Source organism: Humulus lupulus, chromosome 6 (genome assembly GCF_963169125.1).
Source record: "Humulus lupulus chromosome 6, drHumLupu1.1, whole genome shotgun sequence".
NCBI lineage: Eukaryota > Viridiplantae > Streptophyta > Magnoliopsida > Rosales > Cannabaceae > Humulus > Humulus lupulus.
In genome coordinates, this window is record NC_084798.1 from 156,721,587 (window position 1) to 156,793,675 (window position 72,089).

The window sequence follows — 72,089 nt, forward strand, 5'->3', positions numbered from 1 at the left end:
GCACAGAGTGCCACAGCTGAGGAGGAACCCGAGCAGCAACCACCAGCATCACCTCCATGAAGGAGACCGACTGGGGTCACGATCAAGGAACCTGCTGGCACTCCTCCAGCAGAGAGGTCCTCTGTCCCCTTGGGGAAGGGAAAGAAGAAAGCCACCGAGCCTGTCGAACACTCGGACGAGTCTTCGGATGATAATTGTACAATTATTTTGCTTTTAGATAGCTTGCCAATTCCCTGTCACCTATTCGACGGGGACAACAATTTTAAATATGCTTCATGTCAGAGAGTGAGTATAAGACTAGTAGAGTCTATAGTATAGCGACCAGTAATAATATCTCGAGTATTTGACTTTGCAATCTTTCTTTATTTATTTTTTTGATGTAATATACTTGGTCATTCATGCTATCTCACTGTTCAATATTTTGCTTCTTTCTCAGATATGGAATCCGTCAATGTGTTTGACATCTACAACATTCTTGAGGCTGCCGCAGCTCCCCCGAGCAAGAAGAAAACTAGCAAGAGGCACCACGGGGAAAGTAGCAAAGCGCCTCAGGCGAAGAAGGCTCGAAATGCAGGCCCTTCCAAGGATGGGCCCTCCACCACCGCAACTCCATCCTCTCCCCGCAAGCAGCAGACTCCTCCGGCTCCAGCCGGATCATCTCCACCTCCCGCAGCCTCGATCGACCAAACTCAACAAGCCAATCCTACTTCAACTCGGGGCGACATAATTGGTCACACCTTTAAATTGGTCAAGGAGAGGGTTGCTAAGATTGTGAAGCACGACCGGTACTGAGAGGCAATGGCTGCTACAGAGGCAATGGATATTGACCTGATCCTGAATTGCGCCATGAATGAGTTCACCAGTGTAAGTCATCTTTTTCTGCGGAAACAGGTCTTCTTCATTTTATAGTTAGTCTAACTTCTACTCCGACTGCAGGCCATGTTGACCCTCACTGCCGGCCATATCCGCTCGGGTGCTGTCGCCAAGCAGGCCAGAACTTTGGAGCAACGACACCAGGATGAACTTAAAGCTGTCGAGGCAAAATACGCCGAAGAGCTGGCAGTGGTGGTTGAGGAAAAGGCTCAACTGGCTAAGGAGTTGGAGGAGAAGCAGAGGTCTCTGGAGAAAGCTCGCAAGCAGAGGGACCAATTTAAGGAGTCTAACCGCTTCAATTTCCGCGCAGCCCAACAGCTCGAGGTGGACTTGGTTGCGAGCAAGCAGGAGACTACTACCCTGGAGAGCCGGATTGAGGACTTGGAGAAAGCCAATGCTAGCAACTTGGAAAGGTATAAAAATGTCACTCTTCAATGCTTCTATGATTTCTGGAAGCAAAACCAGGGTGCCAACTTCCACTACCTTCCCGAGAATGCGAGAGACGCCGAGCTTGCTCGCTGCGCTACTCAGCTCACTAGGGAAGAAAGGTCAAGGGTTCTTGCTTCCCCTAAAATCTCACTAGCCGCTGGGATGGACGGGGCAGACCATGAGGCTGTGGGCGTTGTCGATCAGAACCTTCCCCAAGATCCTTTGGCTCCTCAAAATCCTTGAGCTCCTTAGTTTTTTCTATTTATATTTCATCTTTTTAACTACACGACCTACGGGTCGTGATGTAAAGACAATATAATTTTTGTTTGCTGCATGGGCAGCTTTTACTTTTACCTGAACAATTACATCCGAGCAGTGACTATTCGTGGTGTAAAAGGATTCATTTTGATATTATAATATATTTGCATATTATTATAACATCTGTTTGCATGACCGAACTTAGCATAGCACTTTGGTTTGATTTAACAAAATAACAAAATTTTGAAAAATACTCTAAGTGCCCTAGCATGCTTTCACTTATTTTGCTAATGTGTTTACATACTTTTTCACGATATGCTTTTCTTGCATGTACCTTATATGCCCCCCAAGTGATCGAGGAGCTTTAGGTCCTTGGTCACTTGCCTTGACCAGAACTTGCTCGGACATTATTGCTCGTAGCAATATTATTAGAATTATAATACAGCAAAACAACACACGTAATGAGCAAATACTTGTAATAAATACAATAGTTGGCAATAAATGACTGGCTAAGCACAATCCCTTTTATTTCTCGTAATAAATGGACTAAACATGTCTGTACGAGTGATCAATAAGATCTTACACTTTTTCAAAACTTGTAAAAAATAAAATTTATACAAGCCAATTCTTTAAGAAGAATGGTTCATTGGTAATACTTGCACAGGTGTTCTCCATTCCAATAGCGAGGAACGAGATCTCCATTTAAGCGTGCAAGTTTATAAGTGCCTGGGTGAAAGACCTCATCAATCTGGTAAGGCCCTTCCCAATTTGGCCTGAGTACTCGAGTAGCTTGGTCGCGAGTGTTAAGGAAAACTCTTCGAAGTACAAGATCTCCAACATTGAATTTTCTTTCTTGTACTTTAGAATTGAAATACTAGGCGACCTTCTGCTGGTACGCAGCTACTCGAAGCTGGGCTTGTTCACGCCTCTCATCTATTGAGTCCAGGGATTCCATCAATAGCTGGCTATTAGAGTCCTAGTCGTATGTTAATCTGCGGTGTGAGGGTGGATCTAACTCGACAGGCAACATAGCTTCATACCCGTATGCCAAGGAAAATGGGGTATGACCTGTTGCTGTTCGGTGGGAAGTTCTGTACGACCAAAGAACTTCAGGCAACTACTTTGTCCATGCTCCCTTAGCTTCCTCAAGTCTTTTCTTCAGGGTATCCTTCAACATTTTGTTAATTGCTTCGACATGCCCATTCGCTTGGGGATGAGCGACTGAAGAAAAGCTTTTGATAATATCATGCCATTTGTAGAAGTCTGTGAATAAATCACTGTCAAACTGGGTGCCGTTACCCGAGACTATCTTCCTTGGTAATCCATAGCGACAAATGATGCTCTTGATTATGAAGTCAAGCACTTTCTTGGTCATTATGGTCGCGAGTGGATCAGCCTCGGCCCATTTGGTGAAGTAGTCGACGACAACCACTGCATACTTTACACCGACTTTTCCTGTAGGCAAAGATCCGATTAGATCTATTCCCCAAACTGCGAAGGGCCATGGACTCTGCATCTGCTTTAACTCGTTGGGAGCTACTCGTGGGATTTTAAAAAATCTCTGACACTTGTCACATCTCCGCACGAACTCCATTGAGTCTTCATTCATGATTGGCAAGAAATAGCCCTACCTTAGGATCTTTTATGATAGACTTTGCCCCCCAGCGCGATCCCTGCAAAAGCCTTCGTGCACCTCTTTCAATAACTCATTGGCTTTCTCCTTTGTAACACATCTGAGGAGTGGCATGGAGTATCCCCTTCAATACAGGATCCCATCGACCAGGATATACCTAGCAGCTTGACGCTGAAGGGTCCTGGCTTTGTTTCTGTCTGTCAGTAGTACGCCGCATGACAGATACTCTACATATGGTGCCATCCATGTATCCGACATCTGGATGACCAGAGTGGTTTCTGCTGCTTGGATGCTTGGTGCTGATAGTTGCTCGACTGGCACTATGTTCAGAGTATCAACATCCTTTGCACTTGCCAACTTTGCCAAAGCATATGCGTTGGAATTCTGATCGCGAGGTACTTGCTGGAGAGTGTATATGTCCAACTGGGCTAACAGGTCCTTTCCTTTGTTCAGATAGGCGACCATCTTCAAACCTTGCGTCTGGTACTCTCCCAAGACTTGGTTCACCACCAGCTGAGAATCACTATAGATGTAAAGCGCTTTTATGTTCATATCCTTGGCTAACCGCAATCCAACGAGTAGTGCTTCATATTCGGCCTCATTGTTAGAAGAAGTGAAGTCAAATCTAATTACACAGTGAAATCGATGCCCTTCCGGCGTTATCAATATCACTCCGGCTCCTGCGTGGGATTTGTTGGATGAACCGTCTGTAAACAATTTCCGTGAGGGTGCTTGGATTTGACACTCAGGCTTGCTGGGCTCTTAAGTCTGCTCGCCACCCGTGAGCTCTGTGAATTTGGCGATGAAGTCAGCCAAGGCTTGTCCTTTTATCGCTGCTCGCGGCAAGTAAGATATGTCGAACTGCCCGAGTTCGATTGCCCACTTTAGTAATCTTCCTGCAGCCTCTGGCTTTTTGCAGGACTTGATGAAGAGGCTGATCGGTCAATACCGTAATTGGATGAGCTTTGAAGTAAGGCCGCAGCTTCCTTAAGGCCAAAACTAAACAATAGGCTAACCTTTCGATGGGGGGATACCTCAACTCTGCTTCGATCAGCCTTTTGCTTACATAATTGGCAGCCTTCTGGACACCCTCTTCTTCTCTTACTAGAACAACATTAGCAGCGTAATCTGTGATTTCCAGGTAGATGAACAAAGTCTCCTTATCGACCAGCTTTGACAAGATGGGTGGTTGCGCCATATGCGTTTTTAGTGCTTGAAAGACCTGTTCGCACTCATCTATCCATTCAAATTTCTTATTGCCTCTGAGTAGATTAAAAAATGGGATGCACTTATCTGTTGATTTTGAAATGAATCTACTGAGAGCAGCAATCCTCCCGGTCAGGCTTTGGACATCCTTAATCTTCACTGGCGACTTCATCTCGATCAGGGCTTTTTTTTTCTCGGGATTAGCTTCAATTCCTCTTGAGTTTACTATAAATCCCAAGAATTTCCCTGATCCTACTCTGAATGAGCATTTAAGGGGATTTAGCTTCATCCTATATTTATTCAGGACGCTGAAGCATTCCTACAAATCCCTTACATGCCCTTCTGCTTTCTTCGCTTAACCAACATGTCGTCAATGTAAACCTCCATGTCTGTGCCGATTAGTTCCTTGAACATGTGGTTGACGAGCCTCTAGTAAGTTGCACCAGCACTTTTCAAACCGAAGGGCATCACCTTGTAACAGTAGAGCCCTATATTAGTTCGAAAGCTAGTGTGATCCTCATCAGGGGGATGCATACTGATTTGTTTATACTCGGAGTATGCATACATGAATGAGAGGATCTCATGCCCTGTAGTGGCATCGACTAGCTGGTCGATCCTCGGGAGTGGGAAACAATCTTTGGGGCAGGCTTTATTAAGGTCTGTAAAATCCACTCATGTACGCCACTTGCCATTCAGCTTGGGCATGAGTACGGGATTAGAGACCCACGATGGATAAAACGTAACCCTGATGAACCCATTCTCCTTCAGCTTCTCGACTTCCTCTTTCAAGGCCTTTGATCTATCTTTGCCGAGTAGCCTTCTTTTTTGTTGCACTGGTGGAAAGCTTTTGTCGATGTTCAAGACATGGCTGATGACTATAGGATCTATCCCGACCATGTCTTTGTGCGACCAGGCAAAGACATCCTGGTTCCTCCTTAAGAACTCCACCAGTGCTTGTTTTGTCATTGTATCTAAGTTTTTACCAACTTTCACAACTCTAGTCCGATTTTCCTCATCGAGTTGGACCTCTTCAAGGTCCTCGATGAGGCCCACTTCTTCTTCAAAATCCCCAAAGCGAGGGTCTAAGTCTCTATCCTCACTTTGGGCAATGCCATATTTGGTGAGATTATCACCTGAGCGGGCCTGAACTTCAGCTGCCATATGCAGCTCCTTCCCAGTGGCATCTCTCGATACACCCTTTTTTGCCTTGGTGATCGAGGAATTGTAGCACTCCCTCGCTTGCCTCTTGTTTCCCAACACGCATCCTACCCCTGCGTCCGTTGGGAATTTCATGGCAAGGTGCCATATAGAAGTGACGGCTCGCAGGTCGACCAGAATTAGTCTCCCTATCACAGCGTTGTACGCTGAAGGACAATAAACTACTATAAAAGTAGTGAGTAATGTCCTGTTAGCAGGTGCAGTGCCTGCTATGACTGGCAGTCTAATCGACCCTACTGGGGCGAGCCCTTCTCCGGAAAAACCATAAATGGTTTGGTTGCACGGCTCCAGGTCCTTCACGGACAACTTCATCCTTTCCAGCGAGGACTTATATAGGATGTTGACTGAACTTCCTGTATCAGCCAACACCCTTTTCACCATCATGTTCGCGATATGTACGTCCATGACCAACGGATCAGAGTGTGGGAATCGCACGTGCTGGGCATCATCGTCAGAGAAGGTAATCAGTTCCTCCTCTGTTTGAGCCTTTTTTGGTGCTCGATCCTCGACATTCATCATCTCGATGTCCTGGTCGTGGTGCAGGGTTCGAGCATATCGTTCCCTCGCTTTCCCACTATCTCCTGCAAGATGTGGGCCTTTGCAGATGGTGAGTAGGGTACCTGCCACGGGAGCTGGTGGTAAAGGTGGCGAGCATTGGCGTGCAGGCGCCGACTCATTGCCTCCTTGAGCCTCTCGCTGAGAACCTCCCTTAACATGTACATATCTTCTTAAATGTCCCTGTCTTATCAAGAACTCAATTTCGTCATTCAGCTGGTTACACTCATTGGTGTCATGCCCGTAATCGTTATGAAAATGATAGAACTTTGTTGAATCTCTCTTGGAGATATCTTTCCTTATTGGTGCGGGTCGTTTGTAGGGCACGCTCGAGCTGGTCGCCTGGTAAAACTCGGCTCGACTTTCAACAAGGGCAGTGTAATTGGTGAATTTCGGTTCATAACGATTACCTTTGGGGCGCTTACTCTCGGAGGTCGAGGGTTCGCTGTTCGCCCACTTTCCACCATTCTTACTATTGCCATTCCTGTTGCCTTTGCTGTTGCCATTGGGCTTAGACCCGTTGGCGGCTTTGGCGAGTTCTTCCTTGGGCCCCTTGTCTTTTGCTGGCGATTTCCCTTCATTGGCAATCGCGTCCTCGAGCTTGATGTACCGATCAACTCGATCTAAAAAATCCTGGGTACTTTTAACCGCATGCTTTCTGAGGCTACTCCAGAGGGGAGAATGGCGCCTAACCCCAGTCGTTAGGTCCATCATCTTGCCTTCATCACCCACAATCTTGGCTCCAACTGTAGCTCGCATGAAGCCCTGAACGTATTCCTTCAGGGGCTCCCCCTCTTTCTGGCGTATCTCGACCAGTTGATTCGCCTCAGTGGGGTGCACATGACCCGCGTAGAACTGTCTGTAAAACTCCTTCACGAACATCTGCCAGGATACTATACATGCAGGAGGGAACTTAAAGAAGCACTCCTGGGTGGCATCAGAAAGTGTTGTTGGGAAGATCCTACAGTGAGCATCTTCAGAGACTTTTTGAATGTCCATTTGTATCTCAAACTTGTTGACATGAGGTACTGGGTCTCCATACCCGTCGAAATTTGGCAGTGTCGGCATCTTGAACTTACTGGGGTTTCTGCCACAGCAATCCTCTTTATGAAAGGGGTGCCTCTCCTCCGATCGTACTCAATGTGTGATGTCCACCCTCCGACCAGCTGCTGCATAGCTTGGTTTAAGGCATCGATTTGAGCCTGAACAGCTTCCGGGATTGCTGGGGCCTCTGGTGCCGGGGGAATGTACTCATCGTGCCTTTCTTGGCAGTCGTTGAGTACATCCCTCAAGTCATCGTCTCTTCGCCACTGCTCGCTGGCTCTGAGCTGACTAAAGAAGTTATTTTGCTTGGGCTGCCCCTCAGCGTTACGACCTGCTGGTCGGTCTTCTCTTGGTGGGGGCCTCCTGCCTCCACCTCTCTCTTCGTCCCTCCGACCATCATTTCCTCTACCTGAGTCGGCTTCATTGTAGTCGTGGCCATCTCTGAACTGTGGCTGGCTATGGTGAGACTGACTATTCCCTCTATTGCCTCCTTGGGCTGGCATTTCTCGAGCGTTAGGGGGAGGCCTATGTTGGTCGGTGGGTCCCCGTGCATTGTCATGCCGTGGGGGGCCCCTGACCGTAGAGCCTGTCTCTGAGTTCCTCCTATTGGCAGAAGGAGGCTGCCCCCTGCTCGGTGGATGCGACTCTTCACCCCCTGGGCGTCTAGGTCTACGAGGCTGTTGCCCGACCCTATTCTGCCTCGGGCGCGGGGAATTGCCTCGACCAGCCTGAGACGGAGGCTGCGTCTCAGGATCCCTAGGTGGGACATCATCCTGAGGCATAGGTAGTTGCTCTGGCCTCTAAGGGCTTATTGGCTGGAGTGGAGGACTATGATTGGGGCCCCTTTGAGGTGGCCCGTTTGGTGGCTGATCTGGCTGGGAGGTTGGCGCAGCCTGATTCCTAGCCAGTTGGATGGCTGCTTCAAGGGCTGCCATGGCATCCCTCTACCGACGGTCCATCTCCGCCTGCCGCTCGCTCAGCTCCTGGTGCTGGCGCTCTATCTCCCTTTGCTGTGACACCATTATCTCGGTAGCATTCTATAGATTGGGCAACTCATACTGCAACACTCCTAGTGTTGCCTTCAGGGTCTCAGAATCCAACTCTTCCTCATCAAACTCCAAATGAGGTTCGTCTTCAGCCACATTTGGGGGAGGAGGCTGGGATGGTACAGCGGCAGCCTGTCCAGTCTTCTTGGTAGTTTTCGCCATCAGATCTTTTGTCAAGCTCTCAATGAAAGCACCAGAATGTTGACCCTCGTTTTGGTCAACGACACGGAGTCAGATAAACGATAGGAAAATAGTACAAAGCTTGATCTAACAATCTAATGGGAAATAAAGAACACAAGGAATTATAGTGGTTCGGCCCCAGTGATTGGTAATGACCTACGTCCACTTGATACTATTATTAATATTGTGCTGCAAAGGTGTGATCAAAGAACTAGGGTTCCTGAGTTTCACAGACCTTAGAAGGAGAAAACAATACAAGCGATTGATAATAGTAATGTAATTTGGAAAAAGATCAAAAGATGCCCCCTTGAGCTATTTTTTGTATATTTATAGGCTCAAGGAGGGTTACATGAGTCAAGTAATAATATATTTCCTTAATAAACGGATCTTCAGGTCATAATGAAGAGATATTCTCGGATATTATTACAACTGTACAGATTTATTCATAAATAAACGGAGTATACAACCAGGTTGGTCGTATATAAACTTAAACTTCGCATATGGAAATATCTCTGGTCGATAGGCGAGCAGCATCTCTGCCATGTGTCGAAAATTCTTGCCACGTCATCCACAGCTGTTTTTTGGATAAACAAACTTATTCCTAAAATTATCACTCTTTCAGTTTTATAAAGATAATTAACTTAATTAATTAATCAATCTTTCTTTTATTAAAATAAAACCGATCAATTATAACCTTTTTAATTATAAATCATATTTAAAATAATTAAATAATTGATTAAACAAAAAATTTTGAAATTCAAAATTCAAATCCCAGAGATACAAATATCCCTGTGTGTGGCACCACACTAACTGTACAGTGAGTATGTCGCACCATACTATTAGGGCTCTCTCTAATTTTCTCATTAGTTTGTTTAATCAATATTTAAGACAATATATTTATCCCAAAATTAAAATTTTTTAATTCAAAATTAACTTTATCTTAAAATATCAGTTTTAAATAAATAAATATCTTATTATAAATAAGATAATTATCAATCTATCTTTATATTAATCCAAACATGATTAATATTTATTTTAACATATAACTTTTCAAAATAAAAACTATATAGTTAAATAATTAATCAATTGCCAATAATTATCACATAATTATTTTATTGCCCTGAAAAATTAATTCCTTTGTAATTTAGTCATTCTCTGTACAAATCTTTCCTTTCACATCCTTACCCTTGACAAATCTTTCCTTTGTGATCTGGGGACCATGGACCTATAATACGAAGCTCAAACAAACTAGATAATTAATTAAATTCTTTCATCTAATAATCTTATTTATTAAATCCATGATTACTCCACTATAAATATGGAATCGCACCTAAGTATTTATAGAATTATATTTATAGAGTTTTCTCTTTTAGTCCATTGATAGAATCAATAAATGTAGTTATGTTGTCCATTTATTAGTTAATTAATTAGAGCCGATAAAAATGACTGTTTTATCCTTCAATTACCTCTTGATGCTTAAGTTGCTGGGGCTTTATGCACTAATTAAAACTCAATTTCTTTGTATTCTCATTTTATTATCAATAAAATAATAGAAATCATTTTTGACTTGGTCAATCACTTTGCTCACAGGTTTTATTTTCATGTTTATTTGTTTAATATAAACTTCTATTAAATCCCGAGCATATAACTAATCATATTTATAGAGACGTAATCACAGTGGAATATAAATATGATTAAATGTTAAAAAATAAGTTAGTCTTAAGATTAGTCAGTGCACATGGTTTACACTGACATGCCAATCTACTATATAATCTACTTACACATTGTAGTGTTATGTTCTTTCCAGATCATTAGCAAAGTAGACAAGATCAAATGTATTTTTTACATCAAACTAGACCGGTATTGACAGTAGATAAGATAAGTAAACATAATGTTATTATCTATTCTAGTCATATCATATAGTTTATCATAGTTCAATTCAATCTCAATTCTGAGTGGTTAGTATTCTAACTGATTGTATTATTTTAATTCTTTGAATTGTTCGTTACGAGCTTACCCTACAGAATATCCCATACTTACATATTGGGAACTCGGTTGTATAATTGAGTGGGAGTGTTAATAAAAGATATGAACATTTATAGCTTCTGATGAAGATGTAAAACGATGATTTCCTTTTAGTTTGGTTTGAGATGCTAAATGATATAGATATCATTTTAGTAATTAATATTATTTTACTGAAATATCATTTATAAGGAACTAAGTGTTTTAAGGATAAAATACAATGAGGGGTAAAACAGTATTTTAATCCCATCTCATTGTAGACTGTTTATAGATATAATTGAATGATAATTATAGTTATAACAATGGATAACTAGTAATGTATCTATATCGCTTATAGATCGTTCTATGAATTCAAGAGTGCAATTTCGAGTCTTTAATAGAGTCACAAGGAATGAATAAGTTAGTAAATTTATTTGTTAAATTTATGATAACTTATTGGAGCTTGATTTCATTGGCCCATAGTCCCCATAGTACCTTGGATAAAATCATCTAGATAGTCTTAATTAAATAATTTAATTATCAAAGTTGACGAGGTCAATTTTTAATAATTTTAAAGAGTTATACAATTTAGAGAAGAAGAGAGATTTTAGGACAGATTTATTAATTAAGACAAATTGATGTTTAAATTAATAAATAAATTTAATTCAAGGTTCAAATTATAAATAATTAATTTGATAACAGATTTAAATAATTATTTAATTAATTAATCAATAGAAAATAATACGGGTCTTGAATTTAAGTCCAACGAGCTTATAATTAAATGGGAAATTTCACGGGCCTACAGCTCATGAGAATTTCGACCAAATGGCTGAATTTACCTATTATTTTATTTATTTTTTAATTAAATAAGTGACCTAATTGAGCCCATAAAAAGAATGCTAAGTGAGAGTTGAAAACAAATGATTAGAAAATCTAGTTGTGATAGTTTTTGGTTTTAGACTCTCTCTACACAAAAAGTCTTTTTCTAACCTTCTATATTCTATTCTCTTCTTCTCTCTGTATCTATCTCATGTGTTGAGAATTTTCCACTCTAGTGTAGGTGATTCTAACGATACTGTTGAAGACTGTGAAGAAATTTGAAGATCAGTTTAGTTTAGTTTCTTGGTGATGCCCTGCGACAGAAAGGATACAAGGGTTATAGAAACTGAAAGAATGACTTATTTATTCCGCTGCATATAATGTAAGTGTTCGTATCATTATCTCTGTTTAAATTCAATTATAGAAACGTGTTCTAGGTTTTCATATATTAATTTGTTTAATATGATTTACATGAAAATATCGAATTTATTTTATCATTAAAGATAATAAAATAAGAAATTAATTTTTGTAACAAACCCTAAAATATCAGATTTATTTTATCATTTAAAATTGTTTTTTAAAATAAGATATTTTTGTTGTTTGTTATTTAAATATTGGATATTTTCTACAAAGTTTCAAATTTAAAAATAGGATAACTAATTTATTTTAAATCTTTTAATATATTAAAATATTAGAACTAAGTTATCATATATTAAAGATATTTTTTTAATACTTGTTATTTTTAATATCTTTTATTTGAAAATAGTAATATCTCATTAATCTATGGATTTTAATATTTAAATTATTTGAAATTTGAAAATTTGTTGACTAGATATTTTTATGGATATTTGAATTTGTTTAACTATTTAAGATATTTTAGGTTTGTTATAACTATTAATATTTATTTATAATAAATGGTTAAGATATTTGTTGATAGTTGTAACAACACAAGATATTTTTTGAAAAACAGTAATGATAAGTGTTTTAAAATTTAAAATTGATTAAATTTTAAAAAAATATCACGTTTTGCAAACCAATTAATAAAATATATATTTTTTAATAAATGAGATTTAAATTAACTTTAGCTTAATTGTTGATAAATCATATTTAAATTAAATTAATATTTTTAAAAATGACCTAAACTAAGTTAATTGTTGATAAATGAAATTTAAATTAACTTTTGTTAATTGTTGATAAATTTCATTTAAATTGACTTATTTATTTTTTTCAAAAATTTAATTAATTCAAATTTTGTACAAATTCTAGAAAATTAATTGTGGTATTTTTGCAAATGAAATAAATTGATGTATTTTTGCATAAATTCATAAACTTGTTCATATAGTAACATGATTAGGACCATCCAATTATAACATGTCTCTTTACACAATATGTGGTTTTTTTGCAATTGAGCTTAGATGCATATAATGGCACATATGTTTGCATAATGTATGATATTTTGCTAAATAAAACATTCATAAAAAGATAGGTTTTATTTGGGCCCATTAGAAATTGTCAATTTTAAATTCCTCTCTTGTGCGTGATTCCACTTGTGAATGCCCATTTGCTTTGCATGACTATAGTGGGTCTAATCATTTAATAACAATTAATAAAACAAATGTTTAAATTCCTATCTTTTGGGCCATGTATGGAAGTTTGGGGGCCCTAGTAGTAGGAATGATGTAATGGACCCAACCTCTCCTCCATACAAGCCCAATTGTTAAGACTCATTTGCCTCAGTTGGACTTAATTGTATAGGTTCATTAGAATAGGTAAACCTAAATATTGATTAGCAACAAATTAATTCTAATTTAATTGAATTTGTATCAATGTAGCACTTTACAATTAATAGAAAATTATAGGACTTTGGTTTTAAAAAAGTTAATTTTACAATTTTTTGGAGAACCATAGTCATTAATTTTCGAAAATTAATAATAAAAATACTATTTTTAATTAAATAATGAACTTATTTTAAGAATTATATTCGATCTCCACTGTTGGTTTAACAAGGTTGATAACTTAATGGGGCCTCGCACTACTACAAAAATGGGTGTTCCCGAAATTTTTTAACTGTCGCTATTGAGCAACGATGACAGTCAACTAACTGTCATATTTGCCTATGCCGATGTAGGGGTAGCTATGCCAACAGTTAAAAATTGTCGCTGTTGCGGACAACACCGATCATTATTTGGTGTCACTATTGTTCGCAACCTCGATAGTCAAAAACTGCATTGTTGCTTGCAATGCCGACAATTATTAGGTGTCAATGTTGCTAAAAACATCAACAGTTATTAGGTGTCAATGTTGCTGGCAACGTTGACAGTTATTAGGTGTCACCGTTAGTGGCAACGCCGATAGTTATTAGGCGTCGTTGTTGCTGGCAACGCCGACAGTTAATAGTTTTCGTGATTGGCTCTCTATGGTGACAGTTTTTAACTGTCGCAAAGTTTCCACAGCACAGGACACTGCATATATGTTGTCAATGCCCCTTGGTTTCAAAATCAATGCAGAAATTGCAATAAAATAATGCACATCAAAAGTTATATTAAATCATCATCGGTGACATTAACTTTGTATTTCATTAGTTCTAGCACTTTATAATAAAAGAAATACATAGTTCCATAAAAGTTTTTCATAAAATGGATATCTATCAAGTTCCAAAAAACTAGTTTGTCATAAAATGGATATTTAGCAAAGTATGCACATCAAAAAGCTAATTTAACTCAACCTATAATTTGTTAGATTGATTCTATATTTGATTAGTTCTAACAATTTCTCATAAAAGAAATAAAAAGTTCCAAAAATGTCTAAATCCCCTCACATAGCTACTGAGCATGCATGCCATCATTTAGTGAGATGTGGTAGAATATATTTTGCCCACTCCTCTTGAACTTCATTAAGTTCAGCGTTAGTATACGGTAAATTTGAATTGAACTGAAAATAATTGAAATTATAAGTTAGATGTCAAATATATATATGTAAGTATAATATAACATTATTAAAGTTAAAAGGTAAACACATTTAATTATTACATTATTCGATTGATATGTTGTAACACCCTGAACAACCAATACCGTTACACTGTGTGTTTAAAATAGTGCTTAACTTGCTAAGCAAATCGTTTGAAATTAAATGTGTAACTAAAGACTAAGTCAAGGTCAAGAAATAAAAGATTTGGTCAACAAAATGATTATTTTTCATTAAAATATTAAGTTTGTACACGGGATCCCAAAAATTATTTTACAGACTTGTAAAAGATAAACATATACAATTTAGCCGTCCTAAGTGGCAAAAACAAGGTTTAACCCTAGTTCATCCCAAGCTATCTCGACTGTGGCGATCGAGCAGGCTGCATATGAACACACCACCCCTGAAACTCTCCAAAATCATGGATGGTCGAGCTATCAACTCCCTTACATGCACCACGTAGCACTCGTGAGCCAAGGCCTAGCAAGAAAACTTAAAACAGCATGCACAACTAGGAAACAATATAAAAGCAGTAATATAATTCACCAGATTCAAATAACAATAGAATATACGGAACAAACTCAATAAACATACTCAAGTTAATCAAACGTATAAATAAATTTCATCAATCAATACAAATAGTTAAGCACGAACCATGCTTCTGTTTATTGTATAATGTCCAGGCCTGACGCCCTTAGGTCGAGTCCATTGGCTTTATAGCCGACCTCGACACCCTTAGGCTGGGCTGCGTTTCGCATGCTTGCTATCGGCCCCCGACACCCTTAGGTCGACCTGTAAACATATATAATCACAGATGCACAATGCATGGCAAGTAATCAATGGCAGCGCATACAAGCATGCCCAATCAAATATTCTGAGCTACAGATATGTTCATGTTCATAATATATTTATACGAGGGGTTTAAGCCCTAACCACAACTCGGGTGCAATTTTCTTACCTCAGGTCCCAAGCAGCTAGCAAATGGCAGCCCCGAGCACGATCCCTAAACCATGAGCCCTTGCGATATAACCTAGCCACAATGATAATGGATAACCATAAATTAGATCCTAAACCATTTAAAAGCTTTGGATTCAAATACTAGCCTCCGACACCTCGATTTCTACTAAACCGGGTGGTAGAGATCATCCCGAGCACTTAAGTTTAGATCCCCGAGCCACCCCAAGCTTTAAGAAAACCTAGGCTAAAACTCTCTAGGAGAGCCGCAACCTAGCCTTGAGGGTCGCAGCGCACCTCAAGTCGAGGCGCAGCCTCTGCATCAGGGGGGAGGTGGGACGCAACTTGCCCCCTAGGGTCACGACGTGCGTTCATGTCAGCAGCACTCCTAGAGCCTTCTGGGGCACACAGGCCGCGATGCCCATGAATTGGGTCGCGGAGCGCCCCCGTGAGCCCAGAAATCCCTGGATTTCTCCAACGTTTCTCCCAACCAAACTCAACAGAAATCATTCCAAATGCGTGCCAAAGCTAGAATCAAGCTTAAAACTCTCATCACCACATCATAGAATTCACAGTAAGAAAACTAGGTTATAGAATTTACCTTCGAGATATTCTGATCCTTGAGCTAATCCTTACATACTCCTAGCTTGATCCCTCAACTGCTACTTGTCCTTTCCTAGTCTCAATTCTCAGCTTTGCTTCCCAAGCTTTCAGTTCTCTGCCTTTTCCTCAGCAATTTCCCCAAGACATTTCACTAGCCTCAATGCCCACCAAGGGAGGATGTGCCAACCGACTAAGGAGAGAGGGAGATAGACTCTACTTATTACCTTGTGTCTATAGGCTTCTACTTAGCCTATCCACTTACTAAAAGACCATATTGCCCCCTAAGTACACCCTTAACCTTAAATGGCCTCAAGGGCAAAATTGTCATTTGCCACATTTTATGCTAATTCCTCGAATAGTCCTATAAATTCCCAATTAATCCCGACATGCCCATTCAATCACCAAATACTTGCCCATTACTCAATAAACCCCAAATATACAATAAACTTCCCAAAATACCGCTAGGCTCGCCCCGAGTTGGGTATTAAACCCCCCCTGTGACTATTCTACTAATCCGCTCACTAGGATCGCCTCGAGCCGTATTCTGCAAATATATCCACATAATAATGTGGTCTCAATCATTTACTCACATATAATAACATATATGCCCGCAATAGGACAATATTACGAATATGCCCTAACTATCAAGAATGACCCACATGCATATTTAATACTCATAAACATGCATATAATCATACTCACATTATCATATATGTCATGCATGCCACATAATCACACATTTAATCAGTTAATCACACATATCCAGTTATGCCCTCCCGACATGCTAATCAAGGCACTAAACCCTAAACCATATTAGCATTTTTGGGATGTTACATATGCTCTGGTATTTTGTTGTGAAATGAGATCCCTAGCATACTTCATGTAGTAGAAACCACACTTTGTGGTTTTTGGTTGTTGTAGGCACTGCTAACATAGAAAAATATAAAGGTATATTACATATAATTGTTAGTATACTTATAATTTAAATCTTATGTCTTATAAAGTTGAGTATTACTAACCTTTGGACTATAATACTTTAGGCTTACAACTCTTTTTCCTTTTTTCGTGTCATGCAGCGTGAAAGCACTATACATAATAAAGATATTTTAATAAGCAAACAAGTACTATTAAAAAGATAATATACATTAAGGAATGAAACTTATATAAGCTTACAGCCTAACTATATTTTTAATCTCAATGCGTAACCAAAGGTTAATGGGATCCAAAAATGCCACTGAATGTGAGTGAGGTTTAAATAGCAATAACATCTAATGTTCACTAGAAAATAAACAATCAAATATTTAGAAGATGACTATATGAACGTAACATTTCAAAACTCAATATAAACTTACTTGCTATTCCGGGGACAAGCCCATCTGAATGAATCGATCTTCAAGTGCTTGAGCACGCTTATTCTCATGGCCTACACTAACTTCACCTAGATGCTGAAATGCGTACAAATGATCCAACCCATTGGTATGTAGTATATCATCCAACAACTGAGAAATTAATCATATGCAATTATAAATGGAATACATATAATTTAAACTTTAAATTATAAAAGGCGTGAATATATACCTCAAATACAATATCATCAGAGTTTGTCCAATCTTTTCCATGTTGCAAAATTGTGTCACATCATCCATGAAAAGCGTAGAAATTGTGTTGTATCCAAATACATGTGATGGGATTTTAATGTTCTTGTGGTGGTCATTATCCCATTGTGATAAAAACTTCAATAATGAGGTCAAAGTGCTTGACATAGATGCCAAATCATTATGAGAGATTGACACTACCTCCTGTGTCAATGGCTCTACAAGCGGAAGCTTTGGGGGTTGTGGATATTGAGTGGAAGGCATCATTGCCTCAATATCTTCTTGCTTTCTCTTCTGCTTATGACCCAAGGAAAAGTTAAAATAAAATAAATTTCAAAATAAAATAAGTTAGGCGATAATAACTTATAGACATTACCTGTCCCCGCTCACTTTCATCGATAATAAGATGTTTATCCCAAGCTACTGGTACCCCAACTGCTTGACCTATAAAAGTGATCCCTGCATTCAAATTCGGAAATGGTAGCCTAGCCATCTCTTCGTGGGCTACCTCAACGACTACACGAGCAACTTCTATAGGCATCTTATTTCCATGGATATTTGTACTATTAGTTTTAAGGATGTATCTCGATGCAACTATGTTGCCTCTCATTTTGATAGCAAGCTTGCATTTAACAAGCAGTTTTTCTTCCTTATATCTCCCCCAACACATAATTATATATATATCACAGAACCTACTTCACTAAGACATGCAAGTTCTCAACCTTCCGTTATCACCACAGCACATAATTATAATCTCGATACCTACTTCACTATGGATGAATATTTAAGATATTTAAACTCATCTAACGTACACTTGTATAATATTAAAAAGAATAAAAGATTATACCTCCTCCAATCAATAGCAAGCTTTTGTAATGCTCCTTGCTAATTCCACTACCTAAAAATAAAATTAACGCTTGAAATATTATAACATGGAATATATTGTACTCAAAAGTAACACAAGTAATCTTATTATTCTTACATTGTACATGTTTTTTTTTTCATGTATTGATCTTGGTCAAATCTATAACTATATATATTATATTGTGCTAGAGAAAAGAAATATATTATAATACTATCTCACATCACATTCAATCAATATAGAAACATTTATTTATTTACAAGGATATAAGTTTCTGTTTTCACCTAATTGAGTTTAGACAAAACCTTATGATTCATAACGTAGTACATGTACTTAATAATTCTAACAAGCATATCTAATCCAAACTCACTTAAGGCTTAAGTAGCGAGAGAAGAACACTATTACAAGAAAGGTTTTTTAGGGCGCGCCCCCCGCAAGCCATCTATTTGAGAGCCTTAAAAAGTGAAGTTTTTTAGGGCTCGCACTAGGTGTCCCAAAAGATCCCGTTGAGTGCATTTAAATAAAGTTTTTAGGGCTCTCTTCACATGCCCTAAAAGAATTTTTTTAGGGCGCGCAATGCGTGCCCTTAAAAGTTATATTTTTAATTTTTAAAAAATTAATTTATATATTTTAAATTTAAAATCATGATTTAAATGAAAATTTATATACAAATCTGAAAACTTATAGATTAAAATAGCAAAATTTATACTTTCAATGAGATAGTTACAAATCTAAAAAAAATTGAAACAAATATAAATAATCAATCTTATCACATTTATAATATAAAACTAGGAATCTAATAATAATAGCCCGAGTTAAAGATTGAACCCCATAATATCATTACTTCACTTCATGACAGATTCTTCAAGCAACTTATTCTAATTCCCTTTGCAAATGTTTTACTTTCTAGAGGTTCTTTCTATGAGGTCTGCAGTAGAGGTTAAAAATTTAATCTGAAAGAGAAACCTAAAAATTTAACAATAAGAAGTTATTAGGAAGATTATAAAGTATAAGAAAATTACATACATAAATAAGATGGTTGTCAAAATAAGCATAGATTCCTTTACACATAGCTAATAAATTAGACCCGAAATTGCTCTTTCTAGGCATAGCAACTAGCCTTTACAATTGGAAAGAAAAAGGACAGCTGCAACTTTTAAACCGAGTGGCAACCCCTGTCATACATCTGCTTTATGCAGATGACTGCACCCTATTTTTAGAAAATTCCACTGGTGTTATTAAAAGAAAAGAGCTGCTTTAGGGCTCTCTCCACACGGAGCGTCATTCGTGAATCCTATATGATGATATGGAAGGGGATTGTCAAGTGGAAAAAGACCCTTCGATTCGCGTTGACCGGATCACATAGCGTTAGCGGAGCAGTAAACTTCGCTGACGCGAGTGAAGGGAAGCTAGGTACTATGGTTCAATGGGTGAGGATGCTAGATTACCTGGTTCTCAAATCGGGTATTGAACCCTCTCTCCCTGCAACTCAATCTGCTTCTATATCCTCCTTTTGGGGTCTCGATCACGAACTCAAACTAATGCCTAGCTGCCTGAATCCATTGTATTAATTCCACTTCCTACTCGCAGCATGCTCTTTATGATCTCGGCTCATGATTCAATTGCCATGTATTTAGCTATTGAACCTCAAAGTTTATGTTTTTATGTGATCGCAGCATCAAAAAAAAAGTCTAAATTTTCCACTGAAGTCGGCCCGCTTTTTCCCCACTAACCCATTACGTTACGACCACTGAACAAACTTGGTTGCCAAACATAGTTTATGCGCCGCTAATGTAGCGGCTTGTCGAGCATTTGACAAACTCACACCATCCATACTTTTGATCAGCTAGGGCACCTGATCCAGCGTATTCAACCTTCGCATTTCCTGCGGAGATCCCAAGTCTCCAAGTGGGCCCTCTTGGCCACCCGCTTAAGCCTCTGCCGACCTTCCCTCGGCGATTGGGTTCACGTAAGCTCGACCCGGATTCGAAGTAGCATCAGATGAGACTGGGATGTGACCCTCTTTTTCCCTTTTTTGACCGGGAGGGCTCCCTTTCTTTCAACTGCCATTTTGAGTTTTGTTTTTGGTGAACGAAAGTGAGTGCCAGGATTCCCCTGGTAGGTAAACATCCTACACATTCAGACTGCTATGTTTCGAAGAATAAGACCACAATAAACTAATCAATATTGCATTTCTTAGTAACATCAACATAAAACAGAATGAACATATATATATATATACTCAAGAAGTACACAGTAATAAAAAAAGACAAGTGTTCAAAGTAATAAAACAAAGAACAAACAATTTAGAACGAACAAAATCTCGAAGGTCAAGTGTATGACAACAATCTTATCCAACAAGAACGTGAGATAAAATATCTACTCTATATGGTAGACGTATCAAAGAAATGGTTTGCAACATGAATATTTATTACAGAAGTTCACTCATTCGAAAAACACTTTCATTTTGGTCATTCTAAAATTATACATACAACCATATTTATATTTATTTCTGAACTATGTATTCAAGAGTATTGCTGACAAGCTTTATCTCATAGCTTAAGGAACTTATTCCTATATTACAGTGCCCACGAAACAAAATAAAGACAAAAATGATAGAAGAAACATATATCACTGCACAAAGAATTACAAATGAAGCAATATAGAGAAGCATAACAAGTAAAATTAGAAGACGATTAGAAGAACTGAATCATTAAACCCAACATTGAACTTCAAAACAAAACTGATTTCATTTTCTATATCTAAAACTCTTTGACCATAAAAAAAGTATGAATGCGAGAAGACAACATATATGATATATATTTATATTTAATACTAAGATCGTAGAAGATTTACCCACTAAAGGATCTTAAGTCTGCAAAACTCGTGACAAAGAAGATGCCAAGAGGAAATAAAAGCAATCCGCTGTTATAACACATGCCTAATGAGTTTAGTTTTGATGTTACATGAGATTAATGCAATTCAATCAAATGACATGTCTCTAAAGATTTAGTTGTCTCCATGAAGTAGATCAAAAAACTATACTATATATATATATGGGTACATATCATACATAAGTAAATTGGGTTTCATTAGTTTCCTTTTTCTATTTAACAAATTGTCCCTAATATTGTTGATCCTGCTTTTTGCTTTACTTGCATCATTCTTTATGTACACATATACTGTAACATCCCATATTTTGAACATAGTTAGTATCTGGTTGGAGCCATTTCCAAAGGAGGAAAGAGGGTGTGATGGGCAGCTAGGCTATGCCCTAGTGTACTCAAGTGTCTATGACACCTACCAAGAGGTTACCTCACCCATTGGCTAAACCTCCAGTCATTGTTTTTTTAATTTCCTTCTTTTTCCTCAAGAAAAAAAAAGGAACTCCTTCCATTTCTCTCCCCAAAACCGAGAGCCCTCTCTCTCTACCCTCCATGACTGGCATTTTCTCTCCTCAAGCTTAGGCACTTACTCTCTATTTAAGGAAGAGAAGCTCAAGGAAGAGTAGTGTACAAGTAAGTTCGAAACCTTATCACTTTTTTTCTCTTCTACTTCAAATCCAAAACCCTAAGGGGTGGATATGCATGCATGTGATTATAATGGCCATGCATGGTATGGATCTTGTATCCTAGGGTTCAAGAGAGGTGGTTCTAGGAGGATCTCAAGATTTGAAGCTTGTTGATGATTAGCGAGAACAAAGACATGGATTTTAGAGTTTTGGTAATTTTCCACTCATCTACATCATTTACCCTAACACTCTTTTAAAAAATCTGCATGTAGAACCTTGGGGCTTGTTTTGAGTGTATAGAACACAAGGAGGAAGTTTGAAAGGCTAAGGGAACCTCATCTCCAAGTTAGAACCATCAAAGGTAGATTTTTGGTTGATTTTTGAGTTGTTTTTGGTTATTGATGTTAGATCTGGTTGTATATGTTGTTTCATTGGTTTTTGAAGTTTATTTTATGCTTGAGGGCTAGATTGGTTGATTTGTTGATTTTCATTCATGCATGTGGCTAGGGTTTTGCTAGTTGTGTTTATTTTTTCTAGAATGTGTAGAAATGCATGCTGCCAAGTTTTTGTGGTCTGAATTCCAACGGGTCAGATCGTACTCTACTGCCTCTATATGTAGAAATAATTTGTATCGTTGCATAGTTCTAGATGATTATTTAAGTTTAGGCTTTGGAAAATAAAAAAAAGGTATTTTCAAACCTAAGTTATGAACTTTTTGGCATCTTGATGCAATCTGGAAAATCTTTGGGCAGCATGCACTACCCAAATTGTTTTGAATATTGAACACGTTTTACTGAGCCAAAAGCCATTAAATTTAGTAAAATTTTAGTTTAAATATGTATAAGGATCAAAGAAATTTTTTACAGGAAAATGCAAAATGGTTAAAGAGTAATTGTTTTTCAAAGTTTGCCCTAATAATCTGAAAATGAAATTTCTGGGCAGCAAACACTGCCTAGTCTGTCTTAAATTTTTGAATGGGTTTCCCTATCCTAAAAATTATGAAATTTTTAGAGATACTAAGTTAGATATGATTAAATATCCTAGTAAAATTTTACAAAATCTGGAATACGGTGTAAGAGAAATAATTTTTCAAAGAACCTAGAAAAACTTCTGGGCAGCAGGCACTGCCCGGATTTCTTTAAATGGTTTAATGGGTTTTCCCATCCCGAAAATTATCAAACTTGGTGAGAATTTTTTTTAAGATATTTATTAAGGCCCTGGTAAAATTTTAGATTAAAATATGTCACAGTTTAAGATTAGTAATTTTTCTAAATTACCTAAAAACGGAGAAAAATAGTAATTTCAAACCTTAACAAAAAATGAGTTTTGGGAAGTTAGTTCTCCTAACCTAAATTGAATTTTTGATGTGAGATTTCACCTAGTTTTCATCATTAGGATGCATAATACGTGAACGGGATTTTAAAGGGTTTTGGTTAGAGAACCTAACATTGAATATGAGCTTAAAAGCGAGATTTTTATCACGTTAAAATGAATAGTGAAAAAGTTAGGTTCGGAATTGGAAATGAAGTTATTTTAAAAAATAGCTAAAGTTTCAGATATCTAACAAATCCCAAATTAGCTTAAGGTTATTAAAAATCCATTTTTACCATTTTTTAAATGCGGGGTCCAATTTCCCTTTCTTTTAAAAAATAGCGTAATAAAGATCCTAGGTTATGGATTAAAGATTGTAAAAATGGGAGTTTGGTTTTATAAAACCATAAATCAAAAATTATTATTGTTAACGAATAATAAATTGTAAAAGTTTGAAACACGGTGTTGACCACGTTTTTGGCCAACGACGTGAGAACGTCAAAAACGATACAGCCTTCAAGAGAAATAAAACGACATAGACAGTTTTTAACAGAAAGTAAATAAAATACGCAATTTTTATAGTGGTTCATCCCCAATATGTTGGTAATAGCCTAATCCACTTAGAGATTTTATTATATATTCACACTCAAGATCAGATGAACCTGTGTCAACTGAGTTTCTTCAGTGTGAATTCTCAGAATACAAAAGTTCTCTCACGAAAAAGCTCTTTCTCTCTCTAGAAAAATCCAGACCCCAAATTTCCAAAAAGTCCCTTTCTGATCCCATAAGCCATGTATTTATAGGCTTAGGATCATACATTGATATCCCCTAGGATTAGGATATTTTATTATTCGTATTATATTTAAATTACAAAAGATATTCAAAATGCAACAGAAGCCCCAATTTGTGTGAAGAATGAGAGATTCCCGCGTATGCCCAGACCGATTCTTGTTAAAGCCGTTTCTGGGAATTTGATGTAGTCTGTTCTACTTGGTTGATGAATATCATCTTCTGGTCGGCCATACCCCTACTGACCAGTTACGCACTTGCTGGTAGGACATGCAAGTGCTGGTCGGACACATGCATGCTGGACATATGCATACGGACCAAGCCTTTGTCACTCCTCGGACGCAGTGTGTCCGACCAGACACACATCAGATTCCCCCACGGCGTGATGGGTTTGAACTCACACAGCTTGGAATTATGCCAAACACGGTCTGCTCAGACCAAATCCGCGCTTCTCCTCGGACATGGGGTGTCCGACCGGACACACCCGTGATCTTCTTCGAATGCACCTGCTGGGAGAAACACGGCTGGGCACACATCTCCTCGGTCATAAAGTGTCCGACCGGACACGCCCCACCATCTCCTCTTCGAACGCTGGGCTCAGACGCACTAGGCTGGGGTACACATGGCTGGCCACGCACCCTCTCGATCCTTCCCCTCGGATGCCTCTCCTCGAGCGTAGAGTGTCCGACCGGTCACTTAGACTGCTTCTTGGATGTATGGTGTCCGACCGGACATGCATTAGGCTCCTCGGGTGCACTTGGTTTGGACATGCCAGTGTTGGGCAGCAAAGTCACTGGGTAGCAAAGTCATTCCTGGTCGGGTGCAACTTACCCGATTGGTCATGACACCTCTCAAGCAGTACTCCTAAGCCAGATCACCCAACCATTCCTTGCCAGTTGTCACTTCTAATGCCACATCATCATTTTCAAATTTTGGGGATAACACACGGTATTTTGGGGGTAAAGAATGGAAAGTGGTAAACTTCGTACTTGAGTAAAGAGTGGGTAGTTTTATAAGACTAAGAGTTGTTTAAAACTCCTTTTATAAGTATCCAAAATACATATAACATGATTGAGAGAGTCTTCTAGAGATAGAATATTAAAATGCACAACATGGAGAGCATGTTTCAGTAAGGACAATTTTTCTCAGGAAACCGAAAATTGATTTAAAGTAGAATCTGGTCTTATACACTATAAAGTGTATAAGAGAAATGCCAGTATAGAGTCTCTAAGAGAACTTTATTGAATGTAGCTATCATAGAATATTAGCTATATGAGTATGCTATAATTTAATCCGAGTACAATGTATTAATTACAGTAATCACAATGTAAGTTAGCCTTTCTCTTTCTTGGCTGCAACAGAAACATACTAGTTTGTGCTTGTAGTAGTAGATTACACTAGTTTTGTTTGGGTCTTTAAGACTAGGGTATGCTTAATGCCTACCTTTGCAATGCTTATGCATTCTGTGGCTTAATGTTAAGTGAGTTCGGGTTGGAGCCACAACCTTATTATAATTATAGTCTGGGTTGGAGTTAGGACATGGTGAAATTATAGTCCGTGTTGGAGCCCAGGACATGGTGAGATTATAGTTCAGGTTGGAGCCAGGACATGGTGAGATTATAGTCCGGGTTGGAGCCAGGACATGGTGAGATTATAGTCTAGGTTGGAGCAGGACACGGTGAAATTATAGTCCAGGTTGGAGCCAGGACATGGTGAGATTATAGTCCAGGTTGGAGCTAGGACATGGTGAAATTATAGTCTCGGTTGGAGTCAGGACATGGTAAAATTATAGTCCGGGTGGGAGCTAGGACATGGTAAGATAAAGTCCAGGTTGGAGCCAGGATATGGTAATATAGTCCAGGTTGGAGCCAGGACGCTAAGAGTGAATCCGAGTTGCATCCAGGATCGTTTGTGTTTGTTTGAATTGATTTAAATTGTATAATTATATATCTTGAATGTTCTGGGATTTTTCTGAGTTCAGGTTGATATGATATGTATGAAATGGGTTGTTGGGCGTAACCAATGTGCTTGATTACTATATGGATATTATTAAGAGTTGTATGATAGGGTTGGAATTTTATCAATACCCTAGGGATCGATAGTGATAAATACCTTAGGGCAACCCATTACTGGGTTTAGTATAATTGTGTGCAAGGCTATTCTTACTAAGCATTTTCACTTACCTAGTTGTTTCATGTTGTAGGTAAGTGCAAAAGCAAAGTGGAGAAGTGAGCGTTGGAGTCTGCTTGTGGATATGTACATGTGGCCTGACCTGAGGAGGTTTTGATGGAACACAATTTTGAAAAGAAACGTTGGGAGCTTGTTATTTCTTTTATGACATTTGTTTTGCATTAACTCTGTAAAATAGTAGTTGTAATTCCATTTGCTAAAACTAAAAGTGTGCGCACACGATCTTTTAAAAGTTTGATTTATATGAATTTTTGGTACAATAAGTTAAAAATAAAAAGTTTGAAATTTCCGCATGTTTTGGTCTTGTATGTTTTGAGGGTCGTTACACACACACATTTGTCCTTTCTTTCTCTAGATAATCTATTTGCAAAAGTTCAAAGCAGAGATGAGGTTTTCCTTAATTCACAAAAAGAGTTATAAGACAGACTAAATTACTATAGTTAGAGAACAATTACACTTGATTAATTTAGTAGATTTGTTACAAGAAAAAAAAAAATCACTTTTCTGACTTTAGTTTGTCATTTGCTAGAAAATATGTTTATGAAATTGACATGCATGTTCCAATCCAAAAGTGTCTCAACGAATCATGTAAAAAGTAAGAATGGTGGACCAAAGAGAAAGTATTTTGAGAAAGACCCACCTCCATACTATAATACTAATATAAAGACCATCTAAAGTACTTTTCAGAGAAAGAGTTATAGTGAAAAAAAATGATACTCTAAAGATTCAAACAAGAGAAAGATAGGGTTATATTCCTTGTTTGTTAAGATGCTTGAACATATTTGGAAAAGTAAAGGCAAACTTGTTAACAAGAATTAAAATTTTCATTCATGCAGTTTGGAATAAAGTAAGGATAAGACATGGAGTCCTATTTATATTTATATATATAGCACACAAAAGTATTACAAAAGAAAAACCATTAACATGGATAAGATAAAGGATAAAAATATCAAAATAAATATCATGAAACTCATTTTGCATAAAGAACTATAAACACAATAGTAGTTCTATGGGGTATTTTCTCAAACACATTTTCTACATTAAAGTTAAAGCAAAAAAAAAAAAAAAAGCGAAACCAAATGGCCTATTAACAAAGCTTGCTCACAATCAATATGAAACCAAAATAGTTACTCACCTTCTCTAGGAGATATCATCATGGACCACAGACAAGAAATCCCACGTTGTAGCAAGATCTTGAGAAATAGCTACACATTGATTGCCATGATGCTAGCAATCAACCTCCATATTTTTAATAGTCAAATTATAAAATAAAAAATAAGTAAACTTCCATAAGTAATCATTCATATAGTAACAGATAAAGAAAATATAAATGCATATTATTAATTAAAGAACTGCCATGTTCAAACAATTCAAATTATGAATCTAGACTTTCACCAATGTATGAATGAAACATGTGAGGAAAGAAAGTATCACTTTGCTCATTTATTTTTATAGACGCATATATAAATATGTAAGAAATGGGTTATTGTAGGTCATTTCGAGATAAAACATAGAGATGGAGTCACCTTTATTCGTTAATGATGAGGTTATAATGGGAGAGAATCGATTTCTCAGGGATCTCAGTTAGTCGCTGCCTTCACTAGCCCCAAACCCCAACCACAGCCGAAACCCTAAGCCCCAAATCCCTAATGTCGCGAGCTTCTTTCTTTTCTTATTCTTTGTGTCGCTGGGGCTGGAGCAATAACAGCACGAGAGAGAGAGAGAGGGAGAAAGAAGAAGGAAATAGAAATATTGAATTTTTAGGCTATATTAATTTTTTTTTAAAAAGGAAATGCCGAAAGCTTATAGCTGTCGCTATTGGCCCTTTCAAATAGCGACAACTTATAGCTATCAACATTGTCCCAATAGGGATTGTCGGCTTTGCCTTATAAAAAAATTAATATTTCAAACATACATATTAAAAAAATTATAACTAATACATTTATAGAAATTTTAAATTTATTTTACAATATTTCACCAATCAATAAAAAAATTGTTTTTAACTAATACTAATTTTATAAATATGTTAATTTAACTATATTATTTTGTATATCATAACTAATTTAAATTTTAATATAAAAATTATTATAAATACAAAAGTTAATAATATGAAAACTTTAGAAACAAAAAAGATCTAATTTTAAAAGTTTTTAATAAATACATAATTTTTATAAATATATATTTACATAATGTACTTTATTTTCAAAATTAAATTATTAATTAATTATATTTTTAGATTTTTAATTTGAATTTGAATTGAATTTCGACGATATTTTATAACTATTAATATTGGGCTTTTATTAACTGTTTGCGTTGAGGTCAATAGCGACAATTTTTAACTGTCGGCATTGGTCTCAAATTAATTAATGGCGTTGGGGTCAACTACAACAGCTTTTAACTGTCGACATTGGTCATGAATTCACTGTCGGTATTGGGATCAATAAAGACAGTCAAAAGCAATGGTGACAGTTATTCACTGTTAGCATTAGTTTCTATGTCTACAGTTTTTAATTATCGGCGTAGAGTCGCGCTAAGTAATTACGACAGTCAACATAGTTGACTGTCGTGGTTGGGTGTCAGGAAATCACAGTTTTGTAGTAGTGTTGAGACGCTTCGATTCGTCCCCCTACGTAAGGTGTTCATTAGTTATTGTGACAAGGTTAAACTTCGAAAGATAGATAATTATAGGTCAAATTCTAATAGACTCACCCCTATGGTCACTGCTAGGACTAAATCTATTATTATCGAAACTGTGGGTCTAGCTCATAAAATAAGAACTTTTATTTTCTTATTTTGATCAAATAGTAAATTGGTAATAATGGTTTCCATCATTAATTGAGTTTACACCTCTATTTAACTAATGATATTTTTTTTTACTCTCGCCAACCAGGACAACAATATCATAGATTAGTTAAACACCTAAAGAAATAGAGATATGATTATTTTGGAATTTTTTCCATATTTTGAGGTATATGTTGTGCTATTTCTTGAAAATTGAGTGAATAGAAGTTTCATTGAGAAAATGTGATTGATTTCTATTTTATTGATAATATGTAGTATTATTATGGTTGTGTCTAATCACATTCTTTCTCAACTCTCAATGGAGAAATTCACTGGAGAAAACTTCCTTAAGTGGAAGCAAAACATCAACATAGTGTTGATTGGTGACAACTCCAAGTTTGTCATGACTAAAGAATCCCCGGAAGTTCCAGCTCAAGGAGCTACAAAGACTGTTAGAGACAAATACGAGTGTTGACAAGCGGCTAACAATAAGGCACGATACTACAGGCTCACTAGTATGGTCGACACACACAAGACAAAGATGGAGAATGTCGAGACGGCCTACGAAATCATGGATTATCTCCAAGACATGTTTGGGGCAAAATTAGCGCAAACTCATTTTGAGGCCACCAAGAAGTATGCCAATGCTCGAATGACACCATCTCAACACATTCATGATCACCTGATAAAAATGACAAAATCCTTTCAGGAAGCTGAACTGCATGAAGCAATAATAGATGAGGAGACCCAAGTTGGCTTAATCCTTAATAGTCTCTCTCCATCGATCCTAGTTTTCACCACCAGCTATGTGATGAAAAAACTCAAATATGGTCTGACACAACTCATGAACGAGCTTCAGACATTCGAGTCTATCATGGGTGGACAAAGTAAGGGAGGAGAAAAGAAGACTATTGCTACTGCTGACCATCCTAGGCTGAAGCTAACCTAGCTTCGTCTTCGAAAGCTGGAAAAAAGAAGAAAGGTGCACAAAACACCAACCCTACAAAGTCTGAAAAGACGAGTGCGCAACCAAGTGCACAGACGCCTAAGGGGAAGAAAAAGAAGAACAAGAAAGGTAAAGGTAAATGCTTTCACTACAATGAGAAGGGGCATTGGAAACAGGATTGCCACAAGCTTTTCTAGCAGCGAAAAACAAAGGTAATGATTATAGTTCATTTATCTTAGAAACATGTATTCTAGAGAATGATAATTTCGTTTGGATTATTGATTATGGATATACTAACCATGTTTGTAACTCTTTACAGCTTCTTGAATCATGGGAGGAAGTGGACGAAGGCATCTTAAAGCTTACAGTTGGGAACAAAGCATTTCCTGTAGTCCATGATAGAGGAAAAGCTCTTCTGAAGTTCAGAAATAAATATTTAATTTTGAAAGATGTATTTTTTATTATGGATTTTAGTAGAAATTTAATTTCAGTTTCCATGTTGCAATTAGAACAATTTGTTATGACTTTTACAAGTTATAATATATCTATTTCTTTCAATGGATCACAATTATGTATTGCATGTTTGGAAAACATGCTTTATATTCTGTGACCTAATGAACCACTTGCGCTTAATAATGATTTATTCAAAGTAGCTAAACCGAGGAACAATAAACATCAAAAGACCGATAACAATAACATGATATAGTTATGGCACTTGAGACTAGGTCACATTGGCTATGATAGAATTCAAAGACTTACAAAAGAGGGGCCTTTGAGGGAACTCCCCTTAGGTGAATTACTTGTCTGTGAATCTTGTCTAGAAGGCAAACTGACCAAACGTCCATTCTCTGCAAAGGGTGATAGGGCCAAAGAACCACTTGGACTTGTTCTTGTGGACCTATGAATGTAAAAGACATGGGTGGTTTTGAGTATTTTGTTGCATTGATGATTATTTTAGATACTCATATATTTACCTAATGCATATGAAATCAGAAACAATGTCAAAGTTTAAGGAATTCCTAGCTATGGCTTAGAACCAATAAGGTAAAACATTAAAGATCTTGCAGTCTGATAGGGGTGGAAAATATTTTGATATGCAGTTCTAAGATCATTTAACTGAACTTGGGATTTTATCACAACTTACTGCACTAGGTACTCTGTAACAAAATGGTGTAGCGGAATGCCAGAACAGAACTTCATTAGAAATGGTTAGATGCATGCTTAGTTACTTAACTTTGCCAACTTCAATCTGGGGGCATGAAATTGAAACTGCGAACGACATTCTAAATGTCATACCATCCAAATCAATCCCCAAATCACCTTTAGAACATTTGAATAGTCGTGAACCTAGTTTACGTCATTATAGAATCTGGAGGTATCCCACCCACATCCTAAGGAAAAAGGAAGGAAAGCTAGAACCGAAAACCGAAGTTTGCATGTTTGTTGGCTATGCTAAAGGCACTCGGGGTGGAATTTTCTATAGTCATTCAGAAAAAAATGTGTTTACTTCTACGATTGCTTCTTTTATGGAAAACGACTATGCACAAAACTTAAACCACGTATCAAAGTAGTTTTAGAGGTGATGGTTGAAGAGTAGACTCCAACCAATGTTCCATCGTCATAAATGAAAGTTGATGATGAAATTCCCACTCTTCATGTCCAAACAACGCAATTCGATTTAAATGAAGCAAGTACCACTATTCTTGAGCAAACAACCACATTGCCTCATCGTAGTGGGAAGGTTTCTAGAGACTCTATTTGCTATGGTTTGGATGGTGAAACAAATATGGTTGTTGGTGATACTAGTGACGATGATCCGTTGTCTTTCAAAAAGGCAATGGCTAGCCCTGAAAAGGAACTATGACTGGAATCCATTATACAAGAAATGGAGTCCATGTACTAAAATTCTGTCTGGAATCTTGTGGAAGCACCTAGTGACTTTAGGGCCATTGGGTACAAGTGGATCTACAAGAAGAAAATAGGTGTTGATGGAAAGATCAAAACTTATCAAGCTCGATTAGTGGCAAAGGGTTGTACCCCAAGAGAAGGCATGGACTATGAGGAAACTTTTAGTCCGGTAGCCATGCTCATGTCTATTCGCATCCTCCTATCCATAGTAGCCGTTCTCGACTATGAGATCTAGCAAATGGATGTCAAGACAACTTTTCTTAATGTGAAGCTTGACGAAGTCATTTATATGGATCAGCCAGAAGGATTTAAAGTAGCTGGACAAGAAGGAAAATTTTGCAAGTTGAATAGGCCCATTTATGGAATCAAGCAAGCTTATCATTTCTGGAACCTTAGGTATGATGAGATAATCAAAACCTATGGCTTTGAACAAAATATTGACGAGCCTTGTGTTTACCAAATGAAGGCAAATCAAATAGTGGTGTTCCTGGTTCTCTGTGTTTACCAACTGAAGGATTTGGGTGAAGCGAGTTATGTTATAGGTATCAAGATCATTAGGTATAGAAAGAACAAACTTTTAGCTCTATCTCAAGTAGCTTACACTAATGTAGTGCTTGAACATTTCTTAATGACAAATTCCAAGAAATGACGTCTACCGTCCTGCCATGGAATTCATCTTTCAAAGAAGCAGTCACCCCAAACTCCTGAAGAGGAAGATGCAATGAGAAAAGTTCCTTACGCATCTGCAGTTAGAAGTCTGATGTATGATATGTTGTGTACTAGACCAAATATCTACTATGTAGTGGGAGTAGTGAGCAGGCATCAGTCAAACCCAGGACTGGAACACTGGATAACAGCTAACCATCTCTTGAGGTATTTATGCCAGACTAGGGATTATATGTTAGTTTACAAGGGTGGTGTTCTGAACCCTGTAGGCTACACCAATTCAGATTTTTAGACTGATGTCGATGGCTGAAAGTCTACATCTAGAATGGTGTTTACTCTTGGGGGTGGAGTTGTGATATGGAGAAGCATAAAGTAGTCTACGATCTCTGATTCCACCATGGAGATTGAGTACATAGATGCGTCTGAAGCAGCTGAGGAAATAGTTGTTAGGATTTTATGCCCTAATTTAAACCTAATTTCTTTGTAATCTCATTTATTATCAATAAAAGAATAGAAATCATTTTTTGACTTGGTCAATCACTTTGCTCACATGTTTTATTTTCATGATTATTTGTTTAATATAATCTTCTATTAAATCCTGAGGATATACTTAATCGTATTTATAGTGACGTAATCACAGTGGAATATAAATATGATTATATGTTCAAAATAAGTTAGTCCTAAGACTAGTCAGTGCACATGATTTACACTAACTTGCCAATCTAAAATATGATCTACTTACACATTGTAGTGTTATGTTCTTTCCAGAACATTAGCAAAGTAGATAAGATCAGATGTATTTGACATCGGACAGGAGCGATATTGATAGTTGATAGGATAAGTAATGATACCATTATTATCTATTCTAGTCATATCATATAGTTGACCATAGGTCAATTTAGTCTCAATTATGAGTGGTTAGTATTCTAACTGATTGTATTATTTGAGTTCTTTGACTTGTTCGTTACCAGCTTACCCTACAGACTTGCCCATACTTACATCTTGGGAACTTGGCAGTATAATTGAGTGGGAGTGTTAATCATAGATATGAACATCTATAGCTTCTGATGAAGAAGTGAAACGATAGTTTCCTTTTAGTTTGGTTCAAGGTGTTAAATGATAGAGATCTCATTTCAGTAATTAATATTAGTTTACTGAAATATCATTTACAAGGAACTAAGTGTTTTAAGGATAAAATACAACGAGGGGTAAAATGGTATTTTACTCCCATCTCATTGTAGACCGTCTATAGAGGATTGAGTGACAATTATGGTTGTAACAATTGATAATTAATAGCGTATCTATATTTGTTATAGAGCGTTCTATGAATTCAAGAGTGCAATTCCGAGTCTTTAGTGGAGTCACGAGGAATTAATAAGTTAGTAAATTAATTTGTTAGATTTATGATAACTTATTGGAGTTTGATTTCATAGGCCCATGGTCCCCAATGTATCTTGGATAAAATCATCTAGATAGTCTCAATTAATTTATTTAATTATCAAAGTTGATGAGGTCAATATTGGATAGTTCCACAGAGTTATACAATTTTGAGAAGAAAAAGAAATAAGAGCAGATTTATTAATGAAGATAAATTGGTATTTAAATTAATAAATAGGTTTAAACCAAGGTTCAAATTATAAATAATTAATTTGATAAAGGATTTAAATAATTATTTAATTAATTAAATCAATAGAAAATAATACAGGCCTTGATTTTATGTCCAATGAGCTTATAATCAAATGAGAAATTTCACGGGCCTAAAACCCATGATAAATTTCAACCTAGGGATGTTAATTGGCTATTATTTTATTGATTTTCTTAATTAGATAAATTACCTAATTTATTCTATAAAAGGAAAGTTAAGAGAGAGTTGAAAACACAAGTCAAGTCACAAGATGACAAACACTGATTATCTGAAATGTTTTCGATTCTCTCTAAACATAAACATAAGTCATTTTCTAAGCCTCATTATTCTCTATCTTCTTCTCTCTATATCTATCTCATGTGTTTAGAATTGCCCACTCTAGTCTAGGTGATTCCAAGGACATTTTGGAAGACTATTAAGAAAATTGAAGATCGGTTCAGTTTCTAAATAGTACTCTGCGACAGAAAGGATACAAGGGTTAGAGAAACTGAAGGAATAACTCATTCATTCTGCTGCGTATAATGTAATTATTCTTATCATTATTTCTCTTTGAATTCAATTTTAGAAACATGTTCTAGATTGTCGCATCGCACGCACCCGTGCACGAACACGCCCGCGCGCCCACATGCGCGCAACGCCCAACCACCAGTGCGGTGAACAGTACCCCTCATCAATTTTTTTTTTTTAAATTGAAGAAAATAAAAAATTGTGAAAATTTATTATTTATAACAAAACCAAAAATATCAGATTTATTTTATCATATGAATTTGTTTTTTAAAATAAGATGTTTTTGTTAGTTGAGATTTAAATAATTAGATATTTTCTACAAAGATTCAAATTCAAATTTAAAAATAGACTAACAACTTAATTTTAAATCTTATAAAATATTGAAATATTAGAATTACGTGTTGTATCTTAGTTTTAGCATGAGTTCACTTACTCAGCTCGAGTAAAGCTGACAGATAAATACACGGAAAAATGACCAAGTAGAATATCTGCTTATTATCCATGTGGACAGCTCGGGATTCATAAATATCAGACATGGTGTTAGGCGTCCTGAGTTTATCGCGAACTAAGAACATGATGGCTGTTATGCACGAGCTCGGAATCAGATAATTGTCGAAGTACGAGTTTGGAGGAGATATCCAACTCGTGACGATTCAACTATAATGCATATTCTAGGAGCCCCAGAGACTCGAGATATGTTTACACGTTTATTTATGACCAGACTGTCATATTTATTATCCGAGATAACAAGAACATATTTATTCTGTTATCAAATCATATCCCCATATAAATGGGAATTATTTGTATTAAATATAGACATTATGTAATTGCGTGATTGACTCACGCAGTTACCCAAACCTGTCCATGGAATTCCCCTATAAATATTGGGAATGTTGGACATAAAAGAAATTGATTCTGTAATACCGAAACTCTGCCAAAATAGTGAGAGAAATAGTAATAATAGTGACTAGTGGACTAGGTGGATTTTAACCACTGAACCACGTAAAAGTTATGTGTTCTCGAGTGAATTCTTGATATTTTCATTACAGTTTACCATTAAGCACTAATTCTCCCTTATTATTTCTAAAGACACTATTGGAAAAAAAATTGCATCAACAATTTGGTGCTTTCATTGAGAGCAAATTAGTGCTTCACAAAAAACCTAGTTGATTTCCATCATGGTGCTCACTTGCTCAATGCACGATAATTAGACAGAACAACCTGGTGGATAGGAGGCCCATCATACTGCTATTCCGGACGAACGTGGCCTTGAGATTTAGCAACATTCGAGAAAACAATCGGTGGATCAAGGCGACACTGGGAGTTCGGCATCATTACCGCAAAACCCAAACCCAGACTACCTAACTGCTGTTGAGATGGAGAACATGCAATTGAGGAGCCATCTCGCTAGGGAAAACAAGTAGATTGAGGAGGTTTTGGCTCGGTTACCCCCTCTAGCAGCTGACGTTAATGTCGGATAGAGAAAAATTGGGTCTCATAAGTCCCACAGGAATAATCGATCCAAACTGAGTTGATCAGTCAAAACTGCCACTCCTACTTCTGTACTTGTAGGGCAAGATTACCAGAATGCTCGACCCAACAATCATCATAGGGGTCGTCAGCAAGTCAGTCGGTCGGTTAGGACTGCAACCCCAAGTTCGATGAGTTCTTTACAGGTCCTCAAGAATGCCCATGATAATCCACGAAGAGGGGCTGGAACAGGCTCACAAAGACAAAATGCTCCAACAAATCCTACTACGTCGCGATCAGATCACTAGGCACAAAGAACTAGAGACATTGAAGTAGAACAGAGGTGGGCTAATTTATTTTGCCATGATGGAATGAGGATAGGCTCACCAATAAGGCATCCCCCATCACCTATAAGACTTCCAACACCACCTCTTCCTCAACAGGATATTCCAACTCATGGAGACAGTAGAAGAAATCCTCCCCCATCAGCCAATACTTACGTCCCATGAACACGTGTCTAGAATCCAGGTCCTCGACCCCAGCTGCGAGCTGTAAGCTTCCCAAACGAGAGTTATTGGACTGAAATCCATCATAGCGGTAGGTCTAAAAGTGACCTAAGGAATCATTTGAGTTCACCATACATCCCTCAGTATGATCCAAAACCCAATTTGCGCGATCGTCTTAACTCGCAGAGAATGTATCCAGTTCAGGATGGAGATATTAGCTATACTCGACAAGAGGGAGGTCCATCCATAGAACCCAATAATGGGAATGCTCCACAAAACCAAGCTCGAACATGGAGGGAAAATAACCTGTCAAACGAGCATGATAGGATGGGAGCTGTTGAACAACCCCCAACTAACCTAGGGACTAGGGACCAAACCCTCGAGAGACTAGCTTTGATGGAAGAACAAATGAAAAACTCTTGTCTAGAAAGGAAAAAGACGATTGTGACTCAGACGAAGAGGTCGAGCCTTTTGCTCCAAATATTGTGGCGATGACATATCCTGTGGGTTTCAAGGATCCACACTTGTCAAAATTTGATGGAGATGGAGATCTGTTAGATCACCTCAAAATGTTCAACACCATGATGATGGCCCACAATGTCGGGCTCAACGTAAGGTGTATTTTGTTCCCTGTAACTCTTGTCGGGCCGGCCAGGCAGTGGTTTAAGCAATACAAGAAACATTCCATAAGCTCGTGGAAGAAGTTTTCTTCCGAGTTCAAAAAATAATTCTGAGCTTCACAGGCAGCTTGAGTAGAGGTTGATTCATTGCCCAATGTAAAGCAGCAACCCGGAGAAACATTGACGGCATATCTGAGTAGATTTGCCAATGTTGCTGCACGAGCTAGGGATGCTGATGACAACTCCAAACTCATGGCAATGAGGACGGGAATTCTCGTTGGGGGCGACCTATGGCAGGAACTTTGAGTTAAGAGCATAGATGAATTCTTAGATCAAGCTCAAGAGTGGAGAAATCTTGAGGAGGCGTGAGCTTTTGTTGTAGGAACTAGCCAGACCCCTATCCAACCCATTGAAGCGGCAACGGATGCAGCAATTACGACCCAAACCGTTACCCAGAATAACCATGGGGGGGAATAACAAAAGAAAAGGGAATGGTGAACTCGATCAGAGCGGGATGAAGAAAAATAAGCCCACAGAGAAGTTCAAGCCTATCTACACCACGTATACCGACCTAAAAGATACACGTGAGCATATTTTTTTGGCCAATTCTAGTCGCCTTCCATTGAAGAAGCCATTACCATTGAAGAACCAAAGGGCGAAGAGGGATCCCTCAAAGTTATGTCGGTTCCACAACGACATCGGTCATAACACTAATGATTACTGGCAGCTGAAGGATGAGATTGAAGCCCTCATTAGGGAGGGACCTTTGGCCCAGTACGCCCGAAATCGGGTGAATCTGAGTCAGCCCATTGGTTAAACCGTGCTACCTGTTCAGGAAGCTCCGACTAGCCAACCTGGAGCTCAAGAAAATCAGGTCGACCCTCCTCCGATAGTAGGGGGGTATAACCACCATTTCAGGAGGACCTCATTTGGCGGGCATGAATAGCGAGGCCCAAAAGAGGTACATTAACGACTTGAAGTCCCATAACGGGGTGGAGCTCATCCCTGAACAACGGTTATCGAAATAGTAGCCATTGGGAAAGAAACCAATCATTTTCACAGAAGAGGATGCTAGCCATGTCCAATTCCCACATAATAATCCACTGGTTGCAACCGTTCAGCTCGCCAACGAAAGGGTCCGAAGAACACTAGTGGATTACGGAAGTTCAGTGAATTTACTTTTCAGGTCCACCTTGGAAAAAATGGGTTTATTCGTAACTGATTTGAAGGCGACCTCGATCACTCTGTACGAGTTTTTTGGTGAAGGATCGACAACCATCGAGATGATCAGATTGGTGGTGACATTGGGAGAAGAGTCACAAACTGTTTCCAAGTTTCTCGAGTTCATGGTAATCAATTGTCCGGCTGCATACAATGCGATTTTGGGTCGACCTGCGCTGATGGCACTTAAAACCATAACCTCTATTCTCCACCTAGCAATGAAATTCTCCCCAGCTGCGGGAATATGCACCGTCAGAGGTGATCAGCTTGCTGCCAGGGAATGCTATAACATTTCTATGAAGGGAAAATCACAACCTGGGCAGCAAGCGATGGTCATAAATGACAGAGGTGAGGGGTCCCAGTAAGTAGAAGTTACTCACGGGACGGAAGAACCTCAGCAAAAAGGGGATAATGAGGTCGCCCAACGCGACGACATTGACCCATGGGTAGGCAAAGATAGATCAGAGCTCCAAGACATAGAAGAGCTCGAGGAAGTAAACATCAACCCCAAAGAAGCTTCAAGAGTCGTAAAGATTGGAAAGAATCTTGACGATAAAAAAGGAGTTGGTTCAATTCTTACAAGAAAACCTGGATGTCTTCGCTTTGTTGCATGAAGATATGGTGGGAATTAGTCCAAGTGTAATCATGCACACCTTAAATTTGGACAAGAATTTGCCTGCAAAATCCCAAAAATGGAGACGTTTGGGAACGGTCCGAGCAGAAGCCCTTGAGGAAGAAGTAGCTCGGTTATTAAAATGTGGGTTTATCCAAGAGGCAAGATATCAGATTTGGGTTGCCAATCCCGTGCTGGTCTTGAAGAAAAACGTGAAGTGGAGGACCTGTATCGACTTCTCCGATCTAAATAAAGCTTGTCCCAAGGATTGTTTCCCACTGCCAAGGATTGACCAGTTGGTAGATGCCACGGTAGGACACGAGCTCATGTCCTTCATGGACGTGTATTCTGAATATAACCAGATCACGATGAATCCTGCGGACCAGGAACATACTAGCTTCATGACCAAACATATCGTATACTGTTATAAAGTTATACCCTTTGGGATGAAGAATTTCGGGGCTACATATCAACGCTTGGTTAACAAAATGTTCGCTAGCCAGATCAGGAGAAATATGGAGGTGTATGTTGATGACATGTTTGTCAAATAAAAAACTGCCAATAACCATGTGTCCGATCTAGAAAAATGTTTTGGAATATTAAAGAGGTATGACATGAAGCTGAATCCCCAGAAATGTACTTTCGGAGTGGCATCTGGAAAATTCCTAGGGTTCATAGTCAACACAAGGGGAATATAGGCGAATCCTGAGAAAATCAAGTCGTTGTTAGAAATTCCCTCACCCAGGTTGCGTAAAGAAGTTCAAAGCCAAACTGGAAGGGTAGCGGCTTTGAATCGATTCATTTCAAAATCCACTGACAAGTGTCTGCCATTCTACAACTTGCTCAGAGGAAATAAGAAATTTGAGTGGACCAAAGAATGCGAACAGGCATTCCATTACCTAAAAATGCACCTGGCCGAGCCCCCAGTATTATTTAAACCTACGTCTGGAGAATCTCTGTTCCTTTACTTGGTCGTGGTAGAGAATGCAGTCAGTGTCGTATTAGTTCGAGAAGAAGACCGTGCTCAAAATCCAGTATATTATGTAAGCAAGAGACTTCTCGAGGCCGAGTCACGATATCCACTGATAGAGAAGCTGGCATTCTCTCTGATATTGGCTTCCAGAAAGCTCCGACCATATTTCCAGTCCCATTCAATCAACATCTTGACCGACCAAACTTTAAGGCAAGTTTTGCAAAAGCCTGATACATCGAGACGTCTCTTAAAATGGGCCATCGAACTTAGCAAGTTTGAGATACTATACATGCCACGGACCTCAATCAAGAGTCAGGCCCTTGCTGACTTTATGGCTGAATGCACTGGTTTTCAAGAAGAGCTCTTGAGGGAGCCAGTGCAAGAATTATGGAAAATCTTCATTGACGGATCATCAAATGAGAACGTATCAGGAGCTGGGATCATCTTAATCTCACTAGAAGGACATCGATTTCATACAGTTGTGAGATTCAGATTTGAGGCATCGAACAACGAAGCAGAATATGAGGTCTTACTGGCAGGGCTGAGGCTGGCGAGAGAGCTCAAAGTGAAAGCTATCCAATACTATAGCGGTACCCAACTAGTGGTCAATAAAGTATTGGGAGAGTATCAAGCTCGAGGTAGCAAGATGGTAGCCTACCTAGCTAAGGTAAAGGGAGAATTGTCTGAATTTGAGTACAGCTTTGTGGAACAAATACCCCACGAGTAGAACTCTAATGCTAATGTTTTGGCACGACTTGCTTCCACAAAAGAGGCTGAGATGTTAAATGTAGTGCCAGTGGAGTTCTTGGAGAGCCTGAGTGTGACGGAAGAAATGGTAGAAGTCGGAATGATCAACATAAGATTGACCTGGATGACTCCTATGATGGAATACCTTGCAATTGGAAAGTTACCTGATGAAATAAAAGACGCAAGAAAAATACTCTATCAAGCTCTACGGTACGTAATTGTAGATGGAACCTTATATCAACGAGGTCATTCGTTATCTCTCCTACGATGCATTCTGCCCGAGGAAGCCAAAATAATTTTACAAGAAATACACGAAGGCTTTTGTGGGGATCATGCTGGGGGCGAAATCTGGCAGTAAAGATACTAAGACAGGGTTATTTTTGGCCCACTTTAACGAAAGACTCGATCTTGTGTGTTCAGAAGTGCGACAAATGTCAGCGTTTCTCCATAGTTGCCCGAGTTGCTCTAGTCGAGCTAATCCTCGTGGCCATTTGCAATGTGGGGAATCGATCTAATATGTTCCCTAACTATGGGAAAAGGAGGAGTTCGATATGCAGTGGTGGCGATTGATTACTTCACAAAGTGGATAGATGTCGAGCCTCTGGCAACCATCACATCAAAAAGAGTCATGGACTTTGTGGTGAAAAATATGGCATCACGAAGAGTTTCTCGTCGGTAGCATACCCACAAGCCAACGGATAGGTCGAGGCTGTAAACAAAACCCTTAAGGCAAGCCTAAAGAAGAGGTTAGATGAAGCCAAAGGACTATGTTCCGAGAAGCTCCCGCAAGTACTCTGGGCCTACCGAACTTCTCACAATACCTCCACGGGGCATACTCCTTTTTCCCTAACTTTCAGAAGCAAGGCAATGCTTCCAATTGAAGCAATGATAACTGCTCAAATGCAAAGGACGTTTGATCAAGAATAGAATAATGGACTACTTAACGCATCTCTCGATCTGATCAAAGAGAAACAAGAGGAATCGCAATTGCAACTCGCCCATTATCAACTAAAGATCACTCGCTATTTCAATTCAAAAGTCAAGGCTCGTAGACTGGGATTAGGCAACCTGGTTCTCCGAAGGGTCTTTTTGGCGAATAAAGACCCTAAGGATGGTATGTTGGGCCCAAATTGGGAAGGACCATACCAGATTGTAGAGGTCTTACTTGAGGGAACTATCAAGATAGCTCAACTGAATGGAGAAATTGTCCCCTAGACTTGGAATGCTCTGCATTTGAAAAAGTATTATCAATAGTGCTACCATCAATGTAAGGCTTATTTATAAAAGCCATTCCGACTAAATAATAGATGGATTGTTAGATAACCATTTCTTAATCTTATTATTGCAAGCTTGTGTTCTCATATTTGTAAAAGCAACCAAGAAAGTTTATACATTTTGGTTACTTGGGGGGCACATAACCGAGGTTGGTAAATTAAGCCTGCTCGGATAAGATTAAAAACTTAGAAGCTTGGGAAAATTAATTATTCAAGGGCCTTTTAAAGCTTGAGTTATCAATAAACCTAGCACGAACTAAATTTAAATCATAAAAAACCTTGGATATAACCAGGTTCGAGGCCTGATTCTTAACAGGTATGATCAAAATAAGCAAACAAAAACTTGGATATAACCAAGTTCGATAAAATCTATCTCGATCTAAAATTCAATTCATAAAATCTTGAATGTACAAGAGTCTAAGGATTCGTAAGCATGAGAAGATAATAAAGGAAAGACAAACATATCAAAAGTTAGATATATATTGAAATAAAACAAACAAATTACATCGAGGAGAAATAACCTCGAGCAAAGCTCGAAGGCAATTGTTTAATACCAAAATACAGTTAGAAAATTACAAAGAAAATCATAAATAAAATCATTGGGCCCCGTCAACTCGCCTCGCAGTGGTGACCTCCTCGCCATCTCCCTCCGCCACTCTGGATGCCTCACCAGTCTCCGAGGGTTCTTGCAAGAACCTAGCCTTGAATTTAGCAAGGTACAGATCCCACAACCCGGGCTCCATAAAATAGAAGTTACCATCCTGGTTGAAGGCCCAGGAATGGTATAGTATCTCCTCCATGGCTGATAATGACGCTACCTTTTCCTTCTTGGCTTTTACTTCGGCCTCGAGTAGTTTCGCTTTGAGCACACCAATCTCAAGCTGAAGTTGTTCAGCATGATGGTTCGCTCTGCGGTCTGAGCTTGAGAGGCAGATAGTGCGGTCTTTGAGGCCTACTCACTTTCTTGGGAAGAGGTGAGACAGCCTTACCAACATCTTCATTCTTTTGAGCACCTGTCAAGGCAACTTTGGCGGCCTGCTCACCTTCCTGAGCAGCATTCAAAGCGACTTTGGCAGCGTCTAACTCGGCCCGAATCTCTTCATTTTTAGCCCTAGCACGAGTTATGCTTTGGTATTGGGCCAGGACAGACTACAAAATAACAAAACAAGTAAAAAATATAAGGTGAAGAACACAGTAAAAAAATTTCATCACCAAATATGGGAGAAGAACTCACGGTGAGGTTCATCCCCATGGCGGACTCAAAGACATTCTCCGGGCTATGCTCCTCTATGGTTCTCATGTCCCTCACATTGGCTTTATAGGTGTGGCCCACCATATGAGTTGCTGTCTCATATACGATACCCCGAAAGGCTTCAAGGATTTTTTCCAGGTCTTGAGGATCAACAAGTATTTGGACTGTGAGGGCATTGCCCAACGGTGATAGAGGTCATCGGAGCTGGTTCCCGAGGTGAGTTCGTGTCCTTACCCTTAGCATGGGATTTTGAAGTATTCCTCATTGTAGGGGTGACCTTCTTCACCACCCTGGGCCTTTTCACGTGGAGCTTGTGCCAGACTTTTTAGCCTGAAAGGCAGTCCTCAGGTCGAGGGGCCCTGTTGAATCCATCTCTTCGCCTAAAAATAACAAAAGAGTTAATTCATAAAAGAAACATTGCAAAGATATAAAAAGAAAAGGAAAAGGGGGAATATGAACCGGCCTAAGCATGACCTCTGGCTTTGGGAGTAACGGAGAGGAGGGGGAATCTAAGGGTACAATCTCTAAAAGCCTAGGGAGTTTAGGTATAAACTCAGGGCTAGATTTGTCTACATGCTGCCTAAATCCAGGAGCAAATGCCCCTTGGAGTAGAGAGGGCCAAACCCTAAGGTTAGTTCCATATTCTTCGAAGATAGACGATCTAAAGTGCTGTGTATTTTTGACAACAATGGTACCTTTGGGATAGCTATGGTTGTAGCGTACCACCAAATGGTCCACGCATTGGAGGAGAGTGATATTTAGGTCCGGATCGGTGGGGTGGCGACTAACTAACTGGTTGGGGTTGAAACGAATTAACCTAAATCTAGCTACAACCCAGTCTAACTCCCTAAAATGGTATGGGTTACCTTGGCCGGAGGGGCCGGCTGCTACCCCAAAAGTAGTCCGATCAGGATAAGGTCTTTGATCGGCTTCAGGAGCCCATATTTTTTGGACAAGAGGCACCTTGGCCTCTTCCTCATCGGTATCCTCTATAGTTGGGAAAGCCTCTTGAGAGGAGGGAAGCTCGGGTATCACCGGAAATGGAGCTCGGGTCCTCAGGGCCAATGTTTGATCCTCGTCGATCAGCTTGCAGGCCAACATCGTGGTGTCATTCATGACGTGGTGATAATCTTTTTCTGGTGAGGGAAGTCTGGATAATTTCTCATACTGGCCCCCGAGGGTCACAGATTTCTCCGTCCTGGCAAATATAGTTGCATGAAAAACAAACTCAATCAGGACATTTTTAAAAAATATATATAAATATAAATTCACACGCTGAATTTGCAAAGGTAAAAGACTTACAAGTTTGGTTGAAGTATCAATGTTCGCAATTCTTGAAGCCATTCGACATAAAGAATAAATCTTTATAGTCGTTTTGATGGATGGGAGGATTGATGACGAAGGTGGAGCTAGGAAATTGCGTGAGGTAGTAAAATCCGTCACCGCGTCCTCTCTGGTCAGGGCTTGCTTTGAGACAGAAAAAGAACAATATATCTGCTGGAGAGGGGACCTCCCACTCGTGCCTTAAGAACATATATTTCAGCCCCACCAAAAGTCTATATGAATTTTGGGGGAGCTAGAAAGGAGCCAGTTTTACGTAGTTTAAAAAGTCTACGAAGTACTGGTCCAGGGGAAGGAAGGCCCCAGCCTTCAAATGCTCATCGCTCCAGGCCGCGTAGTCATCTTCGAAAGGGGCACAAATCCATTCGCCTTCGAACACAAGTCGAGCTAGGAGGCCGCTAGCTCCTATCTCAATGTTGTGACTCAACAGGATTTTATTCACCTTCCCTTGAGTCTTGATTTTCGAGGCTATGTGCTCGACCTCGAAGAACATGTTGGGGTCAATGGGAACTTCTTTCTCCACAACCGAACCAAAGTGTGGAATAGGAGAGTCAGGGGTGACCTATTTCCCTTTGTCTTTGCGTTGGGTATATGAGCTCTTGGATTTCTTCTTGGGAGGTGCCATCAGATCACCCGATGACAAAGAGACCTAGTTAGTAGGCGACCTAAGATGATCTATAACTATGTCGCGAGGGTAGGAATGATGAAAGGGGTTATTCTCATTATACGAGCTAAAGTTAACCGAAGCCCATCACGTGGTGCCATGCGATATCCAAAGCTACGCGCCTCGGTTTCTTAAGTCTCCTGATATTTTAGGATCCATGTGTTAGAAATGTCGGGTCACTACTTTCCTTTGTAAATAGGTTTAGTGCAAAATCGCCTAAGGAATCGTAACCCTTAAGCTACCTGGTACTTAACCTAGAGATGTTACGATTTCTATGCCCCGAACATGTATTCTCTAAACCTATTTTTCATTAGAACTACCCCAAATTAACCCAGAAATTTACCCAGTTTTATGGATGCTTTTTTTTTTATATATATATATATATAAAAACATATTCAGTTTCACTCATGGAGCCTAAAGCTGAAACCTATTCCCTATTGGCATTCATAAAAAGTTTAACAATACCGAAACTCTGCCAAAATAGTGAGAGAAAAAGTAATAATAGTGACTCGTGGACTAGGGAGATTTTAACCACTAAACCACGTAAAAGTTCTGTGTTCTTGAGGGAATTCTTGATATTTCCATTATGGTTTACCATTAAGCACTAATCTGCCCTTATTATTTCTTAAGACAATGTTGGTGAAAAACCACGTCAACATTGAGATATCAGATATTTAAGATATTTTCTTTTTAAATACTTGATATTTTTTTTATTAAATCTTTATTTGAAAATATAAATATATGTTTATTCTATAGTTTTTAATATTTAAATTATTTGAAATTTGTTAGTTAGATATTTTATGGATATATGAATTTGTTTAACTTTTTTAAGATATTTTAGGGTTGTTATAACTATTAATATTTTGTTTTTTTAAATGGTTAAAATATTAGCTTATAGTTGTAACAACACAATTTTTTTTTAAAAACAGTTAAAATATTGATTTTAAAATTTGAAATTGGTTAAATTTTGAAAAATATCATTTTTTTTCAACCAATTAATAAAATATTTTTTTTAATAAATGGGAGTCAAATCAACTTTGATTAATTATTGATAAATCCCATTTAAATTTTTTTTTTTTCAAATTAACCTAAAACCAACTTGATTGTTGATTAATGAAAGTTAAATTAACTTTTGTTAATTGTTGATAAATTTAATTTAAATTGACTTATTTTTGTAAAAATTTAATTAATTAGAATTTTTTGATAAATTCTAGATAATTAATTGTGATATTTTTGCAAATGAAATAAATTGTGTTATTTTTGCATAAATTCATAGAATTGCTCATATAGTAATATGATTAGGCCCATCCAATTATAACATGTCTATTTGCATTATATGTGGTATTTTTGCAATTGGGTTTTGATGCATATAGTGGCCCATATGTTTGTTAGATATATAAATTTTGCAAAATAAAATATTCATAAAATGATAGGTTTTATTTGGGCCCATTAGAAAATGTAAAGTTTAAATTCCTCTCTTGTGGGTGATTTCACTTGTGAATGCCCATTTGCTTTGCATGACTATAGTGGGCCTAATCAATTAATAAAATTTAATAAAACAAAGACTTAAATTCCTGTCTTTTGGACCTTGTATGGAATTATGGGGGCCTTTGTAGTAGAAACGACATATTGAACCCAGCCCTCCTCCATACAAACCCAATTGTTAAGGTCCATTTACCTAAGTCAGACTTAATTGGATAGGTTCATTATATTAGTTAAACCTAAATATTGATTAGCAACAAATTAATTCTAAATTAATTGAATTTGTTTCAATGTGACACTTTAGAATTAATAGGAAATTATAGGACTTTGGTTTTAAAAGTTCTAATTTTTTCAATTTTTTGGTAAACCATAGTAATTCATTTTCTAAAAATAAATAACAAAAATACTATTCTTAATTTTATAATGAGCTTATTTTAAGAATTATATTCGATATCCACTATTGGTTTAACAAAGTCAATAGCTTAATGGGGCCTCGAGATGCTTTGATTTGTCCTCCTATGGAAGGTATTCATTAGTTATTTTGACAAGGTTAAATTTCGAAAGATAGATAATTATAGGTCAAATTCTACTAGACTCACCCATACGGTGACTACTAGGACTAAATCTGTGATTATCGAAACCGTGGGTCTAGCTCATAAAATAAGAGATTTTGTTTTCTTATTTTGATCGAATAGTAGGTTGTTAATAATGTTGTCTATTATTAAATAACTTTACAACTTTATTTCACTAGTGATATTTTTTTGACTCTCGCCAACCGGGACAAGGATATCATAAAATAGTTAAAAACCTAAAGAAATAGAGATATGATTATTTTAGTATTTTTTTCTCATATCTTACATATTTTTTATGTATGTTGTGCTATTTCTAGAAATTTGTGTGAATAGGAGTTTTATTGAGGAAATGTGATTAATTTCTATTTTATTGATAATATGTAGTTTTAAGTATGGCTATGACTACTTCCATCCTTTCTCAATTTTCAATGGAGAAACTCACTAGAGAGAATTTCCTTAAATGGAAGCAAAACATCAACATTGTATTGATTGGTGACAACTCCAAGTTCGTCATGACTAAGGAATCCCCGGAAGTTCCAGCTGAAGGAGCTACCAAGTCAGTGAGGGATAAGTATGAGCGTTGGCAGGTGGCTAACAACAAGGCGCGATATTACATGTTGGCTAGTATGGTCGACACTCTCAAGAAAAAGATGGAGAATTTCGGGACGGCCTACAAAATCATGGATCAGCTCTAAGACATGTTTGGTGCCAAGTCAGCGCAGACTTGTATTGAGGCCACCAAGAAATATGCCAATGCTCGGATGGCACCTTCTCAACATGATCATCTGATCAAAATGAAAAACTACTTTCAGGAAGATGAATTTCATGGAGCAACAATAGATGAGGAAACTCAAATTGGCTTAATCCTCTATAGTCTCTCTCCAGCTTTCCTCCTGTTCACCACCAACTATGTGTTGAATGAACTCAACTATGGTCTGACGCAACTCATGAACGAGCTTTAGATTTTTGAGTCTATCATGGGTGGACCGAGTAAGGGAGGAGAAAATAAGACAATTACTACTACTGCTGCTGATCCAGCTAAGGATGAAGCTAACCAAGCTTCGTCTTCAAAAGCTAGAAACAAGAGGAAAGGAGGACAAATCAACAACCCCAAGCCCGCAAAGTCTGCAAAGACGAGTGCACAACCAAATGCACAGACTCTTAAGGGGACGAACAAGAAAAACAAGAAAGGTAAAGGTAGGTGTTTTCACTGCAAAGAGAAGGGGCATTGGAAACAGGATTGCCCCAAGTTTCTAGCAGCTAAAAACAAAGGTAATAATTATAGTTCATTTATCTTGGAAACATGTGTTTTAGAGAATGATAAATCTATTTGGATTATTTATTCTGGATCTACTAACCATGTTTGTAACTCTTTAGAACTCATTGAATCATGGGAGGAAGTGGACGAAGGCGTCTTAATGCTTAGAGTTGGGAACAGAGCGTTCGTTGTGGTCCAAACTAGAGGAAGAGCTTGTCTAAAGTTCGGAAATAAATTTTTTAATTTTAAATGATGTATTTTTTATTCTGGATTTTAGTAGAAACTTAATTTCAATTTCCATGTTACAATTAGAACGATTTGTTATGACTTTCACAAGTTCTAATATATCTATTTCTTTCAATGGATCACAATTGTGTATTGCATGTTTGGAAAACGGGCTTCATATTTTGCGACCTAATGAACCCCTCACTCTTAACAATTATTTATTCAAAGTAGCTAAGCCTAGGACCAATAAACGTCAAAAGATCGATAACGATAATATGACATATTTATGGGACTTTAGACTAGGTCACATTGGCTATGATAGGATTCAAAGAATTACAAAGGATGGGCCTTTGTGGGAACTCACCTTAGGTGAATTACCTGTCTGTGAATCTTGTATAGAAGGCAAACTGACTAAGCGTCCATTCTCTAGAAAGGGTGATAGGGCAAAAGAACCACTTGGACTTGTGCATTCAGATGTTTGTGGACCTTTGAATGTACAAGCCAGGGGTGGTTTTGAGTATATCGTCACTTTCATTGACGATTACTCTAGATACTCATGTATTTACCTAATGCATAGGAAATCAGAAACATTTTCAAAGTTTCAGGAATTCCTAGCGATGGCTCAGAACCAATTAGTTAAAACATTATTGATATTGCGATCTGATAGGGGTGGGGAATAATTGGATATGCAGTTCCAAGATCATTTAACTGAACTTGGGATTTTATCAGAACTTACTGCCCTAGGTACTCCGCAACAAAATGGTGTAGCGAAACGCTAGAACAAAATTTTATTGGAAATGGTTAGATGCATGCTTAGTTACTCAACTCTACCAACTTGTTATGGGGACATGCAATTGAAACCGCGAATGGTATTTTAGTCCCATCTCATTGTAGACCCTCTATAGAGGATTTAGTGACAAATATAGATATTGTCTACAATGAGATGGGACTAAAATATTGCATGTCCCCAGAGCGAAGTTGGTAGAGTTGAGTAACTAAGCATGCATCTAACCATTTCCAATAATGTTCTGTTCCGGCGTTCCGCTACACCATTTTGTTGTGGAGTACCCGAGGCAGTGAATTGTGATCAAATCCCAAGTTCAGTTAAATGATCTTGGAACTGCATATCCAAATATTCTCCACCCCTATCAGATCGCAAGATCTTTAACATTTTACCTAATTGGTTCTGTGCCATAGCTAATAATTCCTGAAACTTTGAAAATGTTTCTGATTTCCTATGCATTCGGTATAGACATGAGTATCTAGAGTAATCGTCAATGAAAGTGACAAAATACTTAAAATTACCCCTGGCTTGTACATTCAAAGGTCCACAAACGTCTGAATGAACCAGTCCAAGTGGTTCTTTGGCCCTATCACCCTTTGCAGAGAATGAACGCTTGGTCAGTTCGCCTTCTAGATAAGATTCACAGACAGGTAATTCACCTAAGGTGAGTTACCTCAAAGGACCGTCCTTTGTAAGTCTTTGAATCCTATCATAGCCAATGTGACTTAGTCTTAAATGCCATAAATACGTCATGTTATCGTTATCAGTCTTTTGACGTTTATTGGTCCTAGGTTTAGCTACTTTGAATAAATCATTGTTAAGAGCGAGGGGTTCATCAGGTCGCATAATCTAAAGCCTGTTTTCCAAACATGCAATACCCAATTGTCATCCATTGAAAAAATAGATATATTAAAACTTACGAAAGTCATAACAAATTGTTCTAATTGCAACATGGAAACTAAAATTAAATTTTTACTAAAATCCAGAATAAAAAATACATCATTTAAAATTAAAAAATTATTTCTAAATTTCAGACGAGCTCTTCCTCAAGCTTGGACCGCAACAAATGCTCCGTTCCCAACTCTAAGCTTTGAGATGCCTTCGTCCACTTCCTCCCACGATTCAAGAAGCTGTAAAGAGTTACAAACATGGTTAGTAGATCCAGAATCAACAATCCAAATAGATTTATCATTCTCTAAAACACATGTTTCTAAGATATATGAACTATAATCATTACATTTGTTTTTAGCTGCTAGAAACTTGAGGCAATCTTGTTTCCAATGCCCCTTCTCTTTACAGTGAAAACATTTACCTTTACCTTTCTTGTTCTTTTTCTTCCCCTTAGGTGTCTGTGCATTTGGTTGTGCACTCGGTTGTGCACTCGTCTTTGCAGCCTTGCAGGCTTGGGGTTGTTGTTTTGTCCATCTTTCCTCTTGTTTCCAGCTTTCGAAGTCGAAGTTGGGTTAACTTCAGCCTTAGCTGGATTAGAAGCAATAATAGTAGTATTATTTTCTCCTTCCTTAGTAGGTCCACCCATGATAGACTCAAAAGTCTGAAGCTCGTTCATGATCTTCGTCACACCATAGTTGAGTTGATCACGAACGTGAGGAGATGGTGCCATGCGGGCATTGGCATATTTCTTGGTGGCCTCAAAACGAGTCTGCGCTAACTTGGTTCCAAACATGTATTGGAGCTGATCCATGATTTTGTAGGCCATCTCGACAGTCTCCATCTTTGTCTTGAGAGTGTTAACCATACTAGTCAACATGTAGTACCGCTCCTTGTTGTTAGCTGCATGCCAACTCTCATACTTATCCCTTACAGACTTGAGAGCTCCTTCAGCTGGAACTTCTGAGGATTCCTCAGTCATGACAAACTTGGTGTTGTCACCAATTAACACTATGTTGATATTCTACTTCTACTTAAGGAAGTTTTCTCCAGTGAGTTTCTCCATAGAAAGTTGAGAAAGGATGGTAGTAGACACAACCATACTTTTTTTTTTGATCAAGAAGAAAGGATAACTTCATTAATCAAACCAACAGTACAATCAATACATCAGTAAAACAACAACAAGAGGCTAAGCTACAGCCACTCCAAAACAACCAAACACCAGTAAACAAACCAAAAAACAATACAAACTAGTAACACTAACTACAGAGGCTAATAACAACAAGCCTCACCAAACTAGCCAATACAACAGACAAACTGAGAAGCTAACAGACCAGCTAAAACATCAAGCTGTTGCAGCAAACTGAATTATAAAACGATGCTCCTTAGCAGAAAGTTTATGCTTTTGAATACTGAACAGCCGAAGATGAAGAACAGCCTTAATTTCCGCAGCTATGCTCATTGCAGATTTAGAAGATAACTCAAATATGAAATTGTTACGATTTCTCCAAATGCTGTAAACAGAAGCAGCTAGAATCATAGTTGCAATCTGATGAATGAACACAGACTTCCTGCTGGCTAACCAAACTCTCCAACTATCAAACTCAGCAGGCCAACCATTCCCGTCTAACCAGTCACAAACATGAGCCAACACCTGCTTAGACAGTGAGCAATAAAAAAAGAGATGGGCATGACTCTCATCAACCTCTCCACAAACAGGGCATAAAGGAGATTCTATATGCACTTTGAACCGACTCAGATTGTCAAGAGTAAGTAGATGAGAATGGACTACTTGCCAAAGCAGAAACCTATGTTTAGGTAGAGATAGCTTACACCAAACAGCCTTGTAATAGTCCACCTGCTGAACCTGAAGAGAGCTGGAATAGATTCTGGCAGGACAAAATTTTCCTAAAGCACCACCAGCCATTATCTCATCCCTGCTATATTTGCTCCTAAGGTTACACAACTTACGCCAGTACCAGCTGGTATCTGGGGGCACCTTATAGGACCAGAAGTCAGCTCCTTTTAAATAAATGGAGTTTATCCATTTCACCCACAGAAGATCAACTTTCTCAGATATAGCCCAAATAAACTTGGCCAAAATAGCATGGTTCCATTTTTTACCATTTCTGAAACCGAGCCCCCCTAGAGCCTTAGGCAAACGAACCTTATCATAAGAGGCTACATGAATCTTACATCTATTTCCATTGACTCCCCAAAGGAACCCACGAAAAAGTCTCTCAATTTCCTTTATGATGCTTTGGGGAAGCACAAAGATACTCATCCAATAGTTCCTTAATCAAAAAAGGACCGAGTGAATCAATTGCATTCTACCGGCATAAGACAGATGCCTACTAGCCCAAGTGTGAAGATTCCTCTTGATTTTCTGAATAATGACATCACAGTCCTCATGCTTCCACTTGGTTGGTCTCATTGGCACACCAAGATACTTTAGGGGAAAAATTCCCTCTGACAGATTCATTTCAGCAGTCAAAATCCTTTTTCCAGTCTCCGAAATGCCTCCAAAATAAATCTGGGATTTGTTCTCATTTAGTTGCAATCCAGCGACAGAACCAAACTCCCTAAGCACCTCCTTTATCACCTGAACGGAAGACAAAGAACCTTTACAGAAAATAAGCAATTCGTCAGCAAAGCATAAGCTAATAAGCTTGAGGCTCTTACACATGGGATGAAATCTAAAAGCTGAATTCTGAGCTGCAAATTGGAGGCTACGGGTCAGATAATCCATCACTAGGACAAATAAAAGAGGAGAAATCGGATCCCCTTGGCGAAGACCCTTTGCACCTCTAAACTGGCCTTGAATCCTGCCATTCAATATTAGTGAATATGAAGTTTTTCACAGGGAAGTCATTATCCAGCCTATAAATCTAGCTGGGAAGCAAAGAGCCTTTAAAAGCTCCTCAATAAACCTCCAATCAATTGTATCATAGGCTTTACTAATATCAATTTTTATCGCACATCTTGGGGAAACAATCGATCTATTATAGTGCTTAATAATATCTTGACAGATGAGAACATTATGAGCAATTGACCTTCCTTGTATAAAAGCTCCTTGGTTAGGATGAACCAAAACAGGAAGCACTTTAGCTAAACGACTACAAAGAAGCTTTGAAACACATTTGTAGAGGTAGTGCAGCAAGCGATCGGTCTATAATCAACTGATCTATTCGGACTATCCACTTTAGGAATCAAAGATAAAGATGTGTTCAATAACTCCTCAGGTATGATCCCTGTTTCAAAGAAGTTCTGAACAACATTACTGATCTCACCTCCAATTTCCGACCACATCTCCTTAAAAAACGCTGAACCATATCCGTCTGGCCCCGGAGATTTAATACTAGAAATGCTGAACATTGCCTCCCTGATCTAATTATGCGTGAAAGGACTCAGTAACATAACCTGTTGATCCAAAGACAGCTTATCCCCCATTGCAATATACATCCTTTTTATCTCCTTGATGACAGAACTGGGACTTCCCATTATTCCCCTAAAATGGTTCAAAAAGTGAGACACAACTTCATGGTAACTATCTATCACTCTCCCTTGCTCATCAACATAGGTAGCTATTCTATTAGCCTCCTTACGTTTCTTCAAACAAGCGTGGAAGAAAGCCGTGTTCATGTTCCCCTGTCACAGCCAATTAATTTTGCTTCTTTGAGTCAAAAAGCTATGGTACATTTTCTCTTGAATTCTGAATTCTTCCGATGAAAGCTTGAGCCTGTCCTGGATTGTAATATTATGGGGGTGAAGTTGAGCTTGGAACATTGCTTCCTGATAGGCAATTTTGGCTGATTGAAACTTAATTCCTAAATCCCCAAAACAGTCCAAATTAAACCTCTTCAATTTATGCTTTAATCTCATTGACTTAAGATAAATAGCCTTCAGCCCTCTTCCTTTCAATGGCTGCCTCCAGTTGTCTAAAACCAACTACTTAAAATTCCTATGCTCAGTCCAAAAATTGTAAAATCGAAAAGGCTTAGTACCCAAATCCTCCACAGGAAAAATAGAAATAGTACACGCACAGTGATCAGAATAAGGCTCCCATTTAAAGACAGTAGTGGTATTAGGAAATCCATCTAACCACTCCTCATTTATGAACGCATGATCTATTTTAGAGTAGATTCTAGCATCCGCATCTTGATTATTAGTCCAAGTATAAAACGAACCCGTACTCTAAAGAGCTTCCAGATTAGACAAAGACAGCCACTGAGAAGAATCAACCATTTCAGTAGAAGACACTGATTTTCCTCCATTCCTTCCTCTAGCTGTAAAAATTGCATTAAAGTCCCCAAGAACCATCCAAGGGTTAGCCGAACAAACTATTTGAGATAAACCATTCCATAAAGTCTTCCTCTCTTCCAAAGTATTTATGCCATAGACAAATGTAATATTAAAGGAGCTTTTGTGACCTGCCATTTTAACTAGGCAGTGAACAAATTGAGCATTCTCCTCTAATACATTAACTTTGACAAACACTTTCCTCCATATAATCAAAATCCTTCCCTCAATCATCAGACTAGTATAGTAATCCCAGTTCCTAAATTTATTATCCATTACTTCCTGCACTCTATTAACCTTCATTTTATTTTCTAAAATAGCTCCAATTCCAACCTTATTCTTACTACAGGTATCTAACACAACTTCTTGTTTTTTTCGGGTTATTCAATCCCCTGATATTCCAACAAAGTATATTGCAACTATCCATAAGAAGTTTGCAAATTACCCCTGTCAGCAACTATTCCCTCTGCCTGTTCCTGAAGTACCCCAAAAACATTTGTCAAATTCTTATTCTGAACCTCATCCTTATGACTAATCACACTACTGTTTCCACCCCTTTGACCACTTCTATATAGACTCCTTGGTCTCTTAGGCGTGTGCCACTTGCTCTGCGAATCTTGTCCCTTATCAGCTTTTAAATCCTCAACCATCTCCTTGTTACTTGAAGATTGACCCTGACCAGCCACAGTATTCACAACCTGATCTGATGCCTTAGCCGTTGTTGAAGACTCTACCTGATTAGTCTTCTCCTTTTCCTGAACCTGAGAAAAACTAGGTTCAGTAACCTTAGAATCCAACTGGCCCTTCTGGTTCTTGCGACAGTCAGTGATAACATGTCCATAATTTCCACAATTTTTACATTTGACTGGTAACCACTCATACTCCACCCCTTGTTCCACAAGTTGACCAAATTCATTCATGTAATGAATAATTCTAGGAGGATTATCTGAAAGTTCCATCTCCACCATCACTCTAGCAAATTGTACTCTAGTTCTCTCTTGAGTAAACTTATCAACCATTATCGGCTTACCTATAGTGCTCACTAGAGCACTAAGGCAATTGTTGCCCCAATATTGAAGACCAAGGTCATGCAATCTGATCCATAACGGCACTGAGCGGACCAACTGAATCGCATTCAGATCTGTTGTCCAAGGTCGAACAATCACCAGTTTTCTGTCAAAATGAAGACTGTCATTTTCCAACACATGACTGCGTGTAGCCTCATCGTTAAATTTTACCATTACCAGACCCATGGACATTCTAGAAATTTGAGCAATCCCCAGGTGGCCCCAAACTCTCTTGATGAAACCTTCAAAAACCAGCAGTGGAGGGTTAGCCCCAAGCACCATACAAATGACAGTTGAGTCCCAGTTAGCTGACTCGATTCTTACTTCATCCTCATCAATCATTGCAATCCTCTTCCCATCCTTAATAAGAGGTTCAGCATAGTCTAATTTCTGATCACCGAAGGATAGCTTACTCATATTAAACTGATTCCAGTGCTTTTGTGCCGACGATTGATAGTCTCCACTTTCTATTTTATCTGCCCAGCTAGTAGAAGATGACCCAGCCATAATCGGTTCCCCATCTTGAACAATCTCATTCTCAGCCTTCCCCAAATCTGGTTCCGTTCGTGTTTTACCCTGAACCTGGGTGTCCCCATCGCAGACTTCCTCTTCCCTCACCTCTTCTAATGGAGCTTTCAAACTTTGGATTGAAGGCAGACCATGATCATCAGCTCTAGTCACCAGTTTTCTCACAGTTTTCTTCTTCTTCGCCATGGGAGAAGAAAGGTCACAACACAACCATACTTAATACTACTAATTATCAATAGATTAGAAATCAATCACTTTTGCTCAATAAAACTTCTATTCACTCTAATTTCATGAAATAGCACAACATATACCGAAAATATGTAAGATATGAGAAAAAATACCAAAAACAATCATATCTCTATTTCTTTACGTTTTTAACTATTCTATGATATCCTTGTCAATGTTGGCAAGGGTCAAAAAATGCCACTAGTTAAATAAAGTTTTAAACTTATTTAATAATGGACACCATTATTAACAACCTACTATTCGATCAAAATAAGAAAACAAAATCTCTTATTTTATGAGCTAGACACACAGTTTCGATAATCAGAGACTTAGTCCTAGTAGTCACCGTAGGGGTGAGTCTAGTAAAATTTGACCTATAATTATCTATCTTTCGAAATTTAACCTTGTCAAAATAACTAAAGAATACCTTCCGTGGGGGGAGGAATCAAAGCATCTCGAGGCCCCATTAAGCTATTGACTTTGTTAAACCAACGGTGGAGATCAAATATAATTATTAAAATAAGCTCATTATAAAATTAAAAATAGTATTTTTGTTATTTATTTTTAGAAAATTAATTACTATGGTTTACCAAAAAATTGAAAAAATTAGAACTTTTAAAATCAAAGTCTTATAATTTCCTATTAATTCTAAAGTGTCACATTGAAACAAATTCAATTAATTTAGAATTAGTTTGTTGCTAATCAATATTTAGGTTTAACTAATATAATGAACCTATACAATTAAGTCCAACTTAGGTAAATGGGCCTTAACAATTGGGCTTGAATGGAGGAGGGTTGTGTCCAGTATGTCGTTCCCACTAAAAAAGCCCACATACTTCCATATAAGGTCCAAAAGACAAGAATTTAAACATTCGTTTTATTAATTGTTATTAATTGATTAGGCCCACTATAGTCATGCAAAGCTAATGTGCCTTAACAAGTGGAATCACCCACAAGAGATGAATTTAAACTATACATTTTGTAATAGGCCCAAATAAAACCAATCATTTTATGAATATTTTATTTGGCAAAATCCATATATCTACCAAAATAAAGGCCACTATATGCATCTAAGCCCAGTTGCAAAAATACCACATATAGTGCAAACAAACATGTTATAATTGGATGGGCCTAATCATGTTACTATATGAGCAAGTCTATGAATTTATGCAAAAATACCATAATTTGTTTCATTTGCAAAAATACCGCAATTAATTTTCCAAAATTTATCAAAAAAATTCAAATTAATTCAATTTTTACAAAAAATAAGTCAATTTAAAAGAAATTTATCAACAATTAACAATAGTTAATTTAAATTTCATTTATCAAGAATCAACTTGGTTTAGGTTAATTTGGAAAAAAATATTAATTTAATTTAAATAGGATTTATCAACGATTAACCATAGTTAATTTAATTCCCATTAAAAAAATATTTTAATAATTTGTTGATAAAGTTGATATTTTTAAAATTTAACCAATTTTAAAATCAATATCTTAACTGTTTTTCAAAAAATAGATCGTCTTATTAGAACTATAAGCAAATATTTTAACCATTTAAAAAAAAATATTAATAGTTATAACAACCCTAAAATATCTCAAAACAGTTAAACAAATTCAAATATCCATAAAAATATCTAACTAACGTATTTCAAATTCCATATAATTTAAATATTAAAAACTATAAAAAAAACATATATTAATATTTTCAAATAAAGCTTTAATAGAAATAACAAGTATTTAAAAGAAAATATCTTTAATCTGATATCTGATATCTTAATTCTAATATTTTAATATTTTAAAAGATTTAAAATTAAGTTGTTAGCCTATTTTTATATTTGAATTTGAATCTTTGTAGAAAATATCTAATTATTTAAATCTCAAACAACAAAAATATCTTAATTTAAAAAACATTTTTAAATAATAAAATAAAACTGATATTTTTGGCTTTGTTATAAATAATCAATTTCAAATTTTCATTTTCGAAAAAAATAAAAAAATACTGGGATGAACAGTACTCGTTTCAGGTACTATTCACCGTGGCTTGGTTGGAGTGAGGCGCATGCGCGGTTTAGTCTGGCTGTCGAAGGTGACGCGCTGGAGCGTGTGCGGGTGCGGGGTGACACGCACTAGTGCGCACGCGCGAGTGGGCAGCCAGAGTAAGAAAAATTCAAAAAAAAATTTGTGCAATTTTTCAAACCAAAACCATTTTCTAATTAAATTTTACCATGTATTACACAAAATAAAGTTTATGTAAAAATTAATGGCATAGAAAACACAACAAAATAACCTAAATTCTCTAATAATCACATAGAATTCAATATGTTTCATATAAAATATGAAGTCCATCCAATTACTCAAACACATCAAATAACTCAATTTTTAACATGTTCATCCATGAAAATAAAGATTGCCAAATTCTCTGAGGCCAGTTGTTGGTAAAACTTATACAGGATACTGTTTATTTTCATGTAGATTTTATATTAAACGAATTAATATATGAAAACCTAAAACATGTTTCTAAAATTGACTTCAAACATAAATAATGATAAGAACACTTACATTATACGCAGCGGAATGATAAAGTCCTTCCTTTAGTTTCTCTAACCCTTGTATCCTTTCTATCGCAGAGTATTACCAAGAAACTGAACCGTTCTTCAATTTTTTTCAGAGCCTTCCAAAGTATCCTTAGAATTACCTAGACTATGGTTGGAAATTCTCAACACATGAGATAGATACAGAAAGAAGAAGATAAAAGAATAATGAGGCTTAGAAAATGACTTATGATTGTAGAGAGAATCTAAAACCTACTAGATCTTCTGATATTCTCAAAAACTTGTTTCTGTCATCTCTCACTTAGCACTCCTTTTATATCTCAATTAGGCCATTTAATTTAATTTAAAAATCAATAAAATAATAGATAATATCAGCCCTAGGTCAAAATTATCATGGGCTTTAGGCTCGTGAAATTTCTCATTTAATTATAAGCCTATTTGACTTAAAATCAAGGCCTGTATTATTTTCTATTGATTAATTAATTAAATAATTATTCAAATCCTTTATCAAATTAATTATTTTTAATTTGAACCTTGATTTAAACTTATTTATTAGTTTAGATATCAATTTATCTTAATTAATAAATCTGCCATAATTTCTCTTTTCTTCTTTAAATTACATAACTCTTTGAAACTATAAAAAATTGGCGTGGTCAACGTTGATAATTCTAATTGATAATTAAATCAATTAATTGAGGCTATCTAGATAATTTTATCCAAGGTACAGTGGGGACCATGGGCCTATGAAATCAAGCTCCAATAAGTTATCATAAATCTAACAAATTAATTTACTAACTTATTAATTCCTCGTGACTCCACTAAAGACTCAGAATTGCACTCTTGAATTCATAGAATTCTCTATAACAAATATAGATACGTTATTAATTATCCATTGTTACAACCATAATTGTCACTCAATCCTCTATAGACGGTCTACAATGAGATGGGACTAAAATACCACTTTACCCCTCATTGTATTTTATCCTTAAAACACTTAGTTCCTTGTAAATGATATTTCAGTAAACTAATATTAATTACTGAAATGAGATTTCTATCATTTAGCACCTTGAACCAAACTAAAAGGAAATCATCGTTTCACTTCTTCACCAGAAACTATAGATGTTGATATCTATGATTAACACTCCCACTCAATTATACTACTGAGTTCCCAAGATGTAAGTATGGGCTTGTCCATAGGGTAAGCTGGTAACGAACAGGTCAAAGAACTCAAATAATACAATCAGTAAGAGTACTAACCACTTAGAATTGAGATTGAATTGACATATGGTCAACTATATGATATGACTAGAATAGATAATAACGGTATGCTTACTTATCCTATCAACTATCAATATCGGTCCAGTCTGATGTAACAAATACATCTGATCTTATATACTTTTTCTAATGTTTTGGAAAGAACATAACACTGCGATGTGTAAGTAGATCATATCGTAGATTGACAAGTCAGTGTAAATTCTGTGCACTGACTATTCTTAGGACTAACTTATTTTGAACATATAATCATATTTATATTCTACTGTGATTACGTCACTATAAATACGATTAGCTATATGCTCGGGATTTAATAGAAGCTTATATTAAACAAATAGTCATGAAAGTAAAACATGTGAGCAAAGTGATTGATTAAGTCAAAAAATGACTTCTATTCTTTTCTTGATAATAAATGAGATTACAAAGAAATTGAGTTTTAATTAGGGCATAAAACCCCAACAATTGTTTCCTGAACCTTTCATAAAGAGGTTCCCATCTGTTCCCAGCCTCTGGCGGCTGTTATACTATTGGCACCATCAGAGGTGGTGCTTCTAGAAAAATGTTCCCTGTATGAACTTGTTGTTGCCTCATGAGGCGAATTTCTTCTTTTGGCCTTAATAACTTGGATTGCAAATCAATAAGCACTTGCTGCCAGTTCTCAAGAGCTTGCAAAAGGGCTGACCCTAATTGTCATTCTGACCCTGTCTACCATCCTGGCCCTGATCTACCTGGCCACCTGATGACTCTATCTTCCTTGGAAGTATACTTCCAAGTGTATACCTTGCTGCAATAGTCAGTTTGGCTATTTATGTAGTAACAACTAAACCTCTTGCCACCTCATGGTCCAAGACCAAGCAAATAATCATTCACATTCAACAATCATGCTAAAAAGCATGTCAAATCATATTCATATCCAAGCCTGGTGCTAATAAGCATTTTTTGACATTCATAACAAATAACAATGCTAATAAGAATTTTCTGACATTCATATCCATATAACAATGTTAATAAATATTTTTTGGCATACATGTATCTATGACAGCGCTAATGAATGTGTCTCGGCCTACATGTCCATATAATAATGCTAATAAGTATTTCCTTTGCATTCATAGGCGATGTCATTGCTAATAAGGACTTCCTTTTAAATCATGCAGTAGTTAATGACCAGGCCCTATCAAAATATCTCATGCTACCTAATAAGGCAGCTAGATAAGGCATTTATATCCTATTTAAGCAGCTAAACACATAACCAAATAAATAGTTACAAAACCCTTAGTCGATCTTGTCTTTAGTGGCGAATGTGCATGCCCAACCTATCTTTCAGGAACCCTTAACCTTGGCACGCTCTGATACCAAGTTGTAACGCCCTAGATAACCAAGACTGTTACACTGTGTATTTTAAATAGTACTAGACTCACTAAACGATTCATTTGGGCATAACCGTGTAACTAAACATAATTAATGGTTTAGGATTAAAAATTTCGATCAAAAGGAATAAATATTTCATAAAACTTGAAGTTGTACATGGGATCCCATAATAAACGTTTACAAAGTTGTTTACAATTCCAAAAGGGTAATTACAACATAAAAGTTACAGACAGCCGACCTAAGCGGCAAAAATAGGGTTTAACCCTAGCTCCCCTAAGAAACCTTGGTCGTGGTGGTTAAGCAGCCGCATACGTACACATCGTCACCGAAGCTCTCTAACTCATCGTTGGTCATGCTTCCATTTCCCCTTACCTGAACAAAATAGCACCTATGAGCCATGGCCCAGCAAGAAAACTTACCCATACTCATAAGTAGTGAATAACACGTTATCAAACCACAATAAGTATGTCTAGTAGTAATAAGCATGTCTAGTAGTAATAACCCTTTTCATGCATGTATATCATTCATATAAATGACTACAACTTTATATGGGGCTCACTGCCCTAATTAAATGATTAATGAATCATACCGGGGCCCGTTGCCCAAAACACGTGATTAATAAATCACATTGGGGCTCAGCGCCCTAGGTTATGGGACTAATAAGTCACCGCAGGGCCCATTGCCCTATCCTCTATATAACCAACCTTGGGGCTGCCCAGCGTACCTGGCACTGAATTTTCCACGACCATTGGGTCGAACAAGCGTATGATGCGATCCTGATTACGCCAACCTTATCGACTAGCGCTCACACGCTATTGCCGCCCTTAACTGATTAGTCAATGCTTTTTGACCAACGCTCAGTGCTATTGTCGTCCTTGACTCATAAGTCAATCCTTTCTCATTCAACTTATGCAAATAGGCATTCATTATATAACAAATATCTAGATACAGAGTATTCAGCATGCTTACTCAATCAATCACAGGCATAATCATAATTATGCGCATTCACAAGGGTCCAAGCCCTAATCAAATCTATATTCAACATTTGAGCCAAGCCCTAATCATGTACATCCTGTATTGGGTGCAGTTTTCTTACCTCAGGTTCAAGTGTAATGTAAAATAAGAACGACCCTCGAGCATGATCCTGATTTAGAGCCCCTAGTGATAATCTAGTCACAACCAAGTATAGAATCTTGTCAATAATGAGTAAACAAAGGCTTCTGGACCAAGTCCTAGCCTCTGAGACGTCAAATCCTACTAATTGGGTCGTAGGATCAATCCCAAGCCCTTAGGTTTGAGTTCCCGCACTCAAAACACTTCTTCGCCAAAATCCTCTATTTGATCCGCGTCGCCCCACCATTAAAGTCACGACTCTCACAAACAGAGAGCCCAGCCGCAAATGATTCAGGACACGGGCCGCGATGCAGCCCAGTAGGCAACGCGTCGCGACCCTACTTCAGGAAAGCACCCTAACATCTGAGTTCATAAGGGTCACAGCGCCCAAGGATATGGCCGCGGTGCAACCCCTCGAACTCAGCTTTCTCATATCTAAAACCTCCCAAAAATCACCCCAAAACTATACCAAACTCACCATTCAATCTCACAATATCTCTAGAACCTCTCAAGCAACAAAACCTGCATTTTTAATGGATCAAAAACTCAACAAACAGTAAAATCGAAATCAAGACTTAAGAAACTTAAGGAAATAGAAACTCAAAAATTGAAAGCTTAAATTACCTTTGATTAAGTTGTTTTCCAGCTAAATTCTCTGTATATCAAGCTTCTAATCTTCCTTAGAATTGTTATGACTCTTACCTTGCTTGAATCCGAGCCCTAAAACTCGAGTTTCCTTCAAAAACGCTAATGATCATCAAGTGCGCGAACGGAAGAGAGAAAAAAAGTGTTTGAATGTAATTCTATTTATGATAGGTTACTTAGGGCTCAAGTAATCTTAAGTAAATCCCAAGGCTCGGGGTACCAAAAAGTCCCCGGGGATAAAATAATCAAAATCCCTTGAATTCCATCTTGATCTCACTAATTCCAAATATATCATTGAATATCCAAGTAATGTACTAAATACCAAAAATACCCTTTGACTCACCCCCGAGTCAAGTATTGGTCCCGTTTCGACTTTCCTGCTAACTTGCTCCCTAGGATTGCCTCGTGCCCAGTAACCCAAATATATCAACATAATAATGTGGCCTCACACATACATCACATATATGCCAAATATACCCATAACATGCCAAATTACAAAAATTGCCCTTTTGATAAGAAACAGGCCCACATGCATATTTAATACACCTAAACATGCATATCAAATCATATTATAATATAACTTAGATAATCATACAATGATACACATAAACACATAATTTTCCATAGTTTGCCATCCTGGCCCCCGAATCAAGGCCCTAAGCCTTCCTTAGTAATTTGGGACGTTATAGAGACCACCCAAGAAGATACATTCAATGAAGCAGGTGACCATAAGAACCCAATAAGTTCCTTAAAAACTGATTTTAAAGTGGAAATTCCTACTTATAATGGTGTTATATATGTTGATAAATTTTAGAATTGGATAGACACATTGGAAACTTATTTCACTATACATAAGTATTATAATGTTGAAAAGATCCAATTTGCAAGCCTTAAACTCTCGAGCCATGCTGTTACATGGTGGAAGTCATATAAAAAATGATACAAAATTTTGGAGTTGACTTGGAGAAAGTTCAAGAAGGATCTAAGAAAGCAGTTCTATCTTGTTGGTTATGAGGAAGAAAGATAGTACAAATGGCAACACTTCAACCAAAGGTTCAGCCAATCAGTACAATATTATACATATGAATTCCATAACCAAGCTTTGATGTTGGATATAGATGTTGACAATTACAATTTTTGCATGATATATATCAGAGGACTTGCCGACTACATACGAAAAAAACTAATATTGTTCACCGTGAAGTCAATTGAAGAAGCTACCATTAAGGCTATTGCCATCGAGGACAAATATAAAATACTTGACAAGAAGGATGACAAATAATCAACTACAAGTAAATCTGATTGGAAGAACAAAGGCAAGCAAATAAAAGATGGCTTAAAACCAAAAAAAAATTGTGATCACCGTCAGATCAGCGGGCATGTCAAAGACAAGTGTTGGGTATTTCATCCTGAGTTGAAACTAAAGAACTAGAGGAACAACTAGGGAAAGAATGACAGGAAGGCCACATTTACAATGCAACATGTTGAAGAACTTCCAGAGTTGAAGCAACCTGACACTATACTTGCCTTAATGACAACACCAACAACTGTTGCAGATACATACAACCATGAAGAATTGTTTCATTTGAATATCCAGGGGAAGCAAAGTGTTATAAATGCGATTGTTGTTCTTGAAAGTCAGGAGAATCTAATTTTAGATGCTCTAGTAAGAAATGTATGGTTAGAAACTGTGCCTCACCCTAAAACCTACCCACTGAGCTGGATTGAAAAGAACATTGACATGCATATAACAAAGCAATGTACTTTCAAATTCACAATCACTAGCTGTTACATTGATGAAGTGACATTCGAGGTGGTTCTAGTGGATGTATGCAAAATTATATTAGAAGTCCCTATCTATGGGATCGTGATACAATTCATTACAAAAGGCTTAGCAAGTATCGTTTGATGAAGGATGGAAAAGAAAACTACATCAATGCTTGTAAGCCCCAAAACTGTGGAAGATTTATTGATGGCTAACCAAGCCAAACAGTTGGTTAACTCTTGTGGATGATTCGTCTTATCGATGATTAGACCACCAGATCAGTGTGCAAATTATGTCACTTTGTCAGTAGTGACTGTAATACCTACACAAAATTCAAACATTGGAAAATTGCAGTAGGAATTCTCTGATCTTTTTTAAGATGTGCAAGGAATACCATCACAGTGAGAAATTTAAAATGAAATTCAGTTGGTTAGAGATTCTCCTTTACCAAACATGGGTTTATATCGCACATCTTTGACAGAGAGTGAAGAAATCAAGAAGCAAGTATAAGGACATCTTTAACAAGGGGTTATAAAGCCTAGTTGCTCACCATGTGGTTCACATGTACTCCTTGTACCAAAGAAGGATGGAGGATGGAGTATGTGTGTTGACTACAGAGAAATTAATAAGATTACCATTAAGAATCGATATCATTTACCAAGGATTTATGATCTCTTAGATTAGTTGCATGGTGCTCATTACTTCACCAAACTTGATCTCAAATATGGTTACCATCAGGTGCACATTCATGAAGAAGACACTTGGAACGCTGCATTTAAGACTATACAGGGATTGTTTGAATGGTTGGTTATGCCCTTCGGACTATGTAATGCTATGGCCACATTTATGCGGCTGATGAATGAAGTACTTCATACTTTCCTTGATGACTTTGTCATTGTTTATTTGAATGATATCCTTATATACAGTGTCACATAGGAGGACCATCTTCAACATATTTCTCAAGTCATGAAAGTCTTACAAGCTAATCAACTTCGTTTGAACAGTAAGAAATGTGAATTTGGGAAGAAGCAACTTATATACCTAAGGTTCATTGTTGGTACTGGAGAGCTCAAAGTAGATCCAAGAAAGGTGCAAGTTATCACTCAATGGCCAACACCCCATTCAATAACCGTAGTTCAAAGATTTATTGGTCCATGCCAATATTTGAGAAAGTTTATTAGACATTTCTCTATAATTGCAGCACCATTAAATTCTCTAACAAAAGCCCATCAAAAATTTTAATGGTTAGAGAAACATGAAGAATCTTTTCAGTTGGTGAAAAGAAAGATCACCGAGGCCCCAGTATTAGCGTTGCCAAACCTGCAAAAATAATTTGAAGTTGAAGAAGATGCATCTAACTATGCAATGGGAGTCGTGTTACTGCATGATGGTACACCAGTTGCATACCATTATGAGATGTTTAGTGGTTTAGTACTAAACTATCCAACTTATGAAAATGAGCTATATGTCTTCCATCAAGCATTGAAGCATTGGAGAGCTTACTTGTTAGGGAAGGAAGTTTTGGTTCACTCCGATCATAAGCCTCTTCAGTATCCAAGTACACAGCTAAGTTATATCAAGATCGACATATGAAATGGATGTCTTACCTACAACAATTTAATATTATAATTAAGTACAAAAAAGGAGTAATTAATAAGTTGGCAGATATGTTGTCTCGACCTCCAACACCAATAAGTTTTGCATTATTGGTGGCTATGCAAATCCAACCTATAGTACATTCTGAGTACGCAAAGGAGTATGACATAGGTGTTGATTTTAGTTCACTACACACTAAGCAGCAACAAGGAAAGACTTGTGAGTTTCAATTGAAGGATGGATTGACGTACAAAGGTGCACAATCATGCATACCGTGACAGACTGCAATGGATTCAAGAAGCTCATACTTTGAAAGTAGGAGGAAATTTTGTGGTAGAAAAGACTTTATTAAATCTTCGTCGGTATGTATACAAGCTAAAGTTGCATCTTGATGTTGCAAGATACATTCAAGGTTGTGCTTTGTGTAACACATCAAAACCTTCCAATAGGAAGTTACGATTGTATCTTCCTTTACCAGTACCTAACTGACCATGGGAAGCATTTCCATGAATTTTATTGGTGGATTACCTGAGACAAAGTTAGGATTAGACTACTTATTTGTTATAGTAGATCGATTCACCAAAATGGTGGTCCTCCTTCCATGCAAGAAGACTGTCAAAGGAGAAGGAGTTGCGAAGTTATTCTTCCAACATGTTTGGAAACATTTTGGCCTCCCAAGATCGATTATATCAGAAATAGATAGTCGATTATGAGAAAACTTCTGCCAGTCTTTGTGGGGAATGATGGATACCAGGTTCAAGCGTAGTACTGCTTTTCATCGATAGACTGATGGGCAAACAGAAGTCGTGAACTGGACTATGGTACATCTATTAAAAGGGTATAATTCCAAGCATCAAAAACACTGGGATAATGGAAAGAGGCTGACTGTGGAGAAATTCTTATAAAGATAAAGCTCAGACTTCACACTTGGTCAAGTAGACATTTATCCTATGCAGGGAGGGTTCAGCTCATTACTTCTGTTCTTTTGGGGCTGAGAAATTACTGGATGAATATTTTTTTACTGCCTCAAAGTATAATCAAAGAAGTGGACAAGCTATGCATGTGGTTTCTTTGGGGTAATAATGGTACAAGGAGCAACTTTCATCTTACTTCCTGTTCTACGGTTTGTTTGCCTAAAGCTTTTGGTGGATTGGGGTTTGGTGAAGGGTCTAAGTGGAACAAGGCAATGCTTGGTAAATATATATGGGCTATCAGCCATCAGTAGGAAGCATTATGGGTGAAGTGGGTTCATGCAGTGTATTTAAAGGGCCAAAACTTTTGGCAATACCAACTTAAAGCTGATACTAGTTGGTATTGGCGCAAAATCTGTCAATTACGTGAGTTGTTTTCTCAAGAGAAGATTGAAAAGGCTGGTAGTAATGGAAGGTTTAAAGTTAGACAGCTGTATACTGGTCTTATTCATCATATCCCTGTCAATTACAAGCAGTTTGTTTGGAACAGAGTGAGTGTTCCTAAGCATAGGTTCATCACTTGGCTTGTGATCAATTCTAAGTTGTTAACAAGGGACCATTTACAATGAGTGATGCAGCTTCTTGAATCTTCTCTTTGTCTGGTCTGTGATCAAGATGTGGAGAGTCATAGTCATCTTTTTTTTGGCTGTTGTTTCTCTCAACAGGTTGTTCATAAGGTTCATGACTGGTTTGGCTGTTCTTGGCCTCTTATCTACTCAGACTAGTGCAGATGGATTGGTGCCATGAGCAAGGGGGTTAGAACCTCTAAAGTGGCAGCTGTGTTCTCTGCTACGGTCTACTATTTGTGGCATAATAGAAACATTTGTTATGTCCATAATTACTCTCTTAGTGTTATGGCTGTAGTTGAGTTGATTAAAAAAGACATTAAGTGTAGACTTAGTTATTTTTTCTCTGCAGATGTTGTAAAGCCGTGAGCTTCTAGTGTTTGAATTGAGGGCTGGTTTAGTTCCAGTGGGTTTTTGTTTGTTGTAGCTTGGTTGTTTTGTGCTATGATCAATAAAATTCTCTTTTCTTGATAAAAAAAAACACTGGGATGAATGTCTTACATACTTTCAATTCGCTTTTAATCTAGCAATTCATGGTTCCACACTGAAATCTCCCTTCAAGGTTTGAATGGGTTACTTACCCCAAAGTCCTTCTGATATGGCATTCACAACTAATGACAAACCACAAAGTGGAAAGGAAGAAGACGAACATGTTCGAGAACATAAATTTTGTATTGGAGCAAAAGGTTCATGAAACTCGACATGGAAAGTATGAGTCTTTTCGTATTGGCAGAAAAGGTCAACTTCCCAGCAAATCTAAGTGGTATCTAAAGGCCAAGGCAACTACATAATTTTCTGAATCTAAACATACCTTGAGTAAGAGCTCAAGGTTCCTTAAAAGAGGAGGCATGATCTAGGAGGATCTTTATCGATAATTAATTATATATATAAGGTAACGCCCTGAATAGTCAGATCTGTTACACCGTGTGCTAAAATTAGTGTTTAACTCGCTAAGCGAGTCATTTGGACTCAAAAGTGTAATTAGGGTTAAACGATAGTTCAAATATCAAAAGTCTTAGTCAAAAGTTGAGTTTTCATTTAAAAGGTTAAGAAATTATAGGGGATCGCAAAAGTTTCAAATAAATACAAGTTTATCCAAAAATACAGACTTAGCCAACCTAAGAGGAAAATTTTCAACTAAAGATTCATGTTCCTCCAAATATCTCAATCATGGCGGCTGACCAGGCTGAGTATGTACATGCCCGCCCCTACATCCCTCCAACTCATGGCTGGTCTAGCTTCCCTTTGCCCTTACCTGCACCACGAAGTACCCATGAGTCATGGCCCAACAAGAAAACCCATAGAAATCATACAGATAACCAGATAAACATTAACATGTATTGCATACACAATAATCAAAATTGGTTCACATTGATTTTCTAAACAACATACGACTCATGTCGAGTAGATGGACATTCCATCGTCATAATGGCCCCACCACTATGGCGGATATCATATCCACATTATGGCCTTGCCACTATGCCATACATTACATATGTAATGTCATTAACGGTCTCCCAACCAGGCAATCAGTACCAACAAGTATAGCAACATAAATTCAAACACAATAGACATTCAACTACAAATACTTTCATGACACAGTAATTCCTGTGCCCTATCATTGGTGCTTTCGTTGAGAGCTTATTAATTCTTAATCCCCCACGCAAGTTTCACCCAACACTCACCATGATGGTCACCCGGTCTATGCATGACAATGAGATGGAACAAACAGGTGATCAGGAGGTGCAACACTGTTGTGGAAAACATGTGGCCCAAGATGATACTGGAAGCTCAAAATCATGCCCACCAAATTCCATTTTGGGTTATTTGTTAGCCATAGAGATGGAAAATGCCCAGTTAAGGAGCCATCCTACTAAGGCTTACAAGCAGATTAAGGAGATCTTGGCTCGATTACCATATCCTCAAGTCGATGTTAATATCGGATGGAGGCAAAGTGGGTCCCATCGGTCCCACAATAATAGCCAACCCAATCTCAATTGCTCTATCAGAACTGCAACTCTGAGCTCTATACCTTCAGAGTGGAATAAGCAGAATACTTAACCTACCAATCCTAATAGGAACCATCGACCCCATGTCAGTCATTCTGTCAGAACTGCGACCCCGAGCTCCATGCCTTCTGAGCAGATTCCACTGAATGTTCAGAACAACACAACAGGGCGAGCTGAGACCAATTCACGGAGGTGAAACACCCCAGAAAATCCATCCGTGCCACGATCAGAGCCACCGGCATAGAGAAATGAACAAGTTCTACCTTCAACCTGAGAGATTGGGGTAGAACAGAGACAAGCTAACCGATAAGACATCCACCGTCACAAGTTCAACATTCGATGCCACCTCGCCCACAGAGGAACGCTCCAGCTCGAGAGGATAGCAGGAGAAATCTTCCTCCCTCAGAAGACATCTATGCCCCACGACCTCGCGCTAATAATCCAGGTCCTTGATCCCAGCCACGGGCTGTAAGTTTCGCTAACGGAGTTACTGGACAGAGAGCTAGTGTAGAGGCAGGTCTGAGAACGATCTGAGGAATCATTTGAGCTCCACACAAAGTATTCATTCCGACCCACATCCCTGTTGGGGTTTTATGCCCTAATTAAAAAGAAATTTCTTTGTAATCTCATTTTATTATCAATAAAATAATAGAAATCATTTTTTACTTGGTCAATCACTTTGCTCACATGTTTAATTTTCATGTTTATTTGTTTAATATAAACTTCTATTAAATCCTGAGCATATAGCTAATCATATTTATAGTGACGTAATCACAGTGGAATATAAATATGATTATATATTCAAGAAGAAGTTAGTCTGAAGATTAGTCATTGCACAGAATTTAAACTAACTTGCCAATCTACGATATAATTTACTTACACATTGTAGTGTTATGTTCTTTCCAGAACATTAGCAAAGTAGAAAAGATCGGATGTATTTGTTACATCAAATTGAACCGATATTGACAGTTGATAGGATAAGTAAACATACCATTATTATTTATTCTAGTCATATCTTATATTTGACCATAGGTCAATTCAATCTTAATTCTGAGTGGTTAGTATTCTATCTGATTGTATTATTTGAGTTCTTTTACTTGTTCGTTACCAGCTTACCCTACAAACTAGCCCATACTTACATCTTGGGAACTCAGTAGTATAATTGAGTGGGAGTTTTAATCATAGATATGAACATCTATAGCTTCTGATGAAGAAGTAAAACGATGGTTTCCTTTTAGTTTGGTTGGAGGTGCTAAATGATAAAGATCTCATTTTAGTGATTAATAATAGTTTACTAAAATATCATTCACAAGAAACTAAGTGTTTTAAGGATAAAATACAATGAGGGGTAAAACAATATTTTCGTCCCATCTCATTGTAGACCGTCTATAGACGATTGAGTGATAATTATGGTTGTAACAATGGATAACTAATAACATATCTATATTGCTTATAGAACATTCTATTAATTCAAGAGTGCAATTATGAGTCTTTAATGGAGTTGCGGTCAATTAATAAGTTAGTAAATTTATTTGTTAAATTTATGATAACTTATTGGAGATTGATTTCATAGGGTCATGGTCTTCAAAGTACCTTGGATAAAATCATCTATTTAGTCTCAAGTAATTGATTTAATCATCAATTAGAATTATTAAAGTTGACCATGTTAATTTTGGATAGTTTCACAGAGTTATGCAATTTAGAGAAGAAAAGAGATTTTATGGCAGAA

At 37.5% G+C, this 72,089-nt stretch overlaps 1 protein-coding gene across 4 annotated transcripts; it reads right to left on the bottom strand.

Annotated features, from left to right (window-relative positions):
* Positions 1-14,440: 14,440 nt before the first annotated feature.
* LOC133782633 (uncharacterized) lies at positions 14,441-27,772 on the bottom strand. Of its 4 annotated transcripts, none has more exons than XR_009870623.1 (5): positions 27,177-27,772; positions 18,226-18,276; positions 17,362-17,672; positions 17,136-17,282; positions 14,441-16,869 (listed from the first exon to the last, which is right to left on the bottom strand). XR_009870623.1 is itself a non-coding variant. In XM_062221968.1 (3 exons), the coding sequence occupies exons 1-3, from the start codon at positions 18,046-18,048 to the stop codon at positions 17,222-17,224; spliced, it is 666 nt and encodes a 221-aa protein (XP_062077952.1). In that variant the 5' UTR covers positions 18,049-18,170; the 3' UTR covers positions 14,441-17,221. The 4 variants fall into 4 exon arrangements, 1 of the variants encoding a protein (XP_062077952.1); XR_009870622.1 differs by lacking the exons at positions 18,226-18,276; positions 27,177-27,772 and adding an exon at positions 17,755-18,170 and having other exon boundaries at positions 14,441-15,018; positions 15,185-16,869; XR_009870621.1 differs by lacking the exons at positions 18,226-18,276; positions 27,177-27,772 and adding an exon at positions 17,755-18,170.
* Between the last annotated feature and the right edge of the window lie 44,317 nt (positions 27,773-72,089).

Coding starts and splice junctions, on each gene's coding strand:
- LOC133782633 (XM_062221968.1), bottom strand. CDS start 18,048: ATGTGTTGGGGGAGATATAAGGAAGAAAAACTGCTTGTTAAATGCAAG. Junction 17,673..17,754: donor ATGAAAGTGAGCGGGGACAG/GTAATGTCTATA, acceptor GGTCATAAGCAG/AAGAGAAAGCAAGAAGATAT. Junction 17,283..17,361: donor CTGATGATATTGTATTTGAG/GTATATATTCAC, acceptor TTAATTTCTCAG/TTGTTGGATGATATACTACA.